The 62037-nt window shown below is 33.7% G+C and overlaps 1 long non-coding RNA gene across 1 annotated transcript; it reads left to right on the top strand.

Moving 5' to 3' along the window:
- Nucleotides 1-28038: 28038 nt before the first annotated feature.
- LOC116558731 lies at nt 28039-51420 on the top strand. Its single transcript, XR_004272146.1, has 3 exons — nt 28039-28341; nt 43993-43998; nt 51410-51420. It is a non-coding gene; the product is annotated as an uncharacterized LOC116558731 (long non-coding RNA).
- The last annotated feature ends 10617 nt before the right edge of the window (nt 51421-62037 follow it).

Raw genomic sequence — 62037 nt, 5'->3', positions numbered from 1 at the left:
CACTTTCCAGATCTATTCTTTCTCATTCTCTATTTCTTTTTACTTTTTAATTACAGTGACTTTAAGAATAGCTCCGTGTCCAGGCACAGTGGCTCATGCCTGTCATTTTAGACTTTGGGAGGCCTAAGCAGGTGGATCACTTAAGGTCAGGTGTTCATTCCCAACCTGGCCCACATGACGAAGTTTTGTCTCTACTAAAAATACAAAAATTAGCCAGATGTGGTGGTGTGAACCTGTAATCCCAGCTACTCAGGAGGCTGAGACAGGAGAATTGCCTGAACCCAGGAGGCAGAGGTTGCGGTGACCTGAGAATGTGCCACTGCACTCTAGCCTGGGTGACAAAGCAATACTCCATCTCAAATCCAAAAAAAAAAAAAAATCTCTGCACATTCCAAGTTGTTATCACATTATGGGCTTCTTATGTTTGGTTTTCTCTATCTCCAATACTCTTTTCCTTTTACATGACTACATCCTTCACATCATTTTGATCTCTAGTTAAATATTATCTTCCAAAAAAAAAATCAAGTTGTCTACTACATTTCTATAGTCAACAATACCACTTTATTCTGAATTTCGGCCCTCTGTTTCCATCACTGCAAATATTTACTTACTTATTTCTATGTTTATTTATATGTTACCTATTTCTACTAATAAACTATAAGCATGTAAAAAAGATTCATGCCCGCATTCTTCAGAGCTTATCAGAGGGTCAGTAACAATGGTGTCTATTATTTTGTTAATATATCGGTAATTATTTAGAATATTAACTTATATTGTTCCCAGGATTGTACTGTTGAAGCTTATGGGCTATACTTTTTCCATCTTAGTCTCAACTATAGTCTGGTTTGAAGTATTATGTTTGGTGTCTTGTTTTGAATATAAGATGTCGTCATTTATTCTGATCTGGGCCCTGCAGATACAACATGGAGCTAAAAAGGAAATATTTCTTCTTTTTTTGAATGTACTTCTTAGTGGAAAAGAAAACAGATTCTGAACAAACAGACACACAACTATTTGATTCTCAGGCTGTTGATAAATGTTATTAATATTTTTTCAAAGTAGGATTTGATGTGGAGACAGTGTATATGATGTGGGTGAAGGTGGTTGATGTTTCATTAGAGTGGCCAAGTGATTATTTGGTTGTATCGCCACCCAAATCTCATCTCAAATTGTAGTTCCCATAATCCTACGTGTCCTGAGAGAGACCAGGTGGAGATAATTGAAACATGGGGTTGTATTTCCCCTTCTTTTTCTTGTGAAAGTGAGTTAGTTCTTATGAAATCCAACGGTATAATAAGAGACTTCCCCCTTGGCTGGATACTCATTCTTCCCCTTCCTGCTACCACGTGAAGAAGGATGTGTTTTCTTCCCATTCTGCCATGATTGTAGCTTTCTGTGGAACTCCCCAGCCCTGCCAAACCGTGAGTCAATTAAACCTCTTTCCTTTATAAATTTCAGTCTTGGATATGTCCTTATAGCAGTGGGAGAATGGACTCATACAGTAAATTGGTGCTGCAGAGAGTTGGGTGCTGCTGAAAGGGTACCAAAAATGTGGAAGCCACTTTGGAACTGGGTACCCAAAATGCAGAATTAACTTTGGAACAGGGCCCCCTTGCTGTGTACGGCCCCAGGACTGTGTCCCAGTTGCTCCAGCCATGGCTAAAAGGAGCCAAGTTACAGCTCAGGATATTGGTTCAGAGTATGTAAGCCCGAAGCCTTGGTGGATTACATGTGGTGTTGGGGATATGGGTGCACAGAAGTCAAGAATTGAGGTTTGGAAACTTTCATCTATATTCGAGAGGATGTATGGAATTGCCTCTATGTCCAGGCAGAAGTTTGCTGCAGGGGCAGAGCCCTTATGGAGAACCTTTGCTAGGTAGGGCAGTGCAGAAGGGAAGTGTGGAAATGTCACTCCCACACAGTGTCCCCACTGGGGCACTGCCTAGCAGACCTGTGAAAAGAGAGCTACCATTGTCCAGACTCCAGAATGGTAGACCTACCAACAACTTGATCTATGCTCCTGGAAAAACCACAGAAACTCAATGTCAGCCTGTGAAAGCAGCTGGGAAGGGGGCTGTTCTCTGCAAAGCCATAAGGGCGGAGCTGTCCAAGACCCTGGGAGCTCACCTCTTGCATCAGTGTGACCTATATGTGAGATATGGAGTCAAAGGGTATCATTTTGGAATCTTAAGGTTTAATGACTTCCATATTGGATTTTGGACTATAGCTGCCTTGTTTTGGCCAATTTCTCTCATTTGGAATGGGTGTATTTAGCCAATGTCTGTACCCAATTGCATCTAAGAAGTAACTCAATAGCTTTTGATTTTACAGGCTCCCAGGTTGAAGGGACTTGACTTGTCTCAGATGAGACTTTGGACTTGAAGTTAAGATTTTGGGGGACTGTTGAAGGGTATAATTTTGTTTTACATTTTGAGGACATGAGATTTGGGAGAGGCCATAGGTAGAATGATATGATCTGGCTTTGTCCCCATCCAAATCTCATCTTGAAGTGTAGTTCCCATAATGTCACATGGCATGGGAGGGACCAGGTGGAGATAATTGAATCATGGGTCAGTTTTTCTCAACCTCTTCTTGTGTGAGAAGAAAAACAGTTAATTCTTCGGAGATCTGATGGCTTTATAAGTGACTTCCCCCTTCACTGGGCACTCATTCTTCTTCCTGTGGCCATTTAAAGAAGGATTTGTTTGCTTACCCTTCCATCATAATTGTAAATCTCCTGAGGTCTCCTCAGTCCTGCAGAACTGTGAGTCAATAAACCTCTTTCCTTTATAAATTACAAAATCTCAGGTATATCATGAGTACAGTGGGAGAACAAGCTAATACACCAAGTAAAGCTTTATGAATAAAATAGCATTAAGTAGAGTCATGAAATTATGTGTATGGGGTAAAAAGACAGGACATGAGCCATGCTTTTATCTATGCCAGAATTCAGCAAATGATTTTAATAATAAGCCAGGTAGTAAATATTTTATGTGTAATAGATGTAAAGTCTTGGTAACATTTATTCAACACTACCATTGCAGTGAAAAATTAGTCATAGGTAATATGGAAACATATTTATAGCTATTTTCCAATACAACTTCATTCACAAAAACGGGCACTGAATTGGCATTTGGCTCATCAATTGCTGACCCATGATTTAATAAAAGAATGTTCTAGAAAGAGAGAACAGCAAATTCAAGATTATTGAAAAAGTAGTATGCTTGAGATATTTGAAAAACTGCAAGTAGTCCAGTGTTATTGAAATAAAATGAGAACGAGAGACAAATTTAGAAATATAATTAAGCACCAAATGATAATTTTAATATGAGATGGGAATTAACGTAGTTTTCAGGAGAAAAGTGTTATAATTATATTTATTTTCTAAAAAGACACTTTTCAAAAACAGACATATATGTGGCCTAAAAGCATATAAAAAATGCTCAACATCAAGATTAATTAAAGTAATGCTGACTAAAGCCAAAATGAGATAACCATCTCACACTAGTCAGAATGGTCATTATTAAAAAGTTGAAAAAATAGCAGATGCTGGCAAGGCTATGGAGAAAAGGGAATGCGTATCCACTGTTGGAAGTGTAAATTTGTTCAATCATTGTGGAAACCACTTACAGATTTTCCAAAATGTTTAAAACATAATTACCATTTGACCCAGCAATCCATTTATTGGGACTATATCCAAAAGATATAATTCATTCTACCATAAAGAGATGTATGCTTTGTATACATGTAAGCACATGAATAGTTATTGCAGTACTATTCACAATAGCAAAGACATAGATTCAACCTAAATGTCCATCAATGATAGATTGAATGATGAAAATGTAGCACATATACAATATGAATATTACATAGTTATAAAAAAGGAGCGAGATCATGTCCATTACAGCAACGTGGATGGAAGTAGATGCCATTATCCTAAGCAAAGAAATGCAGGAAAAGAAAATCAAATACTTTATGTTCTCATGTATAAGTGGAAACGTAACGAGAACACCTGGATCCAAGGAAATAAACAACAGACGCCAAGGCCTACTTGAGAAAAGAGGGTGTGATGAAGGAGATGATTTAAAAAATACCTATAGGATGCTACATTTGTTACTGGGGTGACTAAATAATCTGCACACCATATCCCTCCAACACACACAGTTTACTTATAAAATAATCCTGCATGTGTACCCCCAAACCTAAAATAAAAGTTAAGATAAATAAATGTCAACTCAGACACAGATAAGTTTCAAGAACAGGTAGGTAGGGAATAAACCACAAAGACAATAGCAGACAGTTGCAATAGTTCATGTGAGAAAGAGTGACTGCTTGTACTAGAGTGTTGTTGTTGGAAGTGTTCAGAATAAATTATGCACATGTTTCAAGGGCAGAGTCACAAGGATTTGCCTGTTGCCTAAATATGATAGATTAGAAACAGAGTTAAATTAAGGGTGATTCTGCATATTTTTTTTAAGTGTTGAAAACTTTAAATTGTGCCTTATGTATGGGGCATTAGCAGAAAGAATCATTTAGCTGACTTAATAAAATAAGAAAAAAACTTGGAGCAGGAAAAGTTAAATTGATCTCTAAGAAGTTCATAAATATATTCCAGGTAGTGAAGTAGAAAGAAAAATATTTCAACCAGTGAGGGGAAAATATTACAAGTTATAATACAGAGACATGAAACTTGGAAAAATGTGTTGGGAATCTCTTTTATTTTATTGTATGGTGTATGTGGATAAAGACTATATTTATTTTTCAAATTTTACATTATTTTAAATTGCCAATAATAGTATTTTGAGGTAAGTGTGATATTTTGCTATGTGTATATATATATATATATATATATATGTAGTAAATTTATTAAATTGGGCCAATTGGCCTACCCATCACCTCAAATATTTATCTTTTTAGTGAGAACCTTTAAAATTGTGTTTATTAGCTATTTTGAAATACATATTAATATTAAGTATGGCCGCTGTGCTATGAAATAGAACACCAGAATTTATGCCTTCTAAGGTGACTGAAACTTTACACCTGTTGACCAATGTCTCTTCTTTCCTCATTCACCACCCCACCCACTAGCCTCTGGTAACTATCATTCTATTCTTTACTTCTATGAGTTTAATTTTTTTAGGTTTGGCACCATAAGTGAGGTCATACAATATTAGTGTCTCTGAGCCTAATGCATTTTACTTAACAAAATCTCATCTACATTCATCCATGTTGTTACAAATGCCCTAATTTCTATTTTAAGGTCGAATAGTATTTCATTGTGTACCTATGCTATAGTTTCTTAATCCATTCGTTCATTGATGGGCACTTAGGTTGTTTTCGTATTTTGGATAGTGTAAATAATACTGTAATCATCATAAAGTGCTGGCATTTCTTTAACATACTGATTTAAGTGCTTTTGAATTTATACACAGTAGGGAAATTGTTGGATCCTATTGTAATTCTTTTAGTTTTTTGAGAAATCTTCACCCTATTTGTCAAAAAGGCTGTACTAATGTACGAGGTCACCAATAGCATATAGCTGTTTCCTTTTCTCCACATTCTCATCAATACTTTTTATCTTTCATCTTTTTATAGTACCCATTCTGACAAGTATGGTGCGAAAGGTGATATCTCACTGTGGTTTTAATTTACTTTTCTGTTATAATTCGAAATGTTGAGCATTTTTAGTAAAATAGCTAGAAATTTGTATTTCTTTATTATTATACTTTAAGTTCTGGGATACATGTGCGGATTGTGCAGGATTGTTACATAGGTATACACATGCTATGGTGGTTTGCTGCATCCATCCCTTTCCCTATCAGTGATAGACTGTATGTCTTCTTTTGACAAATGTCAATTCATACTCTGCACAGCTTAAGAATGTTATCTATTTTCTTGTCATTTAATAGTTTTAGTTCTATGAATATATTAGATATTTTCCCCATGTGCAATGCATGATTTGTAAATATTTTTCCTAACCTATGGCTTGTCTCACTGCTCTATTAATGGTTTCCTTTGCAGTGCAGAAGCTTTCGTCATTTTGATGCAATCCCATTTGTCTATTTTTGATGTTATTGCCTTTTAATGCATTTGGGAACATATCCAAGAAATCACTGCCCATATCAATGTCATAGAGATTTTCCCATATGCCTTCTTTAGTATTTGAATAGATTTTGGTCTTTATTTAAAGTCTTTAAGAGATTTTAAGCTGATTCTAGTGTAAGCAGTGAAATAAAGGTCAACTTTCATTCTTCTGTGTCTGAATACCCAGTTTTCCCAACATCATTTATTGAAGAAACTGTCCTTTCCCCGTTTTGTGTTCTTGGCACATTTTTTGAAAATAAATTGACCATAGATGTGTTGGTTTATTTCTGGGTTCAATAACCTGTTCCATTAGTTTATTTGTATGTTTTTATGCCAGTAACTGTGCTGTTTTGAGGGTTATAGATTTGTAATATATTTTGCAATCTTGTAGTGTTATTCCTCTGGCTTTCTTCCTTTTAGTCGATATTACTTTGGTTATTCTGGGTCTTTTGTGGTTCCAACCAAATTTTTCAATTTTTTTTTTTTTTTTTTTTTTTTTTTTTTTATTTCTGTGAAGAACAACATTGGAATTTTGGTAGGGATTACATTGAATCCGTATCACTTTGGGCTGTTATCTACAGATTGAATATAAGCCAAATTTATACAAAGTAATTTGTATTAACGTTTTAACAATATTGATTCTATCAATACATGCACATAGAATTTTTTCTTTTTGTTATAACTGGCTATTTTAAGCTAGCAACAACTTAACTTTTACTGCATACACAAACTCTACAGTTTTACTTTTTCTCCTTTTATATTTTATGCTTTGATGTCAATTTTTACACTGTTAATGTATACCCTTAACAAATCTCGTGGTTTTAGTGTTTTTTTTTTTTGTTTTTTTTTTTTTTTTTTTTTTGATGGAATCTCAGCCTGTCGTCAGGCTGGAGTGCAGTGGCACAGTCTCGGCTCACTGAAACCTCCACCTCCTGGGTTCAAGCCATTCTTCCACCTCAGCCTCTCTAGTAGCTGGGATTACAGGCATGCGACACCATGCCTGGCTAATTTTTATATTTTTAGTAGAGAAGGGGTTTCACCATTTTGGCCAGGATGCTGTCTATCTCTTGACCTTGTGATCCACCCACCTCTGCCCCCAAAATGCTGGGATTACAGGCGTGAGCCACCGTGCCAGGCCAATTTTATTTTTAATAGTTTTGTCTTTTAACATATATACTAAGGATATCATTGGTACACCCACTGCCATTTGTTTTAGAGTGTTAGCATATAAATGTGTCTTTACTTTTACCAGTGAGTTTTACATTTTCATGTGTTTTCATGTTATGAATTACCATCTTCTTTCTTTAACTTGATGAATGCCCTCGAGCATTTCATGTTAGGCAGATCTAGTGATGACAAACTCAGCTTTTTCGCATTTGAGAATGTCTTTATTACCCCTTCATTTTTAAAGGCAGCATTGCAGGATGTAGTGCTCCTGGTTGATATTATTTTCTTTCAGGATTTTGAATAAGTTATTCCACTCTTTTCTGGCATATGGAGTTTCTGCTGAGAAATCCACTCATATTCTTACAGCAGTTTCTTTGCATCTAACAATTCACTTTTATGTTTCTGCTTTGAGCTCTCTCAGTCTTTAACTTTTGACAATTTGATTCGAATGTGTCTTGGTGTTCATCTGTTTAGATTTATCTTATTTTATACTCTTTGAGCTTTCTGCATCTATATTTCTATTTCCTTCCCAGGCTTGAAAACTTCTCTGCCACTATTTCTTTAAATATGTGTTCTGTCTTTTGTTCTGATACACCTATAATGCCTGTGTTGTTATGCTTGATGATGTCCCATACGTTTCTGAAACTATCCTCACCCTTTTGGTTTATTTTTTTTTACTCTTCATATTTGTTTGATTTACAGTATCTTGTCTTCAAGTTCACTAATTCTTCTCTTTGATCTAGTCTTCTATTGAACTCAACTGAATGTTTTAGTTCAGTTATAGTATTAACAGTTTGAGTTCTGTTTCATACTTTCAAAGTCCTTACATTTTCAGTGTAAAACTTCTACTGTATTCTTTGTTCTGGAAAGACTCACAGAACAAGGAGGTTTAGGATACAATCACTAAGGTAGAAGCTGTAGAGATTGGAATACTGAATGTGTGGACAAACTCCTGACAGAAGGAATTAATAAATATAAAGTTACTGCTAGGGTGAGCTGGGGAAGAATGCTGGAGAAGTATCCGTCTGTTTCACAGGCTTCCAGAGGGCTAACACTTTTCTTCCCCATTAACTTCCCAATGCTAGTTAGTTTAAAGCCAGCTGTCAAGCAGCCACTTGAAAAGTTTGTCCCTTTTGGAGAGAATCATGGAGCTATATTTTTTAAGTCTTTTCTCTGTTCTCCTCCTGGAAGATGAAACCCCTGGAAGTGTTTGCACATTTATAGAAAGTTATCTTTTTTTTTTTCTCCAGTGGTCCACATGGACGCATGAACACCAGTCTTCTCTGCTTCCTAAGCTAGGTTCAGAATGCAGTTCCTTGAGTGTAAGGTATAAAAGTTGAAGCATTAATGTATACGCACATTTCTTTCAAGAATGATTAATAGAGTTATCACCAGAGCGAGCCAAAGGAGAGGCTCAGGAAGTATCAATCTGATTCTAAGTCTGAATGGTGGGTTTATATTTGTCTGGTTTTTTAACACCCTGATGTAAGTTAGTTAGAAGTCAGGCAGCCAAGCAGCCAGTTGAAGAGCATGTCTCATTCATTTAGAAAGAGAGGACTGTGAATTTTGACATTTTTATTTGTTTAGAGAAAAGGTCTCACTCTATTGTCTAGGCTAGTTTGCAGTGGCACAGTCATAGCTCACTGCAGCCTCAATTTCTTGGTTTCAAGCAGTTGTCCTGCTTCAGCCTCTCAAGTAGCCGGGACCATAGGCATCTGCCACCAGACCTGAGTTACTTTTTAATTTTATTTTTTGGAAGAGACAATGTCTTGTTATGTTACTCAGGCTAATCTCAAACTCCTGGTCCTAAGTGGTCCTCCTGCCTCAGCCTCCCAAAGTACCAGGATCATAAACACGAATGACTGTACACTTGGCAGTGACTATGACTTTTCAAGCTCATATTTTGTTGTTGTTGTTCTGTTTCTGGGTCATAAAGCCTCTAGAAGTGCTTGCACACCCATGGAATAACACAACTTTTTTTTTTCCCCCTTGTGATCTATAAAGACTCATTCATGCCTTATCTCCTCTGTTTCCAGAGCTGGATATTGGCAGCAAAGGAGAAAGGAAACAGGTGGGAGATCTTAGAATTTGGGTGCTATATGTGAGGTCCAAACATTGTTCTCCACACGGAGAATCTAGATGTTGGAGATTCATTTCCTCAGCTTATGGTGCAGTGCATAAGAAAAGATCAGTGCCTGAATGTTCCTCAGATTTTTCTACCTATACAATGTGGATATTTTCCCAGGTGCTAGTGTGTAGGAATCTCTCAACTGGTTTGTCTTTCACTCAAAGAAAACTGATACATGAATAGATGCTTACTTGGTCTTTCTCTAGGTGGATAGTGGGTCAGGAGCTTCCCTTTTGATGTTGCTGAAGTAACCCCTAATTCATTTCTGTTTTACTTTTATATTTGGACAATAAAATTAGCAAAAACATGCAGTTTGTTAATAAACAGGAAAGTTTTTTTTTTTTTTTTCTCTAATATAACCATGCTGGCAGAAGAAAACCAGGTGTAGAGGATGTTTAAAAGAGTAATGAAAAAGACCTGCTTCTTCTGGTACATACTTGCCTTAAAGTTTATTAGAGTAAGTCAAAACAAGCCACATAAAATATTACTCTTATTTTCTCCTCAGAAATTCTAGACCTGAAGTAAACAATGTATTTCATTTTTAAAGGATAGCCTAGAGATTAAAAATATACATTATATATATATATAATATATATATAAATATATATAATATGTAGATTTAAAGGAAATCTGTGAAGCAAAAACTGTTCACCTGAATACTTAACAATGTTCAATGTGTCCAACATCATTTACCAAAATCAGTTCTATAAATGGATCCATTCCTTACTTGATTTCTAGGGCCTTGGTTTCCACTAAGTTTGAATCACCTTTATTTCCACTGAGATTAACTAGTGAATATCTAACTAGGTGATTTTTTTTGTGATTGTATTTTACACATGGTTTAGCTGAGGCAATTCATCACCACTAGACAGGCCCTAAAAGAACTGCTCAAAAAATTCTAAACTAGAAAACTATAAGTTCATATTTACCATCCTAAAAATACACAAAACTAAAACTCACAGGCCTTGTAAAACAATCATACAAAATAGAAAGATAAATAAATCAAATGGTAACATGACATAATTTCACCAAACCATAAAGATAAACAGAGGGTAAACGAATAATTGAAAAATTACAAAAAAAAAAAAACAAAAAGCAAAACTAGATAAAAAATAACATTATGACAGAAATGAAACTTCAAATGTCAATATTAACTTCAAAGGTAAATGAATTAAATGCTCTACTTTAGTATATAGATTGCCAGAATGGATTAAAAAACGTTAACTCACTATATGCTGCTTAACAGAAACTCACGTTTTTGGTAGACACTTAGAAGGATAAGAAAAGGAAAAATATATTCCACAGAAATGAAAACCAAAAGCAAGGGGTGGCTATACTTATGTCAGATGAAGCAGAGTTCAAATAAAAAACAGTAAAAAAAAGGACAAAGAAGCTCACAATATAACAATAAGGGGATAAATTTAACAATGAGATATAACAACATTAAATATATATGTATCCAATGCCAGAGTACCCAGATTACTAAAACAAACATTACTAGACCTAACAGAAAATAAACAGCAATACAATAATAGAGGATGTCAGCAGCTGACTCACAGTGCTAGACAGATCATTAAAACAGAAAATAACAAAGAAATACTGGGCTTGAGTTGGCTTCTATACCAAATGTACATAATAAGATATTTACAGAGCATTCTACCCAACAACTGCACAATATACATTCTCTTCATCAGCAAATGGAACATTCTCAAAGATAGAACATATATTAAGCCATACAATTAGCCTCAAAATCATATCAATATCCTCTCAGACTGCATTGTAACAAAACTAGAAACCAATCCCAAGGACTTTTGAAACTACACAAATACATGAAAGTTAAACAATATCCTCCTGAAATATCTTTGAGACAGTGATGAAATTAAGATGAAAATGGAAAAAGTTCTGAAATGAGTAAAAATGGAAACACAACATGCCTAAACTTTTGGGATATAGCAAATACGTACCTATGTGGGAAATTTATAGCATTTAATGCCTACATCAAAAAGTTTGAAAAGATCACAAGTTAAGAAACCAACATTGCACCTCAAGAAACTAGAATAATTAGGACAATCCAAACACATTATAAAAACAAACAAACAAACAAAACAAACAAAAAAACAAAACAGGGAATAGTGAAGATCAGAGAAGAACTAAATGAATTTGAGATAGGAAATAATACACAAAGCATAAAGCTAGTTTTTGAAAGCCTAAACAAAATTGATACATCACTAGATAGATTATTCAAGAAAAGGAGAGTGAAGATGCAAATAAACATAACCAGAAATGAAAAAGGAGACATTACAACTCATGCTACAGAAATACAAAGAGTATCAGAGACTACTATGAAAAACTCTATGCTCACGAACTAGGAAAACTAGACGAAATGGGTGAATTCCTAGAAACATATAACTTTTCTAGATGAACCATGAAGAAGTAGAAAAAAAAATACATAGAAATCTATTTAACCAAGGAGGTAAAAATATCTACAAGGAAAACTATGAAACACTGATGAAATAAATTGTAGGAGTACAAACAAAAGGAAAAACATCCCATGCTCATGGATCCAAAGAATTAATATTGTGAAAGTGGCCATACTAGAAAACAGTATGAAGATTTCTCAACAAACTAAAAGTAGAACTACCATTTAATACATCAATCCAGTACCGGGTATCTACCGGAAAGAAAATATTCATTATATCAAAAACATACCTGAACTCATATATGTATGACAGCAGTATTCACTGTAGAAAATATTTAGATCAACCTAACTGTCCAACAACAGGTAAATGGATAAAGAAAATGGTGTGTGTTTGTCTGTGTGTGTGTGTGTGTTTGTGTGCATGTGTTATATATAATACATATAACATGGAATACCAATCAGCCATAAAAAAGAATGAAATTCCTTTTGCAGCAACATGGTTGGAACAGGAAGATATTATCATAAGGTAAACAAATAAGAAACAGAAAGTCAAGTACCACATGGTCTCAATTACAAGTAGAAGCTAAATAATATGTACACATGGACATAAAGTATGGAATAACAGATGTTGTAGACTTGAAAGAAGGGGACATGGGGCAGGGAGAAGGATAATTAATAACTTAACTGGCACAATCTACATTATTTGGGTGATGGGTACCTAAAACCCTAAGCTTCACTGCTAAGCAGTATATGCATGTTACAAAACTACACTTGTACCACTTAAATTTGTACAAATAAACAAAAGACAAAAAATATATAACATAGTATTGGCAATTACACTTTGAAAACAGTGTAGCACTATAAAAATATACAAATGTAATGATAATAATTACTGTCATAAAAATGAGGATGATGGTAGTTAATCATGGTGGTTTATGATTACCAAAATCTCGGGTTCTCCAGGAAGGAAGGGTGTATTCTTCACAGTGCATATTATTTCCCAGGATAATTTCTACCCCAGATATCTCAAACAGATACTTATTGGTTCCAGGCTTATCAATGAAAAAGATATTTTCAAAAATATTAGGAAAAATAATCTTGTAGTCATTAAGATTTTTAAATTGTGGTGTTCTGTAGCAATCCTTTATCTGCAGTACACATGATTTCAAATATAACTGAATATATCTTATCTTCTGATATCAGAAGTACTATATTCTAGTCTCTGTCTTCTATTGATAAAAGCTCAGACTTCATCACTGTGCAATATATGCACAAAGAAATTGAAACTTGTATCCCCAAACCTATAAAAATTAAAAAATAAATTTCAATGCTATTATATTAATATTACATGATTTCCAAACTTCCTTTTGGCCCATATTAGTGATGTTTAGTAATCCTGATTTTTGTTTGCTTTTTAATAATTTTGTCCTTGTTGATTCTGTTGAGAAAATTCCAAACTGTATCGATACATGATATCAAATTGTAACCGATCATTATTGAAATGAGAGATTAATTGGCAAATTAAAGAAGTATGTTTGCAATTTTTACATATTTTAGTTAACAATAGATTGATTTGGCTATCAGCCACTGTGAAATCAATCAAAATAAGCATTTTATAAGATTTTCCTTTTTAAAATTTGGACCCAAACTCTACTCTTAGAGAATTTAAAGCAATAAGTTGTCACTTAGCCAATAGTAATCTATATCATTTAAAAAGTTAGACTCTGCTTCTTCTAGTTTTTTATTCACATCTATTTATTCACAGTGAACCAAATGTAAATTAAACATGTTAAAAGACACAAAAGATTATAAATTCTGGACGTTTCCCTGGTTTTCATAAATTAGAATATGCTGCTTTAGGGTGGACAAGGATTTACTCAGTTAATTTCCATGTGGACATAGTAAGAAGAAAGGCAGAATAGTGTATTTTAATTTAGGATTAGATGACTACGACTTGAATGTCAGATTCAATAATTTCTGTGAATTCAGACAGCGATTATTCTCTGAAATTCATTTCCTCAATTTAAAATGGAGATAAACATATGTCTTTTTGTTACAAGAATTTAATAAGCTACTGGATAGAGAGGAGTTTGTAAAAGAAAAACCTGATATATTAGTCAACTATTGAAGTTATAAAGTAAATATTGTCATTAGCACAAAAAGTATTTGTACTTTATTTTGAATAGCTAAACTTAAATGAGCATTGGTTCTACTTAGTGAATCAGTTTGGGATGTTTTTATTACAAATAATTGTCAATCTTAAGTCACATGTATTTGCTATTATTTTTTAAAGGCAGTTCAACTCAAAATATACTGTGAATTTTCACTATGAAATGAGCTACATTGAATTTTAAAGACTCGTTACTTAGTTATATAAAAAGGCATGTTAGTATAAATATTGACAGAACGTAATTACGGGACTATAGATTTGAGTGTCGTTTTAAAAAAAGGCAAAACCTGAAGATAGGAACTTGTACCTCTATTGAAGTTATTTAAAAATTTTAGTCTTTTTTATGAATATTGTTTATTCCTGCTGATATTGAAAATTTCACCATGACAATAAATAGTCTGAAAATTGGAACATTTGACGGAAATAACAAACATAACTTGCCTTTACCTCAATATGCTGATTTAGTCTAGATACCATAAAATCTTCATAGGAAGTATAGACACATTCTTATTGGGGATTTAGTAACAAAAGTTATTAGATGAGATTTATTAATAAATCAAAAAAAGTTGATTTTTCTTTAAATGTTACTACATTTTATAAATATATAATTCTTAGAATCAAAATTCTTTGAACTTATTATAACTTTTTAAATATAAAAATATTTGACAGTGTAAACTGACTTCTTTTGTAGCTGTCATATAGAATCAGAATCTTAATGGAATAAGTACACACCATAATAAATACATTATATTAAATTAACGTAGCACGTAGTATATTCACATACATACATTTCCAGATATATAATGAAAGCTATTTTACAGAATATGTAACATAATCCAGTTAAGATATGAGTTAATCAAGAATCTTCAGGTCTAAATTTAAGTCATTTGTTTGATTATTCAGCAAAGATTTAACATTTAGAAGGTATCATGATCCAGGCAGAGTGCATATACTTTATATCTGCATTGGTTTAGAGGTAGTCTGAGAGCTCCAATTACCTTAATAAAATATCTCAATTTCTGGCTTGCTCTGTGCCTTTGGAAGGATATAAAAAGGAATCCCCATAATGTGTGCTATAGGCACTTACTCTGTACTCATCTCCACTTCCACAAAAGTCATGGCGTCATCACTACCATGCACATTGGGACTATCTAATCTTGTGTCACTTTTTCAGTTTACCTCAAGCAACAGAAGACTCCTAGTAGTTCCTTGTCTCCTGTTCATCTCTCTAAAAGTTTCTTTGGACTTTCATTCCTACTTAGCTCTTTGAAGAATCTCAAAAGAATCGATTAATTTGAATTAATTAGCAATTAAGGAAGGAGAATGGTTAAGTGAACAATCTATAAAGTTGCTGCCTTTATGGACCATTCATTCTGCTGGGGAGAGAAAGCCCTCTAGAAAAGGATATCAAATCTACGGAAAGTCTGCTCTAGCTTTAATATCTATTAAGTGATAAAGCTTGGGTTGGAGTAAAAGTTACCCCAACTTTTACTTTCTCAGTTACTTCCATTTCCAAAGATTGTAGAGTGAAGAGACAAGAAAATGCTTCATTGCCGGGCGCAGTGGCTCACGCCTGTAATCCCAGCACTTTGGGAGGCCGAGGCGGGTGGATCACGAGGTCAAGAGATCGAGACCATCCTGGTCAACATGGTGAAACCCCGCCTCTACTAAAAATACAAAAAATTAGCTGGGCATGGTGGCGCGTGCCTGTAATCCCAGCGACTCAGGAGGCTGAGGCAGGAGAATTGCCTGAACCCGGGAGGCAGAGGTTGCGGTGAGCCGAGATCGCGCCATTGCACTCCAGCCTGGGTAACAAGAGTGAAAATCCTTCTCTTCATATTAAAAAAAAAAAAAAACAAAAGGAAATTGCAGAAAACATTCACAGAACTGAGAATGTTCTTAAGAATCACTTAGCTGTTTCCTGCATAAAAAATTAGTATGTGTTATCTTATAATATGCATTCATTCTTAAACTATATGCGTACATAGAATTTGAGTCTTTTAAGTGAGTTATACTTTGCATTTTCCCTTTGAGTTTTAACTTCATTAATGCCTAATTTTGGCAACTTGACATTACGTAATTTGGAAAGGAAAAGCTAACTTAATTGCATTAGGTAAAATATATAATTTACCCTTTAAAGTTTGTTCTAAAATGGAAGGTGATGTTATATTACATACTATTTTTAAAATAAAGAGGATGTTCTGAAATCATATTTATCTATATTCCATAAAAGATCAAGGCTGTCAGCTTAGTCTTTTTTGTTTTAACTTGTGTTATTGAAAGTCAATATATATTAATTGAATTAGCAAATTTAGTATTAAGGATGTAATTATTCACTGATAAATACTTTGAATCTCTAAAACAGTTTTCCAAATGTCAATTATTTTCTGTATTAAATTTTTTGATATATCATAATTGTACATATTTTGGGGGTATATGTGCTATTTTGATGCATATATACATTGTATAGTGGCCAAATCTGGGTAATGGAGTTATTCATCACTTTAAATATTTATCCCAAATGTCAATTCTTATTTTTCAACATTTTTGGATAATTTTTTAATAGAAATTACCAATAGGGCAAATATATTCAATTAATGAAATTAATTAGATAAAATGAGTTCAATTAATATATCATTATATATTATTCAGATTTTTTCATATCAATTGAAAAACATTTAGTATGATTTGAATAAATTATATTTAGATTGTATTTTGCTATATATTCTGCTAGCACATGAGGTAGTAGCTGAAATTTGACAAAATTACTAGGCAACTTTAATTTATTCAGTATTTCTGAAGTGTTCCAATGCCATGGTGTATTTTTGAATTAATGTGCTAAAAACTGTTAACATTTTTGTGGTAATACAACTGATTTTGGGGAACTTATGGCTGGAAATGTTTTTTTTTTTTTCTAACAGTAATATGCAACTGCGTTTTCTATCAGTATTTCTCTCTCTCCCCCATCTTCCTACCTTCCTCCCTCCCTCCTTTCCTCCTTTCAACTCTCCCTCCCACCTCCTCTTTTTCTTTCTTTTCTTCTTTCTTTTTCTTCTTTCTTTCTTTCTTTCTCTTTCTTTCTTTTTCTTTCTTTCTTTCTTTTTCTTTGTTTCTTTCCTCCTCTTTCTTTCTTTCTTTCTTTCTTTCTCTTTCTTTCTTTCTGTTCCCTCTTTGTTTCTTTCTTTTTCTTTCTCTTTCTCTCTCTCATTTTCTCTTTCTCTCCTTCCTACCTGCCTGCCTGACTGACTTCCTTCTTTTCTTCCACCCTTCCTCCCTTGCTCCCTCCCTCCTCCCCTCCATCCTTTCTTTCTTGCTTTCTCTTTTCTTTCTCCTTCCTTCCTTCCATCCTTCCTTCCTTCCTTCCTCCCTTTCTTTCTTCCTTTCTTCTTTTCTTTCTCTTTCTGCTATTGCTTTGCACTCAAAAAACATTTCCACATTCTAACTAAATATCTTTTTCTTTTGTGCTTTTTGCAGATATAAGATTCATGGGAATTTTCTTTTAATCTTATAATGCTCTTGATGTAAACTTAATCTGAACTGAATCCCAACATGAGAACATTATCTTTAACTCAAAATAAGTTTTACCCATTACATCTTAGAATATTTCTTCTCCATCATTTTAGATACTTTTTTGAAACCTGTCAATTTATCCTCTATGGTTCTCAACTATGCTTTTATATTTTTAAACATTGTATTTCTCCATGCTGTCTTTTGAGTGAGTTCTCATTGTCATATTCAAGATAAGTTATTATCTTTTGAAAGATCCAGGGTAGTGTTTATCTCATTTATTAAAAATTTAATGGTTACTAATAACCATTTTTTCTTAATTTCCAAAATATTTAATTAAAAAATATTTGCCATGTGGCAGCTTCATCTATTGCACGGAATTCACCAGTAGAATCATTCATTTTGTTTTTTCTTGTAGACTCACTTGAAAAATGAGAGGATTCTCAACTGACATAGTAAAAGTTTTATATAATTCTTCTGATACTGTGACGTTAGTGGTAACCACACTGGCTTCCCAAACACAATAATCTGTTTCAAAATGGAAGTTTATAGAAATGCCTGTCATTATGTAATTTATTCTAATTGAGTTTAAAGTGTTACTTTTCTGTAATTAACTTTGAATTGGTAAATACTGAATTCTTTTTAGGTTAACTCTCACATTTTGAAAAATGGTGTGCATAAGACGAATTTTTAAATGTCTAATTTTACATAATGTAGAAATGGGGGAGACACAAATCATCTATTTAAGTCATTTATAGACAGTACCAGTGAAAACCTATTAAATATGTTTAAACGAAGAAAACCAAAAATATTATAAAAATTGATAGTGTTAGTTACGCTATGTATTTATTAGCCCATATTTGTTAAAAGCCCAAATGTATAAACCTTACTCGTTGGAAATTCAATTACTAAACAGAAATATAACTTTTTAAATGAGATAATATTTCAGAGTCAGGATGATGAGTAATGATTTTAGATTTATATCACATCTTGCCCTGCCCTGCCCTGCTCTGCTCTGCCCTTCCTGCCCTGCTCTGCCCTGCTCTGCCCTGACTTGCTTTGCCTTGCCTTGCCTTGCCTTTCAAGGCAGAATCTCACTTTGTCACCCAGGCAGGAGTACAGTGGCTCCATCTAGGCTCACTGCAACCTCCACCGCCTTGAACCTTCATCGGTTCAAGCAATACTTTTCCCTCTGTTTCCTGAGTAGCTGGGATTCCCAAAGTGCTGGGCTTCCAGATATGAGCCCCTATACCTAGCCAATATCACAAACTTTATTCAGATTGCTTTCATGTATTGTTTCAGTTGAATTCTACAAGGAAATTGTGGTTCATAGAGATAAGAAGTAACAAAAAGTAAATTTTTTTGTTTGTTTTAAAGCTTTTTCTTTACAACATCATGAAATTTTAAAAATACTTATACTCCTTAAGCGTGAAAAAGAAAAAATGCAATTTTTATAAAAAAATATGTTTTAACCTCTAATGGTTAACAACTATTTACTTTGTATATATAATGTGTGATTAGAATTAGTCAACACATAAAAATTACTTGCAGTTTGACTTTCTTAACATATATTAAGGGTCTGTTGCTATTTACAGCAATTATGCCAATAAAGTAGTAGCCCCAGACAATGTCTTAAGCCATACCAATCATTTGTCCTGAGTGAAGCCATGCATAAAATGTTCATTTGATTAGCATGACTAACGTATGACATTGAAGAAATGCAGAAAATATCATTGGGAAAGCTTAACTTACCTATAAACAATAATTTACAAAATTTTAAAATACAGAAGTAACAGAAAATCACCCTCTTCTCTCAAATTTTACTCAAGAATAAGTTAATTGGGAAGCTTATAGTAATATTTGTTTTTTGCTAGTGCTCAATCTTGTTTATGAAGAGACGGAATACTGTTTTTATTTCAATATTTTGTAGGTTTTTAATATTGCATACATTTACATTTGAGATAGAGCTGAAGAATCTTAAGGAGTTAGCATATCTAATTCATCTGTAAATTTCCAAATTTTATGCATGTGCCACCTGAGGCAAATAAGGTATTTTGAAACTTCTGTGTGAATATACTGGATAATGATCTGAAGAGACATGCAGGCTCTCTCTCAGAATATCTAGGAATGAATGAGCGAAAACAAATCCAACCTCTTCAGAACAATAGATGAAAAGAAAACAACAAAATATTATAGTCAACAAGGAATTAATAGCAAAATAACTACACAAAACTTATTAATCAGAAAAATCTAGTCAACAAAAGATAGCATTATAGAATATAAAGTATGATGACAATTGTCAATAAAGGAAAGGAAATGATTTTTTGTTTTGTTTTGTTTTATTTTTGAAAAGGAGTTTCACTCTTGTCATCCAGGCTGGAGTGCAGTGGTGCCATCATGGCCCACTGCAATCTCTGCCTCCCTGGTTCAAGCGATTCTCCTGTGTCAGCCTCCCAAGTAACTGCAATTACAGTCACGTGCCACCATGCCCCTCTGATATTTATGTATTTTTTATTGTACTTTAATTTCTGGGGTAGATGTGCAGAACATGCAGGGTTGTCACATAGGTATACACATGCTGTGGTGGTTTGCTGTATCGATCACCCCATCGTATATACATTAGATATTTCTCCTAATCCTATCCCTCCCCTAGCCCCTCACCCCCTGATAGGCCCCAGTGTGTGATGTTCCCCTCCCTGTGTTCCTGTGTTATCATTATTCAGTTCCCACTTATGACAGAACATGCAGTGTTTGGTTTTCTGTTCTTGTGTGTGTTTGCTGAGAATGATGATTTCCAGCTTCATCCATTTCCTTGCAAAGGACATAAGCTCATTTTTTATGGCTGCATAGTATTCCATGGTGTACATGTGCCAAATCTGTATTTTTAGTAAAGATGGGGTTTCACCATTTTGGCCGGAAGGGTCCTAAAGAATCTTATAGAGCAGTATGTGAGAGTTCTAATTCTTCCATCCAAATTAATCACATGAAATAACAACTTGCAAAAATCACAATAAATGTGGAACAAAATAAGATCTAAAAATTGAAGCAGTTGAAGTAAGCTTGGAAGTAAATATAAATTATGGCATATAAAAAACTATAATAAAATTTTATTTGCATTTCTAAATTAGACAACTCAGCCAGCACATGAAATATGAGCTATATTTCTGGGAAATTCAATCAAAACAGTAAAGGAACTGAATCTGGAAATCAAATACCATCTCATATTCCAGAAGTAAATGATGAAAATTAGACTAAACCTATCAATAATAAAATAGTTCCCTTAAATATTAAATGAGAAATTTCTGGGTGTTAACTGTCATTCACAACTCCAGCCTAAATTTAGTACAATATTTGAAAATTTTCTCTAATGCAAGTTATTGAGAAGTTGTTTACATTAAAATATACATTGATGTGTGTGTGTGTGTGTGTGTGTGTGTGTGTGTGTGTGTGCATGTGATGCATGTGTGTGTTAATCTATTATATTGGTTTCTGAGAATAAAAAGCTACATTGATAAAGTCCTCGCTTTCAAAAAGGTTACATTCTAGTTAAGTTTGTAAGACGTATGTGTGTGTGTGTGTGTGTGTGTGTGTGTGTGTGTGTGTGTGTAGAATTTTATTTCAAGGTGGATTAATAATGATGGACTCCCATTTTTATCTGTCAGTACATTTGATGGTGCTCCACAAGTCTGAGTTCTTTTTGTTCTTTCTGTTCCTCAGACAGGATAATTTCTATTGACCTCTCTTCACATTCACCAATTCTTTCTTCTGCCTGCTCATCTCTTCTTTCGAGCCCTTCTAATAAACTTTTCTTTCTTTTTTTTAAATTTCAACTTTTGTTATAGATTAAAAGGTGCATGGACAGGTTTGTTACATGAGTAAATGGCATGACACTGAGGCTTGGGGTCCCAATGATCTCATCACCCATTCAGCAAGCATAATACTCAACTGGTAATCCTTCAGTCCACACTATCTGCCTCTGACTCTTCCTAATGATGCCCAGTGTCCATTGTTTCCATCATTACATTCATGTGTAGTCAGTGTTTAGCTGCCACTTATAAATGAGAATATGCTGTATTTGGTTTTCTGTTAAATTCGCTTAGGATAATGGCTTCCAACAGTAAGTCACCACAAAAACAGAATTAAAATGAAAAATTATATGATCATTACTACAGATGCAGAAAAGCTTGTGATAAAATTCAACATCCCTTTATGATAAAAATCCTCAAAACACTAGACACTGAAAGAATAAACCTCAAAATAATAGAACCTATCTCTGACAAACCAACAACCAATGTCATACTGAATAGGCAAAAGCTGGAACCATTGCTTTTGGGAATTGGAACAAGTAAGGATGCCCATTCTCGGCACCCTTATTCAATACAATGCTAGAAGTCCTAGCCAGAGCAATCAAGGAAGAAAAAGAAATAAAAGGCATCCAAATAAGAAAAGAAGTTAGACTATCTCTTTTCTTTTTGCTGAGGATATGATTCTATGTGTAGGAAACCCTAAAGAGTCTGCCAAAAGGCTTCTAGAACTTATAAATGAATTTAATAATGTTTCAGGATCCAAAATCAATGTACACAAATCAGTAGCATTTTTATACAGCAATAACTTTCCAGCTGAGAGATCAAAAATACAATCCAATTTACAATAGCCACAAAGAAAATGAAATACCTAGGAATATTTTCTAGGTATTTCAAAGACAAGAAATATCTCTACAAGGAGAGCTGAAAAAAAATCAGAGATTATACAAATAAATTTAGAAAAACATTCCATGCTCATGAATTGCAAGAAAATCTTCAATTCGTTTATTGTTCAACTCCAGAATTTCTGATGTTGCAATAGACTGAAAACAGAGTTTGTTCTTTTTTATAATTTGTCAATGTTTTATCTTTGGTGAGAAAATATTATCATACTTTCTTTTAACTCTCTTAACATGGTTTCTTTTAGCTCTTTGAATTTATTTAAAACAGATTGATTAAAATCATTTTTCATTATATCCATTGTTTGGGCTTCCTCAGAGAGGTTTCTATTACTTGCTGTTTTCTCTGTGTCTGGGTTATACTTTACCGTTTATTTGCAGTCATATTTGTTGTTGTTGTTGAACTCTGAACATTTCAAGTAATACAATAAGGCAAATCTGAAAATGGGTTTCTCTATTCTGTTTTTATTGTCGTTGCTTTTGTAGAGATCTTTGTTTGTCTAACGACTTTTGTAGAGTAATTTTGTGAAGTCAATACCACTAAAGTCTCTACTTAGCTGAATGATCAGCTAGTCATTAGTCAGAAATTTTGTTAAATATCTGGAACCAATAAGTCTCCAAGCCTTTACCAAGGAGCTCCTTGAGAGCGTTGGGCTGCACTCAGCACTCAACCAGACAGTTCATAATTTTCCTTACCTTCACTTCATGATTTCCCAGAGCCTTACGGGCAATCAGTCAGAGGTTAGAGCATAGGTGCTTTTCAAGTCTTCCCTGAGCATGCACACTACTGCACACTGACCTACACATGCATATGGCCTTCCTGCTTCACAGGATTTTGTTGGAGCTTTTCAAAGTATCTGTAGAAATCTCCATCCTCAGCTTTTTAAAAAAATCTTTTAGATTTTAGTTTATTGTTTGTCCCAAGTCATATCCTTCATTTCAGATATGTATGATGTTAAAATACTCTGCAGACCTCCCTCCGCCATATCCCCCATTTCACAGAGAGATGTTTAGCTCTGGACAAATTTGAATATAGCTAAGAAAAGACAAGCCTTTCAAGTTACTCTTCCAGGGCACTGCCAAACAGATCAAATAGATCCTTCCCAAGATTCTTCCTTGGTAATGAAGTTGGTTTTTCTCCTTTTGGTACCCAAAATGTGAAACGATGTTTTTCGAGGCAATTGCTGAGCTGAACATGTGGAAGGTGAAATGCAAGCTAGTTAAAATGTCACAAAGCTCACAATTTTTATGAAGATTCAGTTTTTCTTGACTAAACATTTGCCAACATGTTGTGAGCCTTTGGTTAGTTTCTGGAGTTCTGAAACGTTGATTCTTATGAATTTTGCCAGTTCTTAAAATTACTTTTTGGAGGACTAAACTTTCAAAGTCCTTGTTTTCATTAATGTACTGATTCAATAATAGATTTGTGGATACAATGAAATTTTCTTGTATTATTTTGTGTGAATACTTAGGATAAGGATTAAGTATAACAGCAAACTTTAATTCAGAAAACATAAACCCCTTCAAAGTAGGTTTTAGAAACTAAATGAGAAATAAGTTGGCTAAAAATACTAATCAAAAATTGTAATTTTTGTAAAAGCAAATGTTCTAGCATCAATATATTTAACACCAATTCAGTCTAATGGGAAACTTTAGAATCTCAAATTAGTACTGCATTACAAGATTTTCTTATTGGTTATAATTAATATGTTTGCTTTTACATAGAGGGAGTAAAGCTCTCTTATTGCCTTTTATAGCTATCATTTTAAAGCCTATCACTATTGACATATTTTATTCATCACTTAATTTTGAAAAGTTTGTATGATGATGAAATGTGCTTTTTCTAATAGACAGTTGCTTTAGATATTATTTGCTGGTGAAAATGTGGTCATTTTTCTAAGATACAACGCATGTTCGATTGCTTTTGTACTATTTAGAGGTGTTTGACTTCACAAAGGAGATGCATATGTTGAAAAAGTTTATTGAACCTACAGATAGCCTTGCTAATTCTCAAATGTTTGGAATTCATTTAAATATTACTGGCTTAGATTCATTACTATGTCTTTGTTGTGCTGGTAAATATTTTGATGTAAATGAATGAATAACTTGTACAATGGCGTAGCTGTTTCCTCCCTTTGTTTTATTTTTAGAAATACATTGAACTATGAAAATAAGAAAGAAATTCAGTCAACAGCCTTGCTAGCTGCCTTATGGGCACTGAGAGCTATTTTCTAATTTTCTGCACTTTGAAGAAAATTAGGCTTTATTAAATTTGTTTCAAATTGCATTATGTTTAAAAAATGGCTCCAAACTATAACATTGGGTGTCAACTTGAATTGCACACAGCTTTGTTTACAATTTTTAAAATTTGTGTTAAAAATATAAACAGCAGCAATATTTTTTCAGTCAGTAGTCACTGTTTCCTTTAAAACTATTTTTTTCTGGATGCATAAGACAATTTGAGGGACATATTTAATGTGTACTTACAAATGCATTCTTTTATCAGGTATGTGAATGTGTATACAATAAAAAACATATAAAACACTTTAACCACTAAGGATCATAAACACTAAATGACTGTGTTTTATCCCACATAATAATTCATTAGTCTATTCTACAATTAAACAATTTTTTAAATTTATACTTCTGTGACACCATTTTTAAAAGTAACTACAGTTTTGATTTTATTTCATAAAAATATAGGAATGGAATATGATGAAAATGTTTAGTTGTGAGCCTCTGGTCAAAAATTGTCAACTGATAATCAAGATGTGTTCTGACTTTTTAGTATTCTTGCTAGTGGAAATAAGAGAAGTTAAGTTTGTTCAGTATATATTCAACAGGGAATGTTTTTGTGACACCCATATTACCAACTGATTAAAAAAGAAATGAAAGAATTAATGAAACAAACAAGGGCACTGCTGCCTAAAGACGGGAACTTCAGTGGGGAAATTTCCCTCACTGGTAGTGTACAGAACTCAGTGTTTTTCCAGTTCAGTAGAATGTTTTTGATTTCAGACGCATCCAGTCCTCTCAAACATTTCTCTCCAACAACAACTAGGCTTCCATTTCGAATCCTCTTTTAGGATCACGAAGCATTTTAGTTTCAGAGTTTCTCTTTGAGGAAAGTGCAGGAAGTTGTACTGTTGTATGAAAACCATGTTGAATGGTACAGTCTAGAAAGCCCTAGAAAAAAAGAGTATTTTGTATCTAAAGGATTTTGAATCCAAATTCTATATAGTTTAATATTTCACGACCTATATGGAGACTTTTATATACAATTTATGCTACAGCATGAACCCCAAGAATATACAGTCAATTCTCATTATTTGTGGATTTTGTATTTGCTAATTTAGTACTAAAAGAAACTTATTTGTAATTTAAAAATCAATATTCTCAAACTTGTTACAATCATTTGCAGATAATATGTACAGAAGCACAAAATTTGAGTCTCCAACATATATTTTCCCACCTAAGGTCAAACAAGGCAATGGTCTGCCTTTGAGTTTCAGCTCTTATAGGAAATTATCCTTTTCAGTCAATTTAGTACTGTATTTTTCAGATTTTGGTGTTTTCAGATTTTTCAGATTTTGGTATTGTTGATTTTGCCATTTAAAATGGCCCCAAATATAGTGAGGCACTGTTTTCTAGTGCTCTTAAGTATAAGAAGGCTGTGATTTGCCTTATAGGAAAAACACATCTGTCAGATAACCTTTGTTCAGGCAAGCATTATAGAGCTGTTGACCACAAGTTTCAGGTTTATGAACCCACATATGGTAAAGCCAGAAAAAAAGAAGTGGAAATTTACTGATCTGTATGGGAGGCCTACCTGGAAAATGCCAAAATAGCATCTAAAACACATTATGGGGCTATGGAAGATATGCAAAGGAGGCAAAATTTGTGAATTCATGAGACGCCAGCTAATAAAAATGTGTGCTGTTTAGGAATTGCAGATTTTAAAAACTGTGAGATACTAATGCACATCTATTACAATGACTACATTCTGAAACATAACACCAGATGCTGGTGAGAACTTGGAACAACAGGAACTCTCATTTATTTCTAATAAGAATGCGAAATGCTACAATTAATTTGGAAGATAGTTTGTCAGTATTTTACTAAGCTAAACATACTTTTATCATACCATATGGTCCAGCAATCACACTCCTTTTTATTTGTTCAACTGAATTGAAAACTTACATTTATATAAAACCTGGACATGAATGAGAAGAACAATTTTTCTTTAAAAATTACCAATGCTTCAAAGCAACTGACATTTTCTTGGCTACATGAATTAACAAACTGTGATAAATTATACAATGTAATACTATTCAGTGATTTAAAAAACGATTTTTTAATTCATGAAAGGACATGAAAGAAATTTGTAGGAAAAAAATGACCTTCAACTTCATATGGAACCAAAAGAGAGCCTGCATAGCCAGGACAATCCTAAGTGAAAAGAACAAAGCTGGAGGCATCACACTACCTTACTTCAAACTATAGTACAAAGCTACGGTAATCAAAACAGCATGATACTGGTACCAAAACAGAGATATAGACCAAGGGAACAGAGCAGAGGCCTCAGAGGTAAGGCAACACATCTACAACCATCTGATCTTTGACAAATCTGTCAAAAACAAGCAATGGGGAAAGGAGTCCCTGTTTAATAAATGGTGTTGGGAAAACTGGCTAGCCATGTGCAGAAAACAGAAACTGGACCCCTTCCTGACACCTTACACTAAAATTAACTCCAGATGGATTAAAGACTTAAACATAAGACCTAATGCCATGAAAACCCTAGAAGAAAACCTGGGCAAAACCATTCAGGACATAGGTGTAGGCAAGGACTTCATGACTAAAACACCAAAAGCATTGTCAACAAAAGCAAAAATAGACAAATGGGATCTAATTAAACTCCAGAGCTCCTGTACAGCAAAAGAAACAATTATTAGAGTGAACCAGCAACCAACAGAATGGGAAAAAGATATTTGACAAAGGCTAATATTCAGAATCTACAAAGAACTAAAACAGGCTTACCAAAAAAAAAAAAAAAAAAAAAATGGGTGAAGGATATGAACAGACCGAGATAGTTTTCAAAAGAAGACATAGATCAGGCCAACAAACATATGAAAAAATGCTCATTAGAGAAATGCAAATCAAAACCACATTCAGATGTCATCTCACCCCAGTTAGAATGGTGATTATTAAAAAATCAGGACACAATGTATGCTGGAGAGGATGTGGAGAAACAGGAACATTTTTACACTGTTGGTGGGAGTGTAAATTAGTTCAACCATTGTGGAAGACAATGTTTGGTGATTCCTCAAGGATCTAGAAATAGAAATTCCATTTGACCCAGCAATCCCATTACTGGGTATATACCCAAAGGATTATAAATTGTTCTTTTATAAAGACACATGCCCACGTATGTTCATTGCAGCACAGTTTACAATAGCATAGACCTGGAACCTACCTAAATGTCCATCAATGATAGACTGAACAAGGAAAATGTGGCAAATATACACCATGGAATACTATGCAACCATACAAAATGATGAGTTAGTGTCCTTTGTAGTGACATGGATGAATCTGAAAACTATCATTCTCAGCAAATTGACACAAGAACAGAAAAACAAATATCACATGTCCTCACAGGCAGGTGTTGAATGATGAGAACACACGGACACAGGGAGGGGAGCATCACATACTGGTGTCTGTTGTGGGGGGTGGCTAGGGGAGACCAGCAGGGGTGGGGAGGTTGGGGAGAGATAATATGGGGAGAAATGCCAGATATAGGTAATTGGGGATGGAGGCAGCAAACCACCTTGCCATGTATATGCCTATGCAATAATCCTGCATGATCTATGCATGTACCCCAGAATCTAAAGTACAATTTTTTAAAAAAAGGAATTTATAATAAATGCACACTCTTACGTAAAGGAAGCTAATCTGGGGAAGCCATATACTATATGATATCAACCATATTATATTATGGAAAAGGCAAAATGATGGACATTGTAAATTGATCTGTAGCTGCCAGAAGTTTGCCAGGTGAGATGAATGAATAGTTTAGAGCACTGGGGATTTTTAGGCCATTGAAACTATTTCATATGGTACTTTAATGGTAGCTACATGTCTTTATACATTTGTCAAAATCTTAAAATGTGCAGCACAAAGGGTGAATCCTAATGTAAACTATGGATATATGGGAAATCTCTGCTTGGTACTCATTCTTCTCTAAACTTAAAACTGGTTAAAAATGAAGGTCCATTAATTTTTAGAAAAGGAAAAGCATAGTGGACAGTATTGTTATAATGCTGAAAGTCTAAGAAATTTATGATCATTTTACTCAGGGTCAGGAAATGTTAAACCTTTCTTAGCCAGCACTGGCTGTATCCTACATTTCAAAAGGCAATATGGCATAAAATGTGTTAAATTTGCAGTGAGGTAGGTTTTACAGATTAGAAGGCTAAGGAAGACTTATTAAAATAGCTAGTAAGGTACTCTAGCGAAGGTGAAAGACCAGATTTTCAATGCTGATGAGACTGGCTTGTTTTCAAAGATGCTGGCAAAAGAGCATAGAGTACAAATAGCCTTTCAGTTGATCAAACATGACCAGAGGTTCACAGTATAGAAACAAAACCCTTGACCTTCACTTGAAGCAATGGTTCAGTTCAAGCCAATTCTGTATTCATGGCAACTTTATGTAATGTTTAACTACCACAAATAAAAATAATCAATTCTGGTTGCACTATATATGTGTATAATTTTAACATTAGATCATTGTATATACTTTTTAGGTATATAATTTTCAAAACAGAATGACATAGATTATGCAATGCTTTGTTTAGAGTCATTCCTATAAAAATTCTCCCTTGCAATATTTTTTGTATTTGTTCATTGTTTGTATGACAGAAATATTTTATGTGATAAAATTAAACTAATTGTCCACCAAACAAAAATAAATGAATCAATTGATGGTAAGTGTAGAGGAGCTGCAATTAGTGTAATTGGCTTTGCTTTACATTGTGTAGGGATTCAATTGTCCTCCAAATTATGTTTGAGAAGTGTTAAATAAAAAGTGCCCTGCTGATTTTCTCTAAAGCAAAGAATAGAGTATTAAATGAATAAAAGATACACTTGCATGTCTAAGTTAACTTGTAAATTAGCTATTCAATTTCTTTTGAAAAAAAGTGAGTTGTGAATTATATTTGTTTGCTGAATTATATTTATTTTTTCATCACTAAAGGCAGGAATAAATGACAAAATGATGTATTTGACAGCAGAGATGCCAAAGTACAGGTTAAGAAACTCAATTGCTTTTTTAAACCTCTTTAAAAAATGTTGAAGTAATTCTATCTTTAAAGGAAGAAAGTCCTTTTTTAAAAAAATAATTTATATTCCCTATATATTATTTAAATATGTGTGCGTTCTCTATATATTTTTTAGAGAGTTCCATGGACTGAGGATCTGTGTGCTTGTATATGGTATGCAAAGCTCCTGATTACGTTGTCTATGTTTCAAAGAATTAAAACTGGATACCTACCAAAACATAGAAAATATGTCACTTTAATATGAAGAAGAGTTTTTTTCAATTTGGAACATTCTAAGTTTTGTCTTACTGGTTTTAAAATATAGCATAGATGATTAAAACACTTTTGAATCAGTTGGTGCAGTGAAGAAAACATTAACCTAGCAGTAGGAGACTTCAGTGACTTATAAAATATTGTGAAGAATAGAAGTTACTTTCCATTGATCCTAATGTACAGATCATTTGAAAAAGATGGAAGTTAGTGAATAACCTATTCTTGGAACTCTAAGCAACAGGAAAGAATATTTGGAAAATAAAGTTAGAGAGTAGCCAACAGCAATTTGGAGAAAATATTTAATCATTAGGATGCAGTAAAAGATGTATTTAAGAGGAAAAGCAGCATATATATGACGACAAAATTTGTTTGGTAAGGCTTGTTTTAGAAAACAGTTTTTGTATTCACATATCTAATAATAAGTAGGTTTAATATACTCTATTTTCCTTTTTGGGGGACGGTATCTTCCAATAAATGTTATATGCTTAGGAAATAGAAGTAATCAATTAGTTGCTGTTAAGTTTATTTTGGTAGATGGTATTCATTCATTTTTCAGGTATTTATCTAATTTCTTTGGGATTTTTTGTAAGTGCTAGATACAGAAAGACAAATGAGACGATGTTCATAATTTCAAGTAGTGTCTAGTCCACTTGATAATTTAAAAAGTAAATTGAACCATATGGAGTTGCTATTTTTCAGCAAAAAAAAATGGTTACATATTGGCAGCATCACATGACTTAACATAGCATTGCAAAAAAAATTTATAATGGAAGAATATGTGAGGTACAGTGAGAACAAAAATGAATCTAGTTCACATTAAAAAACAAGCTGGCTTTCAGGAGGTGACAGAAGCTACACTTATATACCAGGTATTAATAGATTTTAAAAAAAGAGAGAGGGTAATTTGTTAAATAGCACAGGCCACTATACCATTTGGCATATCTGTGATTCTCAAATTTTCCTGCCTGAGTAATTTATTCTCCTGTAACGGTCATGTAGCCCTATTCTTACAATGACAAATTCCAATTATATAGAAATAGCATCTTAGATTGATTTTATTTTAATTTTTACTATTTATTTATTTATTTAGAGTGAGAGTCTCACTCTGTTACACAGCTTTGAGTGCAGTGGTACAATCATGGCTCATCACAACCTCCTCCTCCCAAGCTAAAGCAATCCTCCCACCTCAGCCACCCAAGAAGCTTCAGGCAATCCCTCCGCCTTGGCCTCCCAAAGTGCTGGGATTACAGGCATGAGCCACTGTGCCCAGCTAGATTGATTTTAAAAGCCTAAGTCTGTATCTCTATAAACCTCATACTTTCTCTTCAACTCAGTCTATATGACAATATATTGGAAAGTAAACTAAACAAGGTTTTATTTGGAATTGATACCATTAAATTAAAAGAAGTATGATTCTTATTTGTGATTCTTTCTGGTAGAATATTTTGAACTATTTATCACAGGACTTGTAATTTATATTGAGTGACTCCCATCAATGGACAAGGACCCTGGCATACATGATGATTAGTAGACATTTATTTATTGAACCAATCTCGTTGCCTTCTTTCTCTATTTTATAAGAATGCAGTTCATTACCCATTCAGGTAATATATGCTCATTATTTTTCATCTCAGTCATAATAATTTTTTAAAATTAGTATCTTCTTATCTTTTATTATATAATAGATTCTATGTAGAGATGAGGATTAATAAAATGTATTATCAAAAAAAAAAAACTGTGAACAAGAGAAAATTTTGCATGTCACCAAATGACAAAGTTCAAATTTAAAAAGCTGTTTGTCAAAACCAATTAACTAAACAATTAATACATTATAATAGCAGTAAAATAAACTATAAACCGTTACCTGTCCTTGAGTACTAAAACATACTTGAATTTTATTTCTAGCTAAGGTATTTTACATATAGTTTAAAAATGTTTTATACCATGAATTTTTAACTACATGATATTTGAATTTGAATTGTGTGTCACTGTTTTCCTAACTTATTTTCTTTCGTGAATTTTAATTTTTAGTCTATGATTACTTTCTCTATAGCTTTTCTTTTTGATAATGTGTGTAAAATTTGTGTTCTCTTAAATTTTTATTTTGTAAATATTTGCATTCTCAAACAATTACAGCAAGGCAAGTGAGATGCCATAAATTTCTTTACAAATTATTTGTTTGTATTTTTAATTTAATAACAACAGAAATCAAAACATAATATATGGACTATGACTAAATGAAAATATATGGATCTACATTTTAAAGCATCCCATTATTTAGTTATTTTATTTCCTTTGTAATCTTTTTCTTATCTTATGTATCTATATATATTTTTGATCCTATGTTAGCAAAATCTGTTTTTTTAGTTCTTTTTTGAGTTATTCTACATTTCTTTATGATATATCATCATTGTTAGCAGAAACAAATTCTGTGTTTTATTGAGTAAGCAAAACTTTTACATCAGAATATATTTTCATTGAAAATGTTTGAGATGTTTGGATTTTGTATTCTTTCTTACAGAAACAACTCACATAAGATATTCATTATCATTTTCTTTTCAGTTATTTTTAAATCACTTTACTGAGTTATGATTGGCACACAAAAGGCTGTACATATTTATTCAATGTAATGAAATAGCCACTATGCTGTAGAGCAGACCCCTAGGACTTACTCCTCTTGTTTAACTGTATGTTTGCACCCTTTCACCAATGCCTCCTTATTTCTCCCTGCCTCCAAATCCTGGCAATCACCAGTCTAGTCTCTATTTATATAAATTTGACTATTTTATCTTCCTCATATAAGTGAAATCATTGGTATTTGATCATTGCGTGTATGTCTTAAATCACTTAGCATAATGTTCTCTAAGTTCATCCATATTGCCACAAATGATGAATTCCCTTCTTTTTAAAGGCTGAATTATATACCATTATATGTATAGACCCCATGTTCTTTATCCATCAATGAACATTTAGGTTGCTTATAGCTGTTGGCTATTGTGAATAATGCTGCAATTAACATGGGAGTACAGATGTATTTTGGAGATCCTGATTTCATTTATATATATATATATATATATATATATATACACACACACACACACACACACACACACCCAGTGACCGGAATGTTGGATCACATGGTAGTTGGTAGTTTAATTTTCAATTTTGAGGAAAAATTTATGTTGTTTTACACATACTTTGTATATTAATTTACATCCTATTAGCAGCATATAGGGTTCTCTTTTCTCCATATGCTCACTAACACTTGTTATATTTTTTCTTTTGGTTAATAACCATTCTAACAGATGTGAGGTGATATGTTAACTGGTTCAGACTTGAATTACCCTAGTAAATTAGTGTTTTTGAGAATTTTTTCATATACCTGTCAACCATTTGTATATATTCCTTTGAGAGAAGTCTATTCGGGTCTTTTTCCCATTTTATAATCAAGTTATTTTTCTCCTATTGAGTTGTAGTTTTTTAAAAATATTAACAATTTTGAACTTTTATCAGTTATATGTCTGCAAATATTTTCTCCCAGTCTGCCTGTTTATTGCTTTGCAGAAAGTTTTGAGTTTGATGTAACCCCACTTGTCTGTTTTTGATTTTGTTGCCTGTGCTTCTGTTGTTATATCCAATAAATCATTGCTAAGCCCAATGTGAAGTAGCATTTTCCCTTTTTCTTTTAGGAGTTTTATGTTGCCAGTTTTTAATTCATTTTGAGTTGATTTTTGTATGTGATATGAGATAAGAGCCAATCTCTCATTGTGTATTATTGGCATTCTTGTGACAGATCAGGCCATGTATATGTTGGTTTATTTCTGTATTCTTTATTCTAATCCATTAGTCCGCATGCCTCTTTTTATGCAAATACCATGCTGTTTAGATTACTGTGATTTCATAATATGTTTGAAAATGAAAAAAATGTGTGGTGCTTCCAACTTTGTTCTTCTTGCTCAAAATTATTTTGGCTATTTCAGGTCTTTTGTGGTTCCATATGAATTTTAGTGATAATTTTTCTATTTATGTAAAAAATGTCATTGGAATTTTGATAGAGAGTGCATTGAATCAGTAAATTGCTTTGGGTAGAATGGGCATTTTTATAAAACTGATCTAGGCTTTTAAGGTTAAATTTTGTGAATGCACCTGCCTTTATCATCAATACACGAATACATTTTTCGAGTTGGCTCAGAGGAAGTTGAGTATTAGCTCCCTACCTCTTTGTTACTTTGGCTAATTCGTTTGGTTGGTTATGTCTTTGTCAGTTTATTTCTGCAGATATATTTGTTGTAAAATAAAATTCATTATTCAACTCTAAAATAAGTACATAGTTATAGAGCTCTGCCATATAAGAAATGACAATTTCACTCTTGCAAGATCATTCAAGTTACTCCACAGACTAAAAAACAGGACTGCACAGCTTCTGTTTTTACATTTTCTTTGCATGTATTTTTCCTTTTCTCTACTAACTCTACTGAAAGGTAGCTTGATGTGCTCCATCTACCTCATAAATAATAACATGAGCTATACCCCATGTGGCTGGAAGGATATTTCTCAAAAGAAGACATACCAAATGGCTGAAAGGTACATTAAAAAATTCTCAAAATCACTAATTATCAGGGAAATGCAAATCAAAACCACGATGAGGTATGACCTCAGATTTATTATCAAAAAGAGAAAAGGCAAAGGTGTTGGTGAGGATGTGGTGCACTGTTGGGTAGAAATGTAAATCGGTACAGGCGTTTTGGATAAAATGCTATGGAAAGCAGCATTATGAAATACTTTTCTCACCACCACCTGAAACAAATTAGGTTTCTCCAGTTTCTTTTGTCCTATTGAATTTCCTTTTGTCTGAGACTCTCCTGTGTACTGTTTTTGACAGGGAGGTTTTAGTAATGTCATATATAGAAAGGTTTGGGAAAAGAGAAAAAACCTAATGTCACTCACATTTCAGATTTAACCAAATATGAAAGTGAAAATTCTCTGCGTATATGTCGCATTGCTAGAAAAGACTACAGTTGTATCTGGAAATACAGTATACCCCCAAGCCCAACCTGGCCATTTTAATGACAACATTCATTAACAATACCTGGGTAAAAATGACAAATTCAGGACAAACAAATGAGCTCTGTGAAATCAGGAGGTAATATATGTTAATAATAAAAGGCTAAGAATTCCAATCTAGTTAGGTTTCAGAAAGCCTATCTTTACTTGAATGAAGTATTGGAACACTTTTCAGGGATGCAATCATTTACCATTTGTATTATAACAGATACCATGACTGCTTCTAGGTATATAAAAAAATCTATTTTTGTTATAGAAGAAGTGTAATTTTGCCTCCAGATATATAGAAATGTGTAACTATTGTATTAATGTTCGAAATAAATATATATATAAGAAAGAATTTGTCTGTTTCATAACCCAGACTGCTGTAATTCAGGCATATATTTGTGGGATAGTTGATCAGCAATTGTCAATGGAAGCATAACAGAATAATGATACTTTATATACAATAAGTCAAAACCTATGCCCTTGGCTTTATTAGCACGATGGTCTAAACAATTGTAATAAATAGCTAGTAAAAATTCTATGGTGGACAATTTGTAAACTCATAAATTTTAATTATTTCTATTTTAAGGACAAGTTAGATAACTGTGAAAGCCGTGAAAATCCTAGTTTAAAGAATAATTGTTAATTAATACAGAAAAAACCAAATATTGCATATTCTAACTTATAAGTGGGAACTAAATAATAAGTACACATGGACACAAAAAAGGGAACAATATTCATAATAAAGTATTTTTTAAAAAAGGGATCAATAGACACTGGGCTTACTTGAGGTCAGAAGGCGAAAGTACGGTAAGGATAAAAAAAACTGCCTATCAGGTACTATGCTTATTATCTGAGTGGCAAACAACCTGCACACCAAACCCCCATGACACATGCAATTTACCCATGTAACAAATCTGTACGTGTGTACTCTAAACCTGAAATAAAGGTTGGAAGGAAAAAAAAAAACCAGAATCATTGTGAATTATCCTGACAAGATTCAATGATTAGCGTATCATCAATCAGTTTCACATTACATGTGCTATATATTCCATGTCATTGTTGCAGATGGCAGTGTTGGAATAAACTCTATGACTGCATACCAGTTCTACATCCACAAAAAGATGTAGCTAGGTAAGCATCTAACAGTTTCTGAAATAACTTTAAAGAAGCATCTTTGCAAATTTGAATTTTATTAATGTTGCTTCTGTGGGATTCTAATGGATACAAAGATTTACAAAGGCTACTGAGTGTAGATGGATAGATAATAGATAAGTATATTTTGCTCTTAATAGAAACAGTTTTTTAAAAAATGTGTTACCTATAGAAGACAAGGTCAGACATGCAACCTAAAATAACCATGTAAAACAAAACATGTAATTCAGAAAAACATCTTAATCAAAATGTGGTTGGTACTCTACTTCCTTTGAAAACATATTTAGAGGAAGTACTCATTTAATAATATAAATTCGTGATTATATAATTAAAATATAAAATCCAGCAGGTAAGTTATATATTTTTTCAAAAGTATTAAGTTTTATATTTGTTTCTTAGTAATATTTCACAATGTTTTGCATCTAAATATTATAAGTAAAAAAAGATGAAGAACAAAATATTTAATGAACACAAAGTCTTGGAAATTATCAGAGATTAAAAATTCACTGATGCTACATGAAGTACTGATATTTTCAAGGAAAAATGGCATTAATATTGAATTTCTCAATGGTGAATCTACTAGAAAAAAATGGTGATTTATTGTAGCACAAATCTCATAAAAAGATCATCTCTATCCCCAATCTATCATCTTTTCCCATATTAGATACAATATTATCTTAATAACAAACAAAAACATAATTTACTGAAGAGTATGATAGCTTTTTAAGTGTTATAAATGACACAAACTAGACATTTTTAGTTATGATGTGTAGTTGAAATTTATTAAACATAATGAAATATGCTATGACATTTATGTACTAAAATATTGTTTTAGAAACATAGTTAACCCCATGAATTTATCACAATATATTTTAGCACAAATTTTTCAGAAATGTGTGTGTATGTGTTTTAATTGTAAATATATCTTTAACTTCTCTGATATCAGTACACTATAGAATGCAGGTTCCAAAATTATATTTCTCAATTACTTTAAGGTCTGCAATATTAACAGGTAATATTTTCTAATTAAAAGAAAATAAATTAGAAAGCCAATAACAAAAACTACCATAAAGATCCTATAATTCTAGTAATACAACATTGATTTAAAGAAGAATTCATAAAAGAAATCTAAGTAACAAAGCAATGCATGTTATAATGTGTGAGGCATAGCAAAAGCAGAACTTAGAAGTTAATAGCTTTAAATAGTATTTGGACACAATTTTAATGTATTTGAACACAAATGAATTAACATTCAATAAGTAGAGTCAATAACAAAATATGCGTAATTGTAATATGACCAGAAATCTGTAATAATAAAGCCAAGAAAACAATGGATGGTATTGAAACTTTAAAATAATTGAGAGGTTAGACAATGTTTTGATGAAAAGGAGAAAGTCAATGTAAGAGAGAGAAGGCAAAAATGAACAAAAGATAAAAAGGAGTATATTTATAGGCACAAAATATTTCATAAAACAAATTTGAATCTATGAATCATACATTTGGGAAAAAAGTGCTAAACTCAGTATGAGGAAATGTAAATTGATGGTAGAAAAAAACAATAATTTGGAAAACTATTGATGACTGATTAAATAGCTTGAAAGAAACCCAGATCTAGATTAATTTCAAGTGAATTTTACCATATTACTCAATTTTGTACAGTTTTATACATAAACAATCAGGAATCAAAGGAATAACCACAAACTAATTTAATAGAAGCAATAGCTTTTTACTAAGTAAGAATAGTGCATAAAGGAAAAATTATGGACATATTTTTCTCCTAAAGATCATTATGAAAAACTTAAGTAAACAGAAGCATAGTACATCCACTGATGCATTTAAGCCGACATCATCCAAGAGATAGAGAATAGTTTAATTTCAATAATTCAATAATCATCCAACATAATTTACCATAATATAGAATTAAAATATAAAAATGATACAATTCTCTATCAAACACATAAAATTGTGTTAAACATCTTACTATAATAAACACCTTAAATTAATCCACAAGACTTTTCCTTTTTCTTATATTTTTTTATTATACTTTAATTTCTGGGGTACATGTGCAGATCTTGCTGGATTGTTACATAGGAATATACTTGCCATGGTGGTTTGCTGCCTCCATCTCTCCCCATCCCCTACATTTGGTATTTCTCCCAGTGTTATCCCTCCCCAATCTCCCCACCCCCTGCCATCCCCCAGCCCCCAACAGACACCATTGTGTGATGTTCTCCTCCCTGTGTCCATGTGCTGTCATTGTTCAACACCCGCCTTTGAGTGTGAACATGCAGTGTTTGGTTTTCTGTTCTTGTATCAGTTTGCTCAGAATGATGATTTCCAGATTCATCCATGTCCCTGAGAAGTACACAAACTCATCCATTTTTATGGCTGCATAGTATTACATGGTGTGTATATGCTGCATTTTCTTTATCCAGTCTATCATCGATGGGCATTTGGGTTGGTTCCAAGTCTTTGCTATTGTAAACAGTGCTGCAATGAACATACATGTGCATGTGTCTTTATAACAGAATAATTTATAATGCTTTGGGTATATACCCAGTAATGGGATTGCTGGGTCAAATGGAATATTTCTAGATCCTTGAGGAATCGCCACACTGTCTTCCACAATGGTTGAACTAATTTACACTCCCACCAACAGTGTGCATCTGTTGTCTCCTGATTATTTGATGATCGCCATTCTAACTGGTGTGAGATGATATCTCAATCTGGTTTTGATTTGCATTTCTCCAAAGACCAGTGATGATGACATTTTTTCATATGTTTTTTGGCCACATAAATGTTTTCTTTTGAAAAGCGTCTGTTCATATCCTTTGCTCACTTTTTGATTTTTTTTTTTATTCCTTGTAAATTTGTTTTAGTTCTTTGTAGATTCTGGATATCAGCACTTTGTCAGATGTGTAGATTGCAAAATGTTTTTCCCATTCTCTTGGTTGCCAGTTCACGCTTATGATCGTTTCTTTTGCTGTGCAGAAGCTTTAAGTTCAATTAGATCCCATTTGTGTATTTTGGCTTTTGTTGCCATTGCTTTTGGTGTTTTAGTCATGAAGTCCTTGCCCATGCCTATGTCCTGAATGGTAATGCCTAGATTTTCTTCTAGGGCTTTTACGGTGTTACCTAAGACCTTTCCTAACTTGATAGACTGCTTTCTAAAGTAACAACATATCACAAGATTAAAGAAATACTTTATCTAAAATAGGAATCAAAATAAGTTGTGTCACTATTCCAGGGACTATTAGGAAGGCTACACAAAATAATAATCAGGAAAATAAGATATCCAGTATTACAAGAGATAGAATAATTATCAATATTTACTGTACCTAGATTGTCAAACACTAAACAAATTATAATTAATTTGAAAATTACTGAAAATGTTAAGAAATATCAATTGGTTTGCGAGAAACAGAATCAGAAGAATAGAAAATTTAAAAATGAGAGAATATACTCAATACTATATAATAATAAGGATATTGGGAAATTAAACCCTCATGTAACATTGATCAATTTTAGACTGTTACAGTCTATTTATAGAACAATCTAGTAGTTGTAGGTGAAATGAAACATGTTTGTGTCCTGCCATTCTGCAGTCTCCTCTTCACAATGTCCTCCAGAGTAATTCTTACATAAGGGGATCTTTAAGAACAATGAAACTTATATGAGGCAATTATCATAATGTTATATTGGTAAAAAGTTAGAATTTTCCTGAGTGTCAGTCATGGGGAAGGGGTTAGTAGAATATGGAGGGTGTGTACTGTAAAGTGGATAGAAGCAAATAATCAAATATGCATACAGAAACATATTATCCTTAAGCCAGTGTTGAATCAACAAAAAATTAGAAACCAAAATTATACTATAGCTTGAGAATAGTTAGAAAAACACAGAAGCAGCCAATGTATATACTTAACAAACATAACATCTTTTTCAAAGGCATATAGCAAATGTATTATTGTAGATCCTTATATGGAAGAGCATAGAAACATGTAGATAATAAGGGAAATAAACAAGACAAAGCAAAATTAAATTAAAAAGGAGCCTAAATACAAATATAGTACCCTATGTACTGAGAAATAAGAGTAACTCAATTCTCTGACCATGAGACTATAACATAAAATAAATGTCATTTAATCAAATAAAAATACATTATGTATCATGATATACTAATCCTATGTTTGGAGCCTAATTTTTCCAACAACACCATAAGGTAATTTATAGTATTGCCTCCCTAGGGTGTTAAATTTGTACACACTTATCTATTATGACACAACAAATGTAATCAACATTTTAATACCTCAGGAATGGATGTTTTATTTCAATAATGCAAATAATTTAACTCAAATAGAAGTAAAATTTATGAATTTTCTAATTTGTGCTCGACATAGCTCTTTCGGTATTTAGCTATTGTAAATTGTTTGGATGTGAGTATCCATTATACTTTTAAACCAGTTGACTCTGAGTGCTTCTGGTTCCACCATAAAATTTGATAAATAAACTTTGTAGCAGAAAAGAAAACGTATTTGCTCTTTGAGGGTAAACCTATTCTCAATAATATAATTTCAAAAAGAGACTAATTTATATGAGGTATGGGTGTGAAGCTGCAGGCTGGAAAAGACTCTAATGACTTGTGAGTGGCACCATTAATAACTTCTGTGTGTTCTTATTCAGAGTATCAGGAAGCTGCTTTGTACTGCATGGTTTCTTTCCTTTCCAGAGTCTCACTTGGAAGAAATCATTGAGTTCCAAAAGCCCAATACTAATAAGAACAATTTCCCTATAGCATTTGTTGGCTGGAGATGCAATTCTATGTTTTCAAAATAGGATTTCAAGTCTGATGTGAAATGGCCCATAACAATCTAATTCCAAATTTTACAGATAGATTGATAGATATTGATATATGTAGATTATTTTGACATATTTTAAAGTACTTTTTACAAAGTAATAAAATATGTTTAGTAAGCAAAACATCTACTACTGATATACCAAGGTGTGTATTGATATAATTAACTTGAATATGTGTACTTTTGATGAATATACAGGAAACATGCGCAAAGGTAAAAACCTGAAAATGTGGCTGGGTCAAGATTTGCATTAAATATGAACTCCAAGGTTAAGCTACTAATCACTACATCTATTTCTATGCAAAACCATGTTAGAAACAGTTCTGAGTAATATTATTAACTGAATGTGTGTGTACCCCCACAGTTTTTATGTTGAAACCATACCCCAATGTGATGGTAGGTGCCTTTGGGAAGTGATTAGATCACAAGAGTAGAATGTTTGTGAGTGGGATTAGTGATCTTAGGAAAGGAACCCCAGAGAGTTCTCTCATCCAATTTCTACCATATGAGGATGCAACAAAACACAGGCCATCTACAAACTGGAAAGGGGCCATCAGTAGATCTTGACCATACTGGTACCCTGATCTCAGACTTCCACCTTTCAGCATTGCAAGAAATACATTTATATTATTTAAAAGTCACCCAGTCCATGGCATCTTCTTATTGCAGCTCACATGGACTAAGACATCAAAGCAGAAGGGAAAAATTTTGTTATCACAGTAGTATCCGAATACTGCATTTTCAGAGTGAGAAGACATGATATATATTAATAGGTGTTTACCTATCAGGGTGCCTATCCTCATGAAAGGCAGTCATTTTAGTTTTCATAGGATACATTTTCAATTAGCTTAAAATTCATATGAGACTTCGGATTCATAAGTCCTATTAAAGTACTTTTTATCCAGTTTTCATTCTAAAGTTTTACTATTTGATTTATTTATTTGATTATTTTTTATTGTTATACTTTAAGTTCCGGGGTACATGAGCAGAACGTGCAGGTTGTTACATAGCTATACACATGCCATGGTAGTTTGCTGCATCCATCACCCAGCCATCTACATTAGGTATTTCTCCTAATTCTATCCCTGCCCTAGTCCCCCATTCCACTGTTATCCCTCCTCTAGCCATCCATCCCAACAGCAGGTTGCAGTGTGTGATGTTCCCCCCACCCCCATGGCCAGCTGTTCTCATTGTTCAACTCCACTTATGAGTGAGAACATGCAGTGTTTGGTTTTCTGTTCTTGTGTCAGTTTGCTGAGAATGATGGTTTCCAACGTCATCCATGTCCCTGCAAAGGGCATGAACTCATCCTTTTATATGGCTGCATAGTATTCTGTGGTGTATATGTGCCACATTTTATTTATCCAGTCTATCATTGATGAGCATTTGGGTTGGTCCAAGTCTTTGACATTGTGAACAGTACCAAAATAAACATATGTGTGCATGTGTCTTTACAGTAGAGTGATTTATAATCTCAGTAATGGGATTGCTGATTTAAATAGTATTTCTATTTCTAGATCCCTGAGGAATTGCCACACTGTCTTCCACAATGGCTTAACTAATTTACACTCCCACCAACAACGTAAAAGTGTTCCTATTTCTCCACATCCCCTCCAGCATCTGTTGTCTCCTGATTTTTTAATGATCATCATTCTAACTGGCATGAGATGGTATCTCAATGTGGTTTTGATTTGCATTTCTCTTATGACCAGGGATGATGAGATGTGTGTGTGTGTGTGTGTGTGTGTGTGTGTGTGTGTGTGTGTGTGTGTGTGTTGGCTGCATAAATGTCTTCTTGTAAATGTCTTCTTTAGAGAAGTGTCTGTTCATATCCTTTGCCCTATTTTTATGGGGTTGTTTTTTTCTTGTAATTTTTTTAAAGTTCCTTGTAGATTCTGGATATTAGCACTTTGTCAGATGGGTGGATTGCAAAAAGTTTTTCCCATTCTCTTGGTTGCTAGTTCAGTCTAATGATAATTTCTTTCACTGTGCAGAAGCTTTCTAGTTTAATTAGATCCCATTTTTTTATTTTGGCTTCTGTTGCTATTGGTTTTGGTGTTTTAGTCATAAAGTCCTTGCCCATGCCTATGTCCTGAATGGTATTGCCTAGGTTTTTTTTTTTTTTCTAGGATTTTTATGGTGTTAGGTCTTATGTTTAGATCTTTAATCCATTTTTTGAGTTAATTTTGGTATAAGGTTTAAGAAAGTCATCCAGTTTCAGCTTTCTGCATATGGCTAGCCAGTTTTCCCAACCCCATTTATTAAATAGGGAATCCAATAACAGACAGAGAGCCAAATCATGAGTGAACTCCCATTCACAATTGCTACAAAGAAAGTAAAATACCTAGAAACACAACTTACAAGGAATATGAAGGACCTCTTCAAGGAGAACTACAAACCACTGCTCAAGGAAATAAGAGGACACAACAGATTGAAAAACATTCCATGCTGATGGTTAGGAAGAATCAATATCATGAAAATAGACATACTGCCCTAAGTAAGTTATAGATTCAATGTTATCCCCATCAAACTACCATTGACTTACCTCACAGAATTGGAAAAAAAAAAAAACCTTAAATTTTATATGGAACCAAAAAGAGCCCACATAGCCAAGATAATGTTAAGCAGAAAAAAAAGAAAAAAAAATGCTGCAGGCATCATACTACCTGACATCAAAGTGTATTAGAAGGCTACAGTAATCAAAACAGCATGGTATTGGTACCAAAACAGAGATAATAGACCAATGTAGCAGAACAGAGGCCTCAGAAATAATGCCACACATTTACAACCACCTGATCTTTGACACACCTGACAAAAACAAGCCATTTTATTTATTTTTTAATCATTATTTTTGGTTCATTACAAAACAAGGACGATGTTTATGACAACATAAATTAATTAAGTCACCAGCATAGCTGTGCTTTTACATTTATATTCTTTTTTTCATTCATTCTCCCCTCTACCATTTCCAACCTCTGGTAACCACCATTTTATTTTCTATCTTTATGAGATCCACTATTTAGCTCTAATATATAAGTGAGAACATATGATGCTTGTCTCTCTTTACCTGGCTTATTTCACTTAACACAATGGCCTCCAGTTCTATCCATGTTGCTCCAAATGACAGCATTTTGTTTTTATGGCTAAATAATACGGCATTATTATTGTCTAGGCACTTGTTAATTTCATATTTTGGCTATTGTGGATAGCACTGCAATAAACACAGAAGTCCAGGTATCCCTTATTGATCTCCCTTACTTTGGATATATACCCAGTAGAGGAATTGCTGATTAATATTGTAGTTCTATTGTTACCTTTTTGGGAACATTCTTACTGTTCTTTATAGTGGTTGTAGTAATTTACAGTTCCAACGACAGTGTACAAGGTTTCCTCTTTCTCCACATGCTCACTGGTATATTATTTCCTGCCTTTTTGATATAAAATATTTTAACTTGGGTGAGATCATATCTCATTTTGGTTTCAATTTGCATTTCTTTTATGATTAGTGATATTGAGCTTTCTTCATATACCTATTTGCCATTTGTATGTATTCTTTTGAGAAATGTTTGTTCAGAGCTTTTGCCTAATTTTTAACTGGACTGTTTTTTGTTTATGTGTTTGTTTGTTTTTTTTGTTTGTTTTTGCTACTAAGTTGTTTGAGCACCTTATGTATTCTGGTTATTTGTCAGATGGATAGTTTGCAAATATTTTCTCTTTCTATGGATGGTCCCTTCACTTTATTGTTTGCTTTGCTGCACAGAAGCTTTTTAGCTTGATGTATAATCACAGTTGTCAATTTTTTGTTTTTGATTCCTGTGCTTTTTAAGTCTTCTAAAAAAATTTTTCCTAGACTAATGTCCTGAAGTATTTTTCCATTATTTTCTTCTGTTACTTTCATAGTTTCAGGTCCCAGATTTAAGATGGGTTTTGTTTACGATGAGAGATAGGAAACTAGTTTCATTCTTTTGCATATAGATGTCCAGTTTCCCCAGAATTGTTTATTGAAAAGATTGTATGTTTTTGAGGCCTTTGTCAAAAATTAGTTGGCAGAAAAATGCATAAATTTATATCTGGATTTTCTATTCTGTTGCATTGGTTTTTATGTCTGTTTTTTATGCTGGTACCATACCGCTGTGGTTACCAAGATTCACAGTAAATTTTGAAGTTAGGTAGTGCCTCCAGCTTTGTTCCGTTTGCTCGGAACAGAACAAAGCTTTGGATTGTTTTGGCTGTTGTGGGCCTTTTGTGGTTTCATGTAAATATTAAGACTTTTATGTTCCATTTCAGTGAAAAATGTCTTTGATATTTTGATAAGCATTACATTGAATCTGTAAATTGCTTTGATTAGTGTTGTCATTTTAATGATAGTAACTCTTTCAGCCCATGGGCCTGGAGTATCTTTCTTTTTGTGTGTGTCCCCTTCCTTTTCTTTTATCAGCTTTAGTTTTCCTTGTACAGATATTTTACTTCTTTAATTTTATTTCTAAATAGTTTATATTTTTGTAGTTATTGTAAGTAAAATAGCTTTCTTAATTTTTTATCACATTGCTTGCTGTTGATGTATACACGTGCTACTAATTTTTTTTTTTTTTTTTTTTTGAGACGGAGTTTCGCTCTTGTTACCCAGGCTGGAGTGCAATGGCGCGATCTCGGCTCACCGCAACCTCCGCCTCCCGGGTTCAGGCAATTCTCCTGCCCCAGCCTCCTGAGTAGCTGGGATTACAGGCACGTGCCACCATGCCCAGCTGATTTTTTGTATTTTTAGTGGAGACGGGGTTTCACCATGTTGACCAGGATGGTCTCTATCTCTTGACCTCGCGATCCACCCGCCTCGGCCTCCCAAAGTGCTGGGATTACAGGCTTGAGCCACCGTGCCCGGCCGTGCTACTAATGTTTTTTTATGCTGATTGTGTGTCTTTCATATTACTGAATTTTTTTTATCAGCTCTAACAGCTTTTTGGCATAGCCTTTAGATTTTTTTTTTTGGTGTAAAATCATGTCACCTTTGAACAAGGCTAATTTAACTTCCTCCTTTCCAATTTGAACGCCTTTTAGTTCTTTCAATTGCCCAATTGTTCTGGCCAAGACTTCAAATATTATGTTGGACAATGGTGGTGAAAGTGGGCATTTTTTACTTGTACCAATCCTTATGAAAAAGGCCTTCATTTCTTCCTTGCTCAGTACTGTGTTTGCTGTGGGTTTGTATTATATGTTCTTTATTATTTTGAGGAATTTTCCTTCTAGACTCATTTTGACATAGATTTTATCATAAAAGAATATTGAATTTTATCTAATGTTTTTTATCACTTATGAAATAGTCATATGACTTCCTTTCTTGATTCTGATAATGTAGTGAATCACATTTATTGATATGTATGTGTTGAACTATCCTTACATCCTTGGTATAAATCCCATTTGATCACGGTGAATGATTATTTAGTGTGATGTTGAATTCAGTTTGCTAGAATTTGGTGAGAATTTTTGTATCTTTGTTCATCAGTGCTATTGACTAGCAGTTTGTTGTTGTTGTTGTTATTGTTGTTTTTGTTATGTCTTTGTCTGGTATTGGCAACAGGGCAAATACCAGCCTCATAGAATGAGTTTGGATGTATTTATTTTTCAAATTTTTTGAAATACATGTTACTTAACTTAAGACATTCAGGTTCTTATTTTAAATTCAAATACAAGACAAATGTTCCATGTTCCATATAATATTCCAGAGGTTATTACACTGTAATAAGGGAGGACTATTTTACCATTTTGTTACATAACCTATTGGTGGAGTGAAGAAGATAAAGTTAATATACATTCTTTCTTAATTATTTCCTTTATGAAATCAGTCACTTCAGGTTTCTATGGCATTTTGTTATCAAGGAGCATAGAATTTTACAGTTAAAAAGGGTTTTAATCTTACACTGTGTGCTTACCTTGTAAATGAACAAACTAAGTTTAAATTAGTTAAATGATTCACCAAAATTTCAAAAAAACCAACAAACAAACAATACCACCTATTTAGTAAGAGAGTCATTACTAAATGTCGACAAAGCTCATCCAGTTGTCTTTCCACTATAGGGGACTGCCTGCAATGAATAGTAGTTGTATAGAATTGCTTAGCTTCCTTCTGTCCTTTTTTATCAAAATGATAATACTAAACATCCAAGTATTTGAATTTTTGTAACTTATATATTGCCAGTTTTCTCAATGCCTCTTATCTAAAAATTAAGAGGCACCTGTTCTTATTTCCAAATAGAATTTTCTTCAATTGTTATGTCCCCATGTATGAAAAGGTTTACATTTTTTTCTGTGATTGTCTGAACAACATTGACCTGATTTCAAAATAAATGACTCTACAAAATCTAATGATAGAATACAGAATACTACACAGTAAAATTGAAGGTTATATTTTAAAAACTATAATTTCAAACTATTGATCAATGGTAATTTGAACACCTCTGGGTTAGTTCATGGGCATTTGGTAAACAAACAAACCCTTTAGGGTGAATAGAAACGATTAATATTAACATAATTCAATTCAATTACTTTTCATAGATTTACTAAGCCAATATTTTCTCCATTATTCCCCTATAGTTGGCCTATATTTCTGATCTGTTCCTCTTATTTGGTTTGGTCATTTAGACATTGGTATTACCTCTACTTAAGACAAAATTAGAAGAGCAACATTTAAATGAACAATTCACTAAAATAAATAAAGTCTATTTTTCCAAAGGCATGAAATTATACTGTTTCTTAGTGGTAAAATAGTATGAACGATACATTCTGTGTCTGTTTATTACTTTTTAGTTCTCAAAGGCAACTTTACTGTACTTTTACCTGCCACTTTGAAATAAGTTAGTTTTATAAATTAATTCAAAAATATTAATATATTTAAATGTATTTAGATTTTTGCATGAGAGGTCTATATTGTTTAGTTATATATAATATATACCATTTATATAGTGATAGTCCTAATTTTGTATACATATGTGTGTGTATAAATTTTTAGAGAAAATAAAATATTTTCCTTGGTCTTTACGTTTAAAATGAGACACACAGACGAAAAAAAAAAGCGTAAATTCCACCAATGAAAATACAGTATATCCAGTCTTCTCAGTATTTGGAATTATTACAAAAATTATCAGCATGATTCAATTTTCTACATGTTACCACTTTCTCTCAATTTTCTGAAAATCATCCATTGAATATTTAGAAAGTATTTTGGAGCATTTTAAATATAATTTTCTTTTGGCTATAGAAAATGTCAGTTCTATTGTTATTAAATGTATTTTTTTTTGCAGAATTTATTTATTTATTTTTATTTTTTGAAGAATGAGAGAAAGAAAGAAAAAGAATTAAAAAAAAAGAAAAAGAATAAAGGAAAGGAAGAAAGAGGAAAAAATACATTAAATGTTTTTTTTAATGGTAGTTCAACACGGTTAGATATTGTATATCTTCTTTCTAACTGTAGTGAAATAAAAAGTCCACTACTAATATCCACATCAAATTTAAGGGAATACAAATCTGTGTTAACAGTGAAGGCATTTATTTTGAAGTAAAAAATAAAACCAGGGAGCCTTTGGGTTTCATCTAACTTGGTGGAGTGTGTTTTCTTTTTTATTAAATAGAAAGTGACTTAAGTTTAGTGTAAGAGTGAGTTAGAGGCTGAGCTGCTAGTTTTATTTCAAATCCACATTGGAGGTTTAAGTGGAGATGTGATTGTTTCCAGTTCTTCACTCCCTTTTCTGATGTGGCCTTTTCTTTACTTGATTCATCTGTATGTCAAAGTTCCCAGAATACTTTGTGTTAGCTAAATTTGAATACTTATTTTTCTATATTTAATTATTAATGTAAACTATAAGCTAAGAAAAATAAAATACGTAATAAGGAGAGTTTAATTTTTATCACAAAATATCATGAAAAGAGAAGCAAAAGGACTCAAAAAAGATTAATTATAAAAAAAAAAAAAACTGTCCTAAAAGGCTTTGGGCAAATTGCTGCTTATTATGCAGCTGCAATTTGCCCAAAGCAAATATCTCTGAGTATTTCACAAAAGAGAAGGTTAAAGTGAGAAAATTAAAAAGGCTTCTTTATGACAGGCGACCTATAAATATAGGTCTTAGAATAAAAAAGATAGATGATGTTATTTACTTATTGTATTAGTCCGTTATCACGTTGCTAATAATGACATACCTGAGGTTGGGTAATATTAAAAGAAAAAGGTTTAATTGACTCATAATTCAACACGACTAGGGAGGCCTCGGGAAACTAACAATCATGGTGGAAGGGGAAGGAAACATGTCCTTTTTCACGTGGTAGAAGCAAGGAGAAGTGCTGAATAAAAGGGGAAAAAAACCTTATAAAAGTATCAGATATCATGAGAATTCACTCACTATCATGAAAACAGCATTAAAGTAAACACACCCATGGTTCAGTTATCTCCCATGAGGTCTCTCCCAGGACATCTGAGGATGATTGGTACTACAGTTCAAGATGAGATTTAGGTGGGGACACAACCAAACCATATAATTTCATTCGGCCCTTCCCAAATCTCATGTCCTCACAATTCAAAATGCAGTCATGCCTTCAGTTACCCAAAGTCTTAACTCATTGCAACATTAACTCAAAAGCCCAAGCACAAAATCTCATCTGAGTTAAGGAAAGTCCCTTCTGCCTACACGCCTGTAAAATCAAAAGCAAGTTAGTTACTTCCTAGATACAATGGGTGTACAGTCATTAAGAAAATACACCCATTGAGATACCATCTCACACCAGTTAGAATGACGATCATTAAAAAATCTGGAGACAACAGATGCTGGATGTGAAGAAATGGGATCACTTTTACACTGTTGGTGGGAGTGTAAATTAGTTCAACCATTGTGGAAGACAGTGTGATGATTTTTCAAGGACCTAGAAATAGAAATTCCATTTGACCCAGCCATCCCATTACTGGGTATATACCCAAAGGATTATAAATCATTCTATTATAAAGACACATGCACACATACATTCATTGTGGCACTGTTTACAATAGCAAAGACCTGGAACCAACCCGAATGCCCATCAATGATAGGCTAGACAAGGAAAATGGGGGACATATACACCATGGAATACTATGCAGCCATTAAAAAACAATGAGTTCACGTCCTTTGTAGGGACATGGATGAATCTGGAAACCATCATTCTCGGTGAACTGACACAAGAACAGCAAAACAAACACTGAATATTCTCATTCACAGATTTGTGTTGAACAATGAGATCACATGGACACAGGGAGGGAAGCATCACACACTGGGGTCTGTTGGGGGAAAATAGGAGAGGGACAACAGGGGGTAGGGAGATTGGGAAGGGATAGCACGGGGAAAAATGCCAGATATAGGTGATGGGGGGATGGAGGCAGCAAACCACATTGCCATGTATGTTCCTATGCAACAATCCTGCATGTTTTGCACATGTACCCCAGAACCTAAAGTGCAATAAAATGCATATATATATATATTTTTTTTTTAAAGTAAAAAATTCTGAAAACCTCAAAAAAAAAAAAAAGAAAAGAAAAAGAAAATACACCCATTTAAGTGGGAGACATTGGCCAAAACAAAGGGGTCACAGGTCCCATGCAAGTCTGATTTAATAGGGCAGTCGTTAAACCTTAAAGCTCCAAAATGATCTCCTTTGATTCCATATCTCACATCCAGGTCACACTAATGCAAGAGGTAGGCTCCCATGGCCTTGGTCAGCTCTCCCCCTGTCACTTTCCAGGGTAGAGTCCCCATTTGGGCTGCTTTCATAGACTGGCATTGAGTTCCTGTGGCTTTTCCAGGAGCATGGTGCAAGTTGTTGGTAGATCTACCATTCTGGGGTCTGGAGGACAGTGGTCCTCTTCTTACAGCTTCACTAGGCAAAGCCCCAGTAGGCACTGTGTATGGGGGCTCCAATCTCACATTTCCTTTCTGCACTGCCCTGGCAGAGGTTCTCCATGAGAGTTCTGCCTCTGCAGCAGACTTTTGCCTGGACATCCAGGTGTTTCCATACATTCTGTGAAATCTAGACAGTTTCTGAAATCTCAGTTCTTGGCTTCTGCTCACCCACAGGCCCACCACATAGCACCTTCCAAGATTTGGGGCTTGCACCTTCTGAAGCAATGGCCTATGCACTGTCTTGGCTCTTTTTAGTCATGCTAGAGTGGCTGATTTGCAGAGTATCAAGTTTCAAGGCTGAACACATCAGGCCGTAGACTTAGCTCACAAAACAATTTTTTCCTCCTAGACCTCTGGGCCTGTGATGGGAGGCACTGCCATGCAGCTCTCTAACATGTCCTGGAGGCATTTTCCACATTGTCTTGGTGATTAACATTCAGCTCCTCATTATTTATGCAAACTTTTGCAGCCAGATTAAATTTATTCATTGATAATGAAGTATTCTTTCCTATGGCATTGTCAGGCTGCAGATTTTCCAAACGTTTATTCTCTGCTTCTTCGCAAACATTTTGCCAATTAAAAATGTATTCTGCTAGACACCCTAAATCATCTCTCTGAAGATCAAAGTTCCACAGATCTCTGGGACAGGGAGAAAATGCCAGCAGTCTATTTGCATAGCAAAAGTGAGCTTTATTTCAGTTCCCAGTAAGTTCCCCATCTCTATCAGAGACCACAGAAGCCGGAACTGCATTGTTATATCACTATCAGCATTTTGGTCTAAACGATGCAACAAGCCTCTAGGAAGTTCCAAACTTTCCCACATGTTCCTGTCTTCTTCTGAGCCTTCCAAAAGCTTCTAACCTCTGCCTGTTATCTGTTCCAGTTGCTTCCACATTTCCAGCTTCAAATGTGTTAAAATAATTTAATAATATGTGGAAAACAATACAATGAATTTATTATAATATTATCTTTTTGGATGGCAGTAAAATAGTAAAATTTTATACAATTCAATGGCATCATGATAGATTAGTTTGGCCTCTTCTAAAATTTCATATAATTGAGATCATATGGTAAATTTATTTTTGTTTCTAGCTTATTTTTCTCTATTTGATTTTGATATTTATTTGTCTTATATGAATTGGTAATTTATTCCTTTTTATCACAGACTAGCAAGTCATTATGACTTGTTAATCTGTGATATGTACTTCCATTTGTTTGTTCTCTTTTCTTTGGTCATGAAAGTTTATTCCAGCATGGATTATTATGAATAAAGCTACGACAACATTTATTTTGCAAATCTCTTTTTGAACATCTATTTTTGTTTCTTTGGGAGGATATAAATTTCTAAGATTGGAATTACTGGCATAAATTAGGTGAATGGGTATATCAAACATCTCTCTACTTACTTTGGGTTTAATTTGCTCTTTGTTACCTATCTTCTTAAGGCATAATCCTAAATTATTATTTTGAATCTTTTTGCTTCTTTAATATGAGCATTTTAAAGCTATAAATATCCCTCTAATAACTGCTTTTTTTGCATCTCACAGGATTTGATATCTTCCATTTTTATTAACATTTAACTTAAAAATTGTCTAATTTCCTTACAATTATATATTATTTCACTTTGACTGATGTGTTACTTAAAGGTACATTGCTTACTTACAAAACCAGCTGTTGTGTGGGTAGACACTGAGCTAGCTGCAGGAGATTTTTTTTTTTTTTAACCCCCGTAGTACCTGGAACTCTAGCAAGACAGAACCATTCACTCCCCTGGAAAGGGAGCTGAAACCAGGGAGCCCGGTGGTTTTGCTAAGTGGGTCCCACTGCCATGGAGCCCAGCAAGTTGAAATCCACTGACTGAATATCATCTTGCTGCACCCACAGCAGTCTGAAGTCAATCTGGAATGCTCGAGCTTGGCATGGGAGGGGCTTCCTCCCCTTACTGAGGCTGGAGTAGGTGATTTTCCCTTCACAGTGTAAACAAAGCTGCCCAGAAGTTCAGACTGGGCAGAACCCACTGCAGTGCCACAAAGCCAATGTGCAGACTGCCTCTCTAGATTGCTCTGCACTGGGCAGGGATTCACTGAAAGAAAGGCAGCAGCCCGAGTCTGGGACTTGTGGGCAAAACTTACATCTCCCTGGGAGAAAGCATGTGGGGGAAGGGGTGGCTGTGGGTGCAGTTTCACTAGTCTTAAATGTTCCTGCCTGCCAGCTCCAAAGAGAGCAGCAGGTCTCCCAGCACAGTAATCAAGCTTTGCTAAGGGACAGACTATCTCCTCAAGTGGGTCCCTGAACCCCATGTGTCCTGAGTGAGAGACAATTCCCAGCAGGGTTCAACAGATGCCTCATACAGGAGAGCTCCAGCTGGCATCTGGCGGGTGCCCTTCTGGAATGAAGCTTTCAGAGGAGGAAGCAGGCAACAATATTTACTCCATAAATATGTACAATTATTATGTGTGAATCAAAAATAAAGTAAAAATAAGTATGTGGCAATTCATTAAACAGCAATAGATAACTAATGCAATAAGTTAGTAAAGATATCCAAAACCTGGGCTGGGTGCAGTTGACTCAGGCCTGTAATCACAGCACTTTGGGAGGTCAAGAGGCACAGGTCATTTGAGGTCAGGAGTTGATGACCAGCCTGGCAAACATTGTGAAACCCTGTCTCTGCTAAAAATATAAAAATTTGCCAGGCCTGTTGGCACACACCTGTAGTCCTAGCTACTTGGAAAGCTAAGGCAGGAGAATAGCTTGAAGCTGGTGGGGAGAGATTGCAATGAACCAAGCTCATGCCACTGCACTCCAGCCTGGGCAACAGAGTGAGAGAAACTTTGTTTAAAAAAAAGAAATTGGGGAATTTTTAGGTGTATCATTTATATATAAACATCAGTTAGAGTGAGACTATATCCTTACTAAAAAAGGACTATTGGATATTAATGTAATGTATTGGATATCTGTAAAGGTCATAGGCTCCATCTACTAGGAAATTAAGCCCAATGAGTAAATTTATTTTTAAGAAAATACAGAAAGCCTAAATTATGAGAACATCACCAAATAGTATGTTCTTAATTGTTTTTCATAGCCAGAAATTCATGAATACAAAGGGGTTTATCTTCCCTGTCGCTTAATTGTTGAATGATACCTAGAAGCAGGTGTTTGTAACAACTGGCACTGTAATATTTAGATGTAGTTATATCTACAACCCAAATGAAACTGAGAATTTATTGAGTAGTGACCTGTATCCACCAACCCATTAATTGAGAATGCTTTGTACATTGGAAGAGGTGGTTTCTGTTGGGATAGGATACTGGATGATATTGTAACTTGAATTGTTGTATACTGAGATGATTTTAAAACATTCCATTATAGCTAAAAAATATAATAAAGGTTTGAAGTTCATTGATTTAGGTAAATGAAAACGAATCTGATGCAAGTGAAGATGAGATTATTTTAATAAGTTGAGTTGGATATTCCAAATGATATAATTAAAATGGGAACCCATTGGCCATGAAAACAAATGACTTTCAAATAAATGTCATCATCAATACATATAAAATTTTTTAATTAATGTGAATTATAAAGTAATTTAGGAAAAAAGACTCAAAGAATTTTACATACTTCATACAGGAAACTCCTGCGCTGAATGCATATAGCTTAAATTTTCATCCGCATCTAATGGTAGTAGGCATATTCCTTTATGTAAGATTTTGCAGAAAATGCTGTAGTATGAATAATGACTGCCTGATACATGTGGCAAGAAGATGTTGACAAAGTCAGAGAATGGTCGAAGGAGAAAGTGGTTTAAGCTTCTTGCCTTTGAAGCATTTCTCTCCTAATTACTCAGGGTCAACTCCTGGGTGACAAAAGCAAGTTACTTGGCCTAGACATCTTGAAAACATGCAAATAATTCTTATAACAGACCACACAGACTCATATTTTCTAAAACTGGTGTTCTTATTTATAAAATGCAACAATTGATAGCTGTTAAATTTTCATTTCAAATATTGAATTCTGCAGGTCTAGAATTTTAGTTTAGTTCATTGTATCCATATCTTGTGGAGATTCCCAGTCTTTCATTTACATGCCTCTTTTAAGTACATAAATATTTTTATCACGTGTTTAACTACATTTATCTTTAAAACCCAAACATCTGTGTCATCTGAGTTTGTTAGTACAGCTTTTTTCCCCCATTACTTAAGAGTCATATTTACCTGCTTCTTTACATGTCTAGTAATTTTAATTCTATCCTGAACAAGGAAGATGCTATAAGCTTATGTTTGCCCACATTTAAATTGTTTTAAGTTTAGTTCTGGCTAGCAGACAGATGTGTTTTATCCTATAAAACCTTGGTTACAGAAATTGTTATGCAGGACACAGCCTATTTCTTACTCAAAGACTAGAGTAACCCTGCTCCTAAAACGTCTTTCCTGGTTCACCATAGCATGTCTGTCTGTTTAATGAGACATCTCCAATTTGGCTAGTCACACCCCCTAATGCACATTCGGTGAGGCCTTCAGAATACGCATTCATCTCCCTGATTCCCTATCCCCTACTGTTAGCTATTCTCTGACTGGTTTCAGGGTCTTGCCCAGTGCATGCACAAGTTAGTATTCAGGCAAAGTCCCAAAGGGAAACGTATCCAGTCCTCTGGATTTTCTTTTTTAGCACTAGTTTCCTGTCCTATAGATTCCAGTTGATTCAGCAAGCTCCAGTCCCCAAACCGTGTATCTGCCAGTCAGATCTCTACGTTGTTTGACTAAGCTCTCCTCCATATATGTACATTTCCTAAGGATGCATTTGTGTCTCTCTGACAATTCTTGGTGTCATAATTTGGGTAGTGACCATTATAGAAAGCCAAGGTGAATGCAGAGGTCACCACTTTTCTTCCTTTCTCTCAAGCACCAGGGCCCTGTGCTGCCCAATTCGTTATAAAAAGTTGCTTTGTATATGCTTATCTTTTCTTTGTAATTGGTTTCTGAAGTCCCTTGTCTGTTTTTAATGTCTCATTTTTTAAAAAATCTCCCTTGTTTGATTCTTTAGTAGCAACTTGAAAATTATACATATTTTCCTACTTTGATCAAAATCTTGAATTTTATCACAATAATTTGCCAAACTAATTTTTGAGAATATTTTTCCTGATTGGTTCCATTTCAAATAAAATATTTAAATGACTTTAGTTGTTCTTTTTTTATTTTAATTGTTTTGGGTACATAATAGGTGATATTTTTTCATCAATTGTTTCAGAAACAAAATTATTGTTAACACAGGTTTGTATTTTGGAATTATATTCAGAAATTACTTTTGAGATTTGCTTTGTCTCTCTCAAATTTTTAGCAGGGTTTAGATATTATGCTCTTAATTTTGTTATCTTAATAATCAAATATTTCTGTATGTGATAGATTTCTGTTTCTGGATTCTCTGTTAAATGAGGTAAAGTATAGCAATTCCTTGCCTAAATGAGGCAGTTAATAAATATTGTCTGCTATTACTGCTATCATCATCATTAAACGGCACACATATCACCAACAGTGCCCAACATTTTCAAGCTTCAAATTGAGAATTTCTAAATTACAAAGATGGTAGACCTGACTCATTTGAAATAGAATGTTTTCTCTCTCCCTCCATCTCTCTTTCATGAAAAAAATTTTTTTTTATCATTAGCTGGTTGCACAAAAAAGCAATAATACATGTAAAAACAAGTTATCCTTGCTTTTAATGTTATTTTGATTCTAAATCCTAGAAATTTCTGTGAGATTATTTGAGTTATGGCCACCTTAAAACATTTAGGAAGCATCAGTGTCACTATAAAATTACTATCTAATTCAGTCACAGAGATAATCTGTAGCATCCATAAATCATTATAATTAATTTTGAAAAAAATAGGTCCTTGATTCAAAGAGAAATACTGCCACAAATAGGACATAATCAGATATACTTGTAGTGACTTTGAGCATACACCAAAAACTTCAGATGTAAATTATTATAATGAACTTTTCTGACCCAATTTTCTCAAAAAAAGTTGCCATTATGAGTGTGGAAATGATTTATCACTGGATTCCAATCTGAGTTAATATAAATACATATTCCTAATTAATGGGAGTAATGATAGGGTTCAGGAATCCTAGAATTGAATATCATACTCGAGCTATTCCCAGTGCCCATTCCATGTATTATTTCAAGTTCTTCCAAATAAACTTGGAGAAAGAATAAATGATATTCTTTGGATTTGTTATCAGCAACATGAGAAAGACTAAGACAAAATATGTTGATACTTGTCTGCCTTTTCATCGTTATTTTACATAGATTTTATTAACTGTCAGAGACAATTTGCTATGCTCCTGCTATGCTCCCTTGCTATATGTAGTATGTAAGGATCCTGAGGAAGCATTTGTGTCTCTAATGACACAAGTGAATCCTTTATATTGAATAAGTATGGAAACTCCATAAAAAGGCCTGGAGAAAATTGCAACTGTTTAGAAGTCCGAGTCAGTGGTAGAATATATGTGCCGACTTAAAGTTATGAATGCATTTGCACTTTTTAAGGGAGTTTGAATCAATTCCCTTTATATATACCTGTCACAGCTTGGGTTTAAGGTTTCTAAAATATGGTGTGAAAAGTGCAGGCCATGTAGCTTTTGTTATATAGGTGTTGTTCCCATCTTAGTGTTGATATAATGAATCATGTTCATAATAAATCATTACAATAGCTTTCTCCAGTGGAATTCAGGTTCACACTTCTTTTTAGCATTTGATTCTATAATCAGGCTATAGATTTATGGGTGGAGAAGCCACTTATGAGGCTGAGGTTGTAGTTTTCCAACTGACCTGAGAATAGAACATAAACAAATATGAACACTAAGGTAAAGCACGTTCTTGAATTTGAAAGTTTATTCCCAAAATCTTTCCCGGAATTGGACACTAAAGTTTACATAGACAGCTTCCATGCCTCAATATCTTTATATGCTGGACTACAGGATTGACTGTGATTATCTTTAAATTCGCCACCAGCTTAAGTGTTCTGTAATTTTACGTGAAATTTAATTATACAAAATTGAAATCCTTCTTGCTAAGATCTAACTTTTTCTAAAATGTTCACTTCCCTAGAATATATTACTAACAATGATTTTTAAACCTCTTTTTCAAGAAATCTTAAAAACCACGACAAGTGACTGTCAATATTGAATTTGCCAAATGGAACTGCCATGTTCAGCTATGTTACATATGAAAGCTACACCTCTCATACCTAAGATACATTCCCTTATATAACTTACCTGCCTATGTGAAGAGATTTTTTTCAGGTTGTGTATTAGTTTTCTTTTACCTTCATAACAAATTGCCAAAAATTAAAGGGCTTAAATGATGCAAACATTATTTTTACAATTCTGTAGGTCAAGAGCCTGATATGAGTCCCACTGAGTTAAAAGCAAGCTGTCAGACTGATGCATTCATTTCTGGAGGCTCTGGGGGAAGATTGCCTTCCTAACTCGTTCAAATTATTGGCAGAATTCAGTTACTTGTTATTCTAGAACTGAGGTCCCCATGTCCTTTCAGGATGTCAGCCTGAAGACATTCTCACATCTGTTGTCCACTAGATTCTCTGGTTCCTAACCCCTTCTCTGTCTTCAAGGCTAGCAATATCTACTGAAGTCTCTTTCAAGCTTCAAATACCACCTGCCTCTCGTTCTGTCACACCTCTCTGACTGTCTCTCTGACTCTAGATGGTAGATCTTTGTTAGTTCTAAGGTCTTATGAATTAGGATGGGCCCACATTGATAATCCAGGATGGTCTAAACACTTAAAACATATCTGCAAGTCCCTTTTGCCAGATACCATGACATATTCAGAGGTTCCACATATGTAGAGCGGGTACATCTTTTGAGGACCACTATCTACCACAGGTAGTCTTTCCAGGCTCTTTAAATTCTAAAATCTATGATTGTACAATACTGCTTTTTAAATAATATTTCAAATTCCTCAAAATTCCCATTCTATATTACCCAAAAATTTGAAGTTCCTTTCAACAATATTCAAAAATAACTTTTCTTCTTGCTCTAAAATTCATTTGCAATAGACTTTGCTATGCTCCATTAGTCACCTATTGTATTAAACATATTTTAGGCATATCTTCAGTTAAATATACTAATTAATGTGTTTGCCGTATCTCATACACAATAAATACTACAGCTGGGTAGCTGTCAGTTGTGTCAACTGTGACGTAAGTTTGTCTACATTCAATTCCAAACACAATTGCTTATTGATCATGATAACCTGCTCAAGTGGCTTAGCTTCTCTAAACCATAATTTCCTTGATCTCCAGAATAAGCAAAGTTATCATAATAGGGTTACTTTGGGTTAATAACTATAAAAGTAAGTCAGTTAATGGACTTAACTGACTTAAGGTATTTAAGAAACAATGTTGATAACTTATAAGTGCTAAGTAATTCTTAATTGATTAGTATAAATTCATAATATACTAAAAATTATGTGGAATTTTTATATTCCATTGGATATAATAGATTTTTATGATTTGTGACCTTGAGAGGTCATGCTCATACATAGCTACATATAAAAGCAATGAGAAATAAATTTCAGGTTTTTTGACTTCTGTAGTGATAGAGTTTTCTATCATGAGTCATCCTTGCTTTTTGAAATAAACATAAGTCTTTGTAGTTTGTCAAGATTCTAATGCCTAAGATTACAATGAATCGAAAGTTTTAGTAAGTTTGATTCTGTTAGTATTACACTAACTTTGTCTATTTTACTTCATGTTATTTCAGAAGGAATTTAAGACAGTTGATAACACACAAAAAAAATTTAACATAAGATTAATTAAAAATTGGCCAGGAATGGTGGCTCACATCTGTAATTCCTGTACTTTGGGAGGCCAAGGCATGTGTCACGAAGTCAGAAGTTCAAGACCAGCCTGGCCAAGATGGTGAAACCCCATCTTTACTAAAAATACAAAAATTAGCCAGGCCTGGTGATGGGGACCTGTAATCCCAGCTACTCAGGAGGCTGAGGTGGATAATTGCTGAACCCAGGAGGTGGAGTTTGCAGTGAATCAAGATTGTGCCACTGCACTCCAGCCTGGGTGACAGAGCTAGACTCCATCTCAGAAAAAAATTGATTAAAAATTGTGATAAATAAGTAAGATAATAAGAATACAAAGCTTGAAGAACTAGGAAAAAGATCAAAATTGTGCATCATAATCTAATTTGCCGTGTTAGCCAGATAATCTAAGTTTTCCATAGCTACAGTAAAACAATATATCTATTACCTTACACTATTTTCCATACACATGAAAAAATATACCTATTATACCTAGCAAAGTGTAACCCTGTAATGGCAGAGATTGCTGTCTATTTTGTTATAGTTTGTGTCCTGCACTTTGAACATTTCCTGGAACATAATATTTGCTCAATATATATTTGTAGAATAAATGTTTAGAAATGGATTTATTTGCTGAAAAATGTCCATCAGGAAGAGCAAAAAATCTTGAGTTGATGAGTATGGCTCAAGCCAAATACACTATGGGAAGTTTTTTAATATCTGTAAAAGTATTGTCAACTGCCATCTTTTAAGCAATTCTCCATGAAGGTTATTTAACTTAATTCAGTGTTTGAAGAATATCGTGTTTTCCTCAGCTTAAGGTTGGTTTTTGTGGTCAGATACATATAAAGCAGTTACTCTTTAGCAGCCTTTCACTCCTACGGTGGTTTTACTGATTTTATTTCCAGATGCTTTTAATGTGAGGTAGAGGAAAACTATGTTGTCTGTGAACATTTAAGATAGCATCTATTACACGTAATAATATTATCAGCGGTTGAATTATATTCCTTTATTTTAATAATTGGCTCCTAAGAATTTCTTAATCTGAAATAAATTTGTTTTTCTATAAATTTTTAAAAATTAGTTTAAAAGAGGGGACACTATTTCCAGGCTTAATTTTAAAAAAATAAATTATTCATGACTGCTTATTATTAAATTTACTTGGCCTTGAAAAATGATGATGCAAGATTTTTGTTTCTAGAAGTCCTAAAAATCTAGACTCGCAAATATTTGAGAATAAAAATAGATGTGATTAGGAACATAAATATGGTGAGAAAGGTGGAACATTAGGCTACAACGTACCATTTTTTTCTTAGTAAGCTATTAATGTTCCTTTCTATTTTACTAGTCAAATGAAATATGTAGAGAGCATAGGTTAGTCATATAAGATATGGCTCCCGTCCCTGTGCGAGGGGAGCATCACATCCTGGGGTCTGTCAGGGGGAAATAGGGGAGGGACAGCAAGGGGTGGGGAGTTGGAAAGAGATAGCATGGGGAGAAATGCCAGATATAGGTGATGGGGAAGAAGGCAGCACATCACACTGCCATGTGTGTATCTATGCAACAGCCTTGCATGTTCTTCACATGTACCCCAAAACCTAAAATTCAATTTAAAAAAAAGATATGACTAACCTACAGAAAAGGAAAAGCATCTTGTATGCTGCAGTGAAGGAAACTGTGTGCTTCATTAAGGTTCCCAGGTAGGTAACCAGATGAGTTGCCCTCTGTGAATCTGTTACTGAGAAAAGAAATAAAAAGAATATAAAACCAAAAGCAAAACTAAAATCTTTTTCTTCCCTCTTTAGTCTCCTAGTAGCAAATTGCCACATCCATTCGTAAACAAATGGCTTTCTTGTTCATAAACTGCACAGAAAATTCAACAGCACATGAGACTATATTTTAAGTCATACTGATTTGAATACTGCAATTTAATACTTTCTGAGAGAAAAGTGCCTAAAATCTAGATGAGGTCTGAAGCAAGGATATATTTGGAGTCTCCAGGTAGACAGTGGCTAAGAAACAAACAAACTTTACTGTCTCTGTTTTTCTTTTCTAAGAAGCAAGAAGCCCCCGAGGAGTACAAAGGGAGTAATTCTGTCTGTGATAGTTTACAATCATCCAGAAGCCTAATGTTTTAAAATAAAAGATGACTCCCTCGCCTTCATTGATAAATGGCTATAATTTTCCACTGGACACCGTGAATTGGCTACCCTGTCAGAACAGGAAAAAAAGCTTTCTAACTCTGAACTGAGGATATAATTCTGAAATGTAGGACTTTAGTGTGCAGCAATAGCATGTTTTCTATGAATCTTTGACATGCAAGAATTTTAGAGAAATCTAAACCTGGTAGGTATGTGCAAAGAACAGACGCTTGGATAAACTTAGCCGTTTTATTATAAAGCACAAAATAATAAAGAGTTAAGGAATCAAATAATCAGAAACACAATGGCAGGAAATGTGGTAAAAAATGAACCTCA

Source organism: Sapajus apella, unplaced genomic scaffold (assembly GCF_009761245.1).
Source record: "Sapajus apella isolate SASKATOON/1434 unplaced genomic scaffold, GSC_monkey_1.0 scaffold2, whole genome shotgun sequence".
In the NCBI taxonomy this organism is placed as follows: Eukaryota; Metazoa; Chordata; class Mammalia; order Primates; family Cebidae; genus Sapajus; species Sapajus apella.
Note: the sequence above shows the minus strand (reverse complement) of the source record. Positions and strands in the feature narration are given on the sequence as shown.